The sequence below is a fragment of the Gossypium hirsutum genome, chromosome A09 (assembly GCF_007990345.1).
Source record: "Gossypium hirsutum isolate 1008001.06 chromosome A09, Gossypium_hirsutum_v2.1, whole genome shotgun sequence".
In the NCBI taxonomy this organism is placed as follows: Eukaryota; Viridiplantae; Streptophyta; class Magnoliopsida; order Malvales; family Malvaceae; genus Gossypium; species Gossypium hirsutum.
The window spans coordinates 10,605,846-10,671,433 of record NC_053432.1 but is presented as its reverse complement, the minus strand read 5'-3'; the positions used below and the strand labels follow the sequence as shown (position 1 = coordinate 10,671,433).

The 65,588-nt window shown below is 34.2% G+C and overlaps 2 protein-coding genes across 2 annotated transcripts; one reads left to right on the top strand and one right to left on the bottom strand.

Moving 5' to 3' along the window:
- Nucleotides 1-11,160: 11,160 nt before the first annotated feature.
- LOC107892131 (serine/threonine-protein kinase STY13) lies at nt 11,161-14,286 on the bottom strand. Its single transcript, XM_016817129.2, has 6 exons — nt 13,413-14,286; nt 13,167-13,299; nt 12,849-13,044; nt 12,349-12,473; nt 12,112-12,270; nt 11,161-11,750 (listed from the first exon to the last, which is right to left on the bottom strand). Exons 1-6 carry the CDS (start codon nt 13,541-13,543, stop codon nt 11,439-11,441), a joined length of 1,056 nt encoding a protein of 351 aa, XP_016672618.1. The 5' UTR covers nt 13,544-14,286; the 3' UTR covers nt 11,161-11,438.
- Nucleotides 14,287-28,594: 14,308 nt separating this feature from the next.
- LOC121205968 (COP1-interactive protein 1-like) lies at nt 28,595-54,897 on the top strand. Its single transcript, XM_041076116.1, has 3 exons — nt 28,595-28,745; nt 53,774-53,913; nt 54,028-54,897. The coding sequence occupies exons 1-3, from the start codon at nt 28,595-28,597 to the stop codon at nt 54,895-54,897; spliced, it is 1,161 nt and encodes a 386-aa protein (XP_040932050.1).
- The last annotated feature ends 10,691 nt before the right edge of the window (nt 54,898-65,588 follow it).

Sequence of the window (65,588 nt, the reverse complement as noted above, 5' to 3'; positions counted from 1 at the left end):
CAAAAAATAATATTAAAATATTCTTCAGACTTGGATTTATGGTCCCGAAACCGCTATTCCGACTAGGGTCAAAACTGGACTGTTACAATTCTCCCCCATTAGGGATTTTCGTCCCCGAAAATCTTACCATTAAACAGATTCAGATATTACTATTTCATTGCATCCTCGGGCTCCCACGTAGCCTCTTCTACACCGTGACGATGCCACATCACTTTAAGTAAAGAAATTTTCTTATTTTGTAACTCTTTAATCTCATGGGCTAAAATACGGATCGGTTTTTCTTCGTAAGTCATATCAGACTGGATTTCAATCTCAGAAGGGGATATCACATCAGACGAATCAGATCTATACCGTCAAAGCATCGATACATGAAATACATTATGAATCTTTTCTAACCCAGATGGTAGCCTCAATCTATAAGCAACCGGCCCAACTCGCTCGGTGATTTCATACGGTCCAATGAACCTTAGACTCAACTTCCCCTTTTTACCAAATTGGAACAGTTTCTTCCACGGAGATACTTTCAGAAACACTTTATCACCAATTTCAAATTCAATATCTTTTCGTTTTAAATCTGCATAAGATTTCTGACGATCAGAGGCAGCTTTCAAACTATCTTGGATTACTTTCACTTTCTGTTTTGTTTCTTTTATCAAATCAATACCGTAAATCTTATTCTCACTGACCTCAGACCAGTATAACGGAGTTCTACACTTTCTACCATATAAGGCTTCATACGGTGCCATTTTGATGCTCGATTGAAAACTATTATTATAAGCGAATTCAATCAAAGGTAGATATTGTTCCCACACACCTTCAAACTCGAGAATACAACATCTCAACATCTGTTTGCAGATGAAAAGCGGCGCTAAAATGCAATTTAGTACCCAGAGCATCTTGCAATTTCTTCCAGAATTGCGATGTAAATCTCAGGTCTCTATCAGACACTATTAACAATGGCACACCATGCAATCTCACAATATCAAAAATATACAACTCAGCTAGCTTATCAAGTGAATAATCAAACTGAATCGAAATAAAATGAGCTGATTTCGTCAAACGATCAACTACAATCCAAACTGCGTCTTTCTTTTTCGGAAACAAAGGCAAACCCGAAACAAAATCCATGGTCATTCGATCCCATTTCCATTCTGGAATCATAATCAGTTGTAATAACCTAGATGGCACCTGATGCTCAGCTTTAACTTGCTGACAGATTAAACATCTCGAGACAAAGTTAGAAATATCTTTTTTTATTCCCGGCCACTAATATAGTTGTCTCAAATTGTTATACATTTTCGTACTTCCCGGATGTATAGAAAATCTACTACTGTGAGCCTCATTCAATATCGTTTGAATCAAATCTGGATTTCTTGGAACACAAAGTTTATTTCTGAACCTTAGACAGTCATCATCATCTATTCAAAATTCAGAATCAGAATCAGAATTACACTGAGTTCGTTTAGCCATAATCTCATTATCAATCTTCTGAGCTTCGATAATCTGTTGTAAAAATAAAGGTCTCGCTTTTAATTCAGCTAAAACTGAACCATCATTAGACAGAACTAAATGAGCAGTCATTACAAATAACAATTTTCGACTCAAAGCATCAGCAACCACATTTGCTTTTCTCGGGTGATAATCAATCACAAGTTCGTAGTCTTTTGGCAGTTCTAACCATCTTCTCTATCGCAAATTCAAATATTTTTGCGTCATTAAATATTTCAGACTTTTATGATTAGAAAACACGTGACATTTTTCACCAAACATATAGTGACACCAAATTTTCAAAGCAAACACGATGGCAGCTAACTCTAGGTCGTGTGTCAGATAGTTCTTCTCATGCGGCTTCAACTGTCTCGAAGCATAAGCAACAACTTTTCCTTCTTGCATTAAAACACAACCTAATCCATTCATAGAAGCATCGCTGTAAACAACAAATTCTTTACCTGACTGAGGTTGTACCAATACCGAAATTTCAGTTAACAGAGCTTTTAACCGATTAAAACTTTTTTGGCATTTCTCAGACCATTCAAATTTCATATATTTCTGAAGCAATTTTGTCAACGGAGTTGCTATCACAGAGAAATCTTTTACAAATTGTCTGTAGTAATCGACAAGTCTCAGAAAACTGCGGACTTCAGATACATTCCTCGGAGGCTTCCAATCCAGAATAGCTGAAATCTTACTCAAATTAACTCGAATACCGGATGTTGATACAATATGACCCAGAAAACCAACTTATCACAACCAGAATTCACATTTACTAAACTTTGTATACAACTATTTATCTCGCAGAGTCTATAGCACTATTTTCAGATGTTCAGCATGCTCAGATTCATCACGTAAATAAATCAAAATATCATCAATGAATACAACAAAAAATTGATCAAGATACGGTCTGAAAATTCTATTCATTAAATCCATAAATACAACAGGTGCATTCGTTAATCCAAAAGGCATAACTAAAAATTCATAATGCCCGTACCTTGTTCTGAAAGCAGTTTTCGGAATGTCAGAGTCCTTTACTCGCAACTGGTAGTAACTCGATCTCAGATCTATCTTAGAAAACACAGTAGCACCTTTCAACTGATCGAATAAGTCATCAATTCAAGGCAGAGGATATTTTTTCTTTATAGTTAATTTGTTAAGCTGACAATAATCAATACACATTCTCATTGTGCCATCTTTCTTTTTCACAAACAGAACAGGAGCACCTCATGGTGAAAAACTCGGTCTAGCAAACCCTTGATCGGTCAATTCTTGCAACTGAAATTTTAATTCTTTTAACTCGGTCGGAGCCATTCTATACGGAGCTATTGAAATCGGAGTAGTACCAGGCACTAATTCAATGCCAAACTCGACTTCTCAAATCGGAGGCAAACCAGATAGTTCTTCAGGAAACACATCAGAGAAGTCACAAACAACAAGCACTGATTCAATTTTTTTATCATTCACTTTCGAATCTAACACATAAGCTAAGTAGGATTCACAACCTTTCTTTACATATTTTCATATTTTCATTGCAGATACCACAGCTGGTAGTCCATTCAGATCACTAGACTCAATTCGGATTATTTCATCATTCTTACACCTTAAATCAATGACTTTTCGTTTGCAATTCACAATAGCATCATGTAAATTTAACCAATCCATTCCCAAAATTATGTCAAATTCATCGAAAGGTAAAAGCATCAAATTAGCTGGAAAATAAATATCTCGTAACATTAATGGGCAATTCTTGCAGACTTTATCAACCAAGACACTTTTGCCTAAGGGGTTCGATACTCTAATCACGAATTCAGTAGACTCTACAGGCAAAGTCTTACTACGTACTAAATTCATACAGATATAAGAATGCATTGATCCAGGATCTATCAATGCAATCATATAAGTATCATAGAGAGCAAAAGTACCAGTAATCACGTCTGGAGACGAGGCTTCCTCACGAGCTTAGATAGCATAGACTCTGGCAGGTGCTCTGGCCTCAGATCTAACAATAGTATCTCCAGTAGTTCTTTGACCACTACTTGTATTTCTTGTATTTCTTGCATTTCTGGAAGGTCTACCTTTAGTTGAGATGTTACTCAATCTCGGATTCTGTACACACACTCTCTCAGCAGGTTCAGAACAATCTCTTACAAAATGATCCAGAGATCCACATCGGAAACAGGCTCGGTCATTCAATCTATAATTTCTCGGATGTCTTTTACCACAGTGTTTGCATTAAGGTTTCTCAGATCAGATATTTCCAACACTTGCAACAGAGGTAGCAGAGGTCTGGAGTTCAAATATGATCTAGCTCGATCTCGGTTTGAATGTCCCACAATTAGCATTTGAATGGTTATGATCATCTCAGAATTTCTTTGACCCAGACTGAAATGATTTACTTAGAGATCTCTTTCTAACATATTTGGCTTCAGAATTAGTTTTTCTTTTCTCTTTACCTGATTCTTCGGCTTTACAAGCTCGCTCACCGAGCACTACCATTTCTTTAATCTCCAAAATCCCCACTAATAGACGAATATCTTCGTTTAGTCCATCTTCAAACCTTTTGCACATTATGGCTTCATTCGATACACATTCTCGAGCATACTGGCTCAATCTCACAAATTCACGTTCGTATTCAGTAACAGGCATACGACCTTGTTTAAGCTCGAGAAACTCTTTACATTTCTGATCAATGAATCTTTAGCTAATGTATCTCTTCCAGAATTCAGCTTAGAAGAAATCCCAAGTAACCCGTTCACTCGGAACCACAGATATTAAAGTTTTCTACCAATAATACGCTGTATCTCTCAGAAGTGAAACGGTACATTTAACACATTCCTCAGGATTCAGAGATATTTCATCAAACACTCGTATTGTATTCTCTAACCAGAATTCAGCTCTTTCAGCATCATCATTCGTTGTAGCTCGAAATTCTTCTGCCTCATACTTTCTAATCTTATCAACTGGTGGTCTACTTAGTTGAACCTGACTTACTGAAGGCATAGCCGAAATTTGAGAAAAATTAACTGGGGGTGGAGGTTGTTGTACAGCCAGATTGGTTCTAATATATTGAGTGAAGCAATCATTCATCATCTGATAGGAGGCTTGCTTAGCCTCGCTATCACGGCTACTCATAGCCGGTTGTGAATCATCTTGCACCGTCCCTTGCGCGAGGGCAGGCGCATTGCTTTCAACATTGTCAGCTACGACTCTATTGGGATCCATTGCTATATATAAAAGAACATTTCAATGTCAGTATTCATCACACTATCACAGTTTCAGATATATGGCATGTATAGCTAGACTCACATACGCTATGATAGTTATAGAAGCAACTAAACCATGGCCCTGATATCAATAAAATGTAACACCCCTAACCCGTAACCAACATCAGATTAGGGTTACAAGGTATTACCAGACAAACAGAACATTTCAAACCAATTCAGAATCACAAATATCATATAACATCATTTCATAAGCAATCATCTCTTAAGATAGTCTACGATATCTAAAATGTACTTTTAAGAGACAGTCGGGACTAAACAGAACACATTCATAAAGTTTAGAACTTTTTAAAAATTTTCAATTCTATAGAGGTCACACGCCCGTGTGACTAGGCCATGTGCCCTACACGAGCATCAGACATGCCCATGTGAACCAGCCGTGCCAAAACAGAGCTTATATACTGACTTATTCTCAAAACCAATAGACACGGCCGTGTGCCACGGCCGTGTGATTCTTAGCTAGCTACTGACTTAAGCCCACGGCCAACAAACACGCCTGTGTACTATGGCCGTGTGGCACAATGCAGGCTTGGTTTAAGCCAATTTGCCACCCCTTTTATGGGTCATTCCTACAAGCCAAATTAAACAACATTCATACAAAATATTCAGCCAATTTCATCCTCAAAACATGCTTCATTACAACTATTTCATCATCATTCAAAACTCATTCAAACCATACCAAAACTTAACACAAACATGCAATTTGATAGCCAACTTTCATTACATAACCTATATTTACAATTCAAAACTTTATACATAAAGCTTCTAGCCTATACATGCCATACTTTAAAATATTTACACTTTCAAGATTACCAAAATGAGTTCAATAGTGTGGTGACAATCCTCGACTATTGCCGAGCTTTCAGTAGCTACGATAACTGTAAAACAGACAGTAAACACACAGAGTAAGCTACAAAGAGCTTAGTAAGCCAAATACAATTGGTCTAACTACTAAAGCATATAAATACAATTCACCCATATAGATTCATAACTATTTCTTAGAATAATTCATAAACTTTACCATGCTCCTTTGTTTGCATATATGTCATACTTCATTTCCATACATATTTCACAGAGACAGAGTTTTTCATATTCAGAAATTTAGTATGACGTACCTGTATAGGTTATACATTTCATATACTCAAACTCAGATTTCGTACGCTATCATCAGACGGGTCAGAAACGATATAGATGCTTATAAATAAGTACAATGCCGATGTCCCAGACGTAGTCTTACATGTAATTCAATATCGATGCTTTTGTCCCAGACAGGGTCTTACAAGAAATCAGATACGATGCCGATGTCCCAGACATGGTCTTATACGTAAATCTCAATCGAGGCCTGTGTCCCATACACGGTCTTACACGATGTCTCAGATAGATGTCAACTTTTCTTAGAAACATATTAACATATGATCATACTTTACTCCAAAGATATTCATCAGGCACTCAAGGCCATCCAATACAGATTTCAGTTTATATGTGCAGAATTTATTTCAATTAACAAGTGATTGTAATTTGACTTACCTCGAACGGATTTCGAATAAAATGAGTCGTTTATTCAACTATTTTGGACTTCCCCCGATCTAAGTTCGATTTTCTTTGTTCTTGATCTAATACAATACAAATTCAACCATTCAATCATTCATTTCATTCAATTTAATCCATATACACATATTTAGGGTACTTTACATTTTAGCCCTTACATTTTCACACTTTGACAATTTAGTCCATTTTTTCACAAAATCACCAATATGCAAAATTTCTTTGCAACAAGGGCTAGCCGAATTTTCATGGCTTCCATATAAGCCCATACAACTTGTTCAATTCACAATTTAGTCCTTCTAAACCTCATTTTCAAAATTTAACCCAAATAGATCAATTTCATCAAAAACCCAAAGACAAAACTTATGAACCATCTACCAAGCCTTCATAATTCATTCAAAAACATCACAAAACTCATGATATCAACAATGGCGTTTCATGAAATCTTTAACAGAAATAGAAATTCAGACATGGGTTTTGAAGAACACGAAGCAACGATCACAGAAACGTAGAAATTATCAAAAACCGAGTTAAAACCGTACCTTAATCAAGCAATCAAAGTGCCGAAACCTAAAATGGCTTTCTCCTTTTTCTTTTTCTTTTATTTTCGGCTATATGCATGATAATATGACCAATTTCATGTTTTCATTATATTATAATACACATTAATATGCATTTTACCATTTTAACCTTATTAAAATAATATTTTCAACATATAATGGATGTCCAACAATGTCCACTACCATTTTAAAATGGTTTATTTGACATGCAAGGACATTACTTTAAAAGCCAAGGCCAATTTTCCCCATTAACAATTAGTATGCAACATTTGCATTTTGCGCTATTAGGTCCTTTCTCATAATTAAGCACAGAAAATGACAAATTAAATCACAGAAATTTCACAGAAATAAATTCACATATCACAGACACATAAAATAATATTAAAATATTCTTCAGACTTGGATTTATGGTCCCGAAATCGCTATTCCGACTAGGGTCAAACCGGACTGTTACACAAACTCAACTTTTGAATTAGTTAAGCAACATCATATAAATTCAATACAAAGATAAATGATTAATGAGCTCATCAAATTCCATATTTTTCATGTTCTTCCATTTCTCATATTTATCCCGTTGAATTTCTTGAAATTTCTTGGTGACAATTGTAACTCATGCAGTTTTTGCATTTATTTATTGATAATGACATTTCATCAGTTTTTAATAAAAAAATTAAATTAAATTAAATTTGTAACACCCCTTAACCCTATCCCTTAGTCGGAACAGAATTACGGAGTATTATCTGTCACTACAGTTCGATTACAATTAATATGGAAAGAAATACAATTCAGTTCATAAGATATATCTTAATGTTCCTTTAATGGGCCCTCGGGACTTAAAATGTATGTTAGAACCAAACCAGGACTCAATTGGAAGGTTATAAAATTTTTCATAAAATTCTTAAAATTTCCCTTTCATGAACAGTACACACGCCCGTGTGGCTTATGTGACATGTCCGTGTGGCCACATCGTGTGGCTCACACGGCCTGGACACGCCCATATCCTCTACCCGTGGAGCTCTCTGACTTTTGCCTATGAACAAATTAATTTCACAAGGTCAAGACACACACCCGTGTGCTCAGCCCGTATGGTAATCTGTTTTATAGCATTTTAGGTGCAGGGGACACACGGCCTAACAACATGCCCGTGTGCAAGCAGTGTGTCTCACATGGTCTGGTCACATGCCCATGTTCCAGGCCGTGTGGACTCAATAATGAACCTTTCACATTTTATTCAATTTAATCTTTTTTTTCCTAATTACTCTTAATTAAGCTAAATTCACTTCATAAAAACCTAATTAACCACTCAATTAACTTCGTAAATATTTTCAATAAATATTTATGAATTCATTTTCCAAAAACGGAGACCCCAAAAATACACTTTTTCAATAACCGTAAAGTTCGGGTCATTACAATTAAATTAAATGCAATAATACAAGTAATTAAAGCCTTTTAAATTTGTTTCTATTTACATTAATTTGAATATGAATGTGATTTTGATTTGTTGTAAATATTTACTTTCAATCATGAATAAAAATTTCAACCACACATGATTTGGGAATAAATGTATATTATAATAAAAACTATTCTGTCACGTTTTCATATAAATTTTTTAAGACGAAAAAATATTGAAAATAATAAAAACATGAACTTTAAACATCAAGTCGTTGTAGTATAGTGGTGAGTATTCCCGCCTGTCACGCGGGTGACCCGGGTTCGATCACCGGCAACGGCGATTTTTATTTATTTTATTTTTCCAACCGGAACCTCGGGTTGGATAAAAAAAGAAGAAAACGGCTAGTTCGAGCCCAAATTGTCCTGAGGACCGAACCAAAATCTAGGCTTCAGAGACTTAGGGGCCCATGATTTTTACGGTCCTGCAGTTGAAAACATATTGCTGCAAATCAAGCCCAAGGTGTTCCAACAATCAATTATACCCTCTCTTCATTAGGAATGACAAAGAAGTTTGATATTTGAATTCATTTATTATATGTTAATTATCCCACTATTATTATCTAAATTTGAATCTTAATTAAATACTATTCTTTTTGGAATCTCTTATTTTGTTTTTAAAAAAATTGAATTTTTAAATCTGTGTAAATTCGAATTTGAATGTGTTAAATTTTTTATACAATCCGTCTTTTATATAATAACTACATGCTATAAAAATGTTTTACTATAACAACCAAACTTATAGTAGAACCGATTTTTTATATTTTATTTTAGCTCTTTATACCTATAACAACAACCTATTGTCAAAAAATTTAAGTCAAATTTTAGCATATAGGAAATAAAAATGATCTTAATTAAAATATTATTTCAATAAAATGTTTATATTTCGCATAAAAAATCTATTAATCATATTTTATTAAATGAAAATAATCAACAGAATTAGATATACCAATTTAATAAACTATTATGTTCCTTAATTTAATATTCTACCATGAATTTAGATCATAAAATTATAAATGATTACTTGAATTTAATAACTCATAATAAATTATTTAATTTATTTTGAAACTTATTTCAATTAGTTAAATTTGTTAGATTACGAACTTCATGATTATTCATATGATATGAAAAAAATGTAAAATAAAATATGCTAAAAAGTAATAATGTGTGCACCTCTTATGTCTTTTAATTTTTAATTTTGTTGATTTAATTCCGACTTTCATTTATTTAATATAATTCTCAAATTTTTTTTTGATGAAAAGTCATGATATGAATTTTATTATAGGTTTATAACAATTTGTTGTTATAGGTGTATAACAACCCCCTCTCTGTAACATGCAAAATCTTGGCTGACAAAGAGAGCTATTATAGAGATGAGTGACTATATATATAATCAAAATTATAAGCATTTTGTTAGCAATAGATTCAAATATTTAAATCCTAAATCTTGTCTATTATCCAAATAAGCAATGCAAATTCAAATAATGAATATACTAAGTATCTACCTATATTTGTTCCGAATCAATAAGGATGGTAATTTTAAAATTCGAATTTAAGTATTATTTGAATCCACAATATATAAGTATACAAAAAAAAATCAGATTGAATATCTGCGAATATCCAAATATGTAACATGAATTTTCATCCCAAACATTCATGGATTTAAAACTTAGACTGGATCTATTAGTTCAATTAGTGAAATCAAATTCTCCGATGGATTTTACATTGATCTACTTTGAATGAAGTGTACTTTTTTCTTTTGAAAAATAGGACATGGTGAATTTTTTGTTTTCACTTGCTCAACTCGAGTCCACTGTATGAAATTACCATTTTATCATTGAATATATATAATTATTAAAACGGTAAAAATATAATTATGTTGTAGAAAATTTCATATGTTTTATATTAATTCTTTTTTCCAGAAATTGAGTTTAAATATTTACTTGCCTTTAAAAATATTATAAAAACGGTAAACCATACCTTACATCTTAGACACTCAACTTCAAAAAGTTGCAAAAATTATCAATGAACTATTTAAAAGTTTTCATGTAAGTCAATGGATTGTTAAAATAATTTATCTATGGTATTTTTTGTTTACATTACATGCACCAATTGAAAGGTTTCTTCTCTTTTAAGAAATAACTTTGAACGTTGCAAATTTGAGAACCAAAATCCAAATATTTTTCTTCTTCAATCTCTGACATAGACTGTCAAATCGATTTAAATTTAAAATATGTTCTTTTACTCATCAACGGGTAGTAATCCACTAAACCAATCAGCAAATTGACGCTTGAAGCCTACTAGTTGAGCTTTAAAACAAAACTTAACAGCTCAATAACTTAAATAAAAACTTTCAAATAATTCAATAACTTAAATGAAACCTCTCAAATAGTTAAAGGATCATTTTGTATTTTTTCAAAATTAAGTGACTAAAATGTAAACATATTAATAATTTCGTAACATTAGATGGAGTTTACCCTTAAAATTATTAAAGATAATAACAAAAATTAAATTTAAATAGAGTAAACGAGATGAATACATTCAACATCTATGATTGAAGTAAAAATTTTCAAGATTATACGCTCATAGTGAAACGAAACTCATAGTGAAACAAAACTGGTGGTGAAACAAAATGTATCAATTATGGAATGATGATGAATTTAGCATCGTCCATCTTACCCTACCCCATTACCATCACTACATTAATACAATCATCTTTTAAAAAGTCACATCCAACAATGCCGATACTAACATCAACAATCCTTTTCTTATCTCGAAATGCATCTTCCACATGAAATCATGCAAATTGTAGAGAGAGAGAGAAAAAAAAAGGAGCAAAGGCATTTGGATGCACCTTATTTACATTGACAATTTTTTTTCATCACAGCAACCCCTTTACATCCCACAAGTTGAGGATCCCATCTTATATCATCATCTAAAGTTAAATGTAAAGCAGCAGTATGCAAAGTTAACAAATCCATCGGATTCTCATCTAACTCTACTAATCTAAGCTAATTAGAATTTTTCCCATTTTTTCCCTTATTGAACTCCCCTAAAAAAAATCATATATGACACCCTCAAAAAAACAGAATTTGACATTTTCGAGGGATCAACAACACCAGTTAAAGCAGAAGAAACCTCTTGCCCTGTTTTCTTCGGTGGCTTTCGGGGTTTCCCCTACACCATCTCTTGCACCCATCAATGAACTTGTACCAGGTGACTCCGGTGGCAATACAGCATTCTCGGATGTTGTTCTCTTAGGAGGCATAACTTGCTCCACTGGCGAGATGATCGAGAGATAGCGTAATAGCATCTGTATGATTTGGCAGAAATTCGGCCGAGCATTTGGATCTTCTTGCCAACATGAAGTCACGATCAATGCCAAATCTTCAGGAAGGTCATCAGCACTAGGCCTAACATTCTGAAAACAACAGATGAAGAAACACAATTATAAATGAGTTTATTCTCGGTGAGATAAATTTCGAGAAACGGCATTGTGATTGTAGGTGGGCATAAAAAGCCCCCATTTTGACACTTTTGAAAGTAAGAATTACTTGAGTTGGACTGATGGTATCGTTATTGGGAAGGCCAACGTATCAAAGATTCAAAAGTGGTCATATATCATTTATCATTCACAACATACTAGTCTTACAGTAAAACGACACAAGGGTGGTTTTGCAGATAGTTCTTTCAGCATCGACTGAGCTTTTCAAAGGCAGACAAACATACTCGAGAAATCATCCTTTTAAGTGTTACTCTAAAACAAGGCTCCAAATCAGTACCTTAAAAGCAGCTGCATATGCTGCTTGTAAATTTGACATGCCTTCGAATGGCAACTTGTTATGAATAAGTTCCCACAACACGATAGCAAAGCTGTAGGCATCCACCTTATGGTTGTAATGCTTTTTCTCTCCGTGCCTTAACGTAACTGTGCTATAAAGCTGTTAGAATATGTAAATGAGTCAGCATCTTAAAAAGTAAAAAGAAAACCGAAGATAATAGATAATTCAGCATATTACCTCAGGAGCCATCCATCGGTACGTCCCGGTTTCAGCAGTCATCATTTCTGTTAATGACTCTTCTCTGGCTAAACCGAAATCTGCTAGTTTAACCGTTTTATGGTCCTCGGTCAAGATCAAGTTCTCTGCAAAAGGAAACAATTTATAAGGATCCTGCAAATATTGCATAAAGTTCACTTAAAAACCATTATTGCTTTCAATTAATTCAAGTACTAAACTATGGATCCGGCAAGTAGAAGCATAAAATCCAAACAAAAGATAGGACCATATTTATGTCACTATCAGTTTAACTTAATTCAAGTCACTATGGCCTCCCACAACATATAATGTTTAGGAATCGCACCTTCACTAGCAGTTTAACAAATACGGAGCACAAACTCATCACTACCAAATCATTAACAAGCTTACCACCCTTTTCATATATAAAAATTGCCAAACTTTTCAAAGAACGCTACTTATATAAGCACACCAAGAAAGGTTATATAGACTTATAGTCATACCCGGTTTAAGGTCCCGATGAATGACCCCATGAGAGTGTAAGCATTCCATTGCACGAGCAATATCGAGTGCAAATCCAATCACAACACGCATGTCCAAACACTTTGGCCGCATATTTAGAAGGTATTTACGCAACGTACCACCTAGTAGAAGCTCGGTTACAATCACCATGATAGGTTCCTTGCAAGCTCCAATAAACTACACAAACATGATAAAACTTCATGATTTACAGGTATTCATATGAACAAATACAAGGAACATAACAAAACTAAGCAACAAGAATCAATGGTATCATATATATATAATTTATTCAAAGTAACCTTCACTAGATTTTTATGTTGAACTCTGGATAACATAGCAACTTCCCTAGCAAACCTTCCTTCTCTTCTTGCAATCTCTTCAGGGGTTTCGCCTCTTCTAACAACTTTAATGGCAACTGTCTGATTTTTATATCTAAATGCATCCAATGGATTAAAAAGTACACTTAGAAAAAGAGAGAGAGCTAAATTGAGGTCCAAAAGGAGTAGCTTGAATTGAATTCAATTAATTAGAATTTTTAGACTTACTTTCCTTCATAAACCTTAGCATGAGCACCTTCTCCAATCTTGGGACCAACAAAAAGCTGCCGAGGATCAATCAACCACTTAGCATCTATACTGAAATCTTGAGTTGAAAAAAACCCATTTTTAGATCCCATCTTTAGGAAACCACCTTTCTCAAAACATGAATTTAATCGAAAAATCCCACATTTGAAGTAAACAGAAAAAAAGGTTTTAAAAACCACAACTTTTCATAGGTGAAAAAAAAATGGAAGTCACCAAAGACATGCCTTTGCCTACATTAAAGTATATACAAAGTTCTGGACTGTTTTTCCCCCCAGTTTTAAAAACATAAACCCATACCCAAAAATCACGGATTACAGATCCAAAAAACCATCAAGAACTGCTCTTTAATGGGAAGCAAAGAATAAAGACCCACATGTTTTTCCACCAACAAAAACAAATTAATTAAAAGAAAAGAAAAAAAAAAGCACAAAGACCCTTCTGTAATGAAGCAACCAGCAAGCTCTGACACAAGAAAATTTTTTAAAAGAAAATAATGGGAAAGTGAGGTTAGTAAGCAATAGAAATATATAAAGGGAAAAAGGAAGAAGCATTTAATGGGGGAGGATTGATTGTGAAGGGAGTTTTGCTAATGAAATATGGTGGATGGGAAGTGGTTACTGGTTTTTGAGAAAGACAAAGATGGTTGTTCTCCACACGGTACATTGTAATGGATACTCTTTTTCTTCTTATATTCTTTATAAGAAAAAAGAAAATAAAAAAGTTGAAAAAGAATTTTTATTTTCTTTGGTTTCCTGTGTTTTTTCTTGGTGAATCTTTGTCAGAAACAACAGTGATTTTATTGTTTCTTTCTTCCTTTCTCATTGTCTTTTTCTTTCAATAATAATAATATCACAATTTTTTGTTTTATTTAATGACATGTTTCATGTTATTATTCACTTAAAAACGTCAATATAATAAATTAATTTATTATTTAATAATAATATTATTATTGTGTGTTTATTAATCATACTTTTAGTTGTATTCACATTATATTTTTTTTCTAAATTAATCAATTTATTATTTTATAATATTATTTATTTAATTAATTGATGCATTTCATGTGTTGGTAGAATATATATATTTTTAAATTTGATATTTTTTAAAAATTGTTGTAGGATAAGGTGGCAAAAAAATCCTAATAAGATTTAGCTAAATAAATTTTCATAATTCCTTAGAAAAAAAAATTGAAATGTAGCATAAAAAAATTCGCAATAAAGCCTACCTTATTAAATTTATATTTTATTACGTCCTTCGGTGATTAATTAACTTTAATTAATGATACATAAGACCGTTGACTTCCTTTATAATAATTCTCACCGACATATTGACCTTTGACTAAGTCATGCAATAATTAGCTGGCACGTCCTTATTTGATCGTACTGTTTCCCTTGACTTTCCTCATTTACCCTTACTGTGGTAACGTGTCAAATTCCAATTTGTTGAATGATTACCGGGTTCAGCTCCTCTATTTCTCTAATTTTTATAATGTTATCGCTTTCCCTAATTATTAAATATAAAAAAATTCAAATATATTCCAGGTTTTTATAATATAAAAATATTTAGAATTTAATCAAATTTTTTAAATTTAAAAATAGAAATTCAATTATTAAAATAATTACTTTTTTATTAACAATTAAATCTAAATTTTAAAATATGAAAAATAAAAATGTTAAATTTTACGAAGAATATAAGAATTTATAGTATATTTTAACTGAAATAAAAAAAATATTTAAACAAATCTACATGGAAAGTGCGTGATGAATAGTAAAAAAGGATGTTAAGTTAAGAAAGGTGAAAAGATTTATTTAGATTGTAAAGTGATATTTACTTTTTTGACTTCAATATTTCACCTAATCTTAGCTTAAATAAAAGAAAAGAGATTGGAGGACATGACTTTAATTGGAAGCTTGTATTATGATTGAAAAGAACAACTACCCCATCCAAATCCAATTAACTAAGATAAATTTTCAATAATATTATAAATCTTTTTCATTTGTTAGCATGTTTGATCAAAGTATATTTTTGAAGATTTTGTGCAATAGTATAGTTGGAGAAGGGGTTGGACAAAACAAGACTATGTTTCAAGTATTTTAATGTGATCTGATTACTTTATATATTGGGATATGTAATCCAATAATATATTAGTTAACTTTACGAAGATTTATCTCAATCTTTTTGTGTCATTGCATTAAGGATATTTGATTTGATAAGATTCGAGTAGATCAAGTTGAATTGAAAGTTACTTTATGAAGTTGTATTTTTGCTTTAAATAGGTGCTTCACGTATTATCACAAGTAGTGCCCATTACTCTTGACACTACGCAAGTCATATAATTTGCCTTATTTGAAGTTTGACAATTTTTTTAATAAAATTAGTTGAGCAATGACTTAAACTCTTACATATTAGAGGCTTGTGTAAGTTAGAACGGTGTAAAGCTAAGCATTTAATTTATTCATTAGGAATTCATTATTGTGAGTGTATTTTGTAAGTGAACAAATGAGTCACTTAATTTACACACTAAGTTTTCAAGGAAAAAATTGGATGAGAGTAATTAGATCTTAAGTGTAAAAGTGATATTACTATATCAATACGTAATAAGATTTAAATTACTTATGGACTATCTATATGGACTAGGCCTCACAAACATAGGGGAATTAAATTGTGTAAACATTTTTTTTTGATTCTTTTTTATTTTCTATCACAGTGACACTCCCATTTGGCACTACTTGTAACACTGCTTCCTTGTTCTTGCAAGTTTCAATTAAGTTTCTAACAATAATTTTTAAGGGTTTTTTTAATAAGGTGGTAAGTTTTTTATATAAGGTGGATGATTTTTTCTATAAAATATAATACATAAAATTTTAAATAATATAATTACTTGTATATATTATTATTTCATAGATTGTTTTTAAGGAGTGAAAAGTTTTTGATAAATTCAATGATTAAATTTATATCATTTAACTCAATGACATCTATACTAATAAAAAAAATTAGAAATAAAACAACATTTAGTCCATAAGCTTGGTAATTTTCTTCAACTATATTACAAGTATATATAATATATGTAATTATTTTAAAAAAAATTGTACATTTGTTCATCTTTTAATGAAATTTAAAAAAAAAACTATATTACATGGAAAAATCCAAGTTCAAAAAATAATAAAGATAAAAAAAATTCAAGGATAAGTTGGCAAAATCTATGGGACCAAGTTTTGTCTCCCAACTCTGCAAAGGGCCTCGAGGGTTCATGGAGTGGGAGAGCCTCGATTGGTGGAGAGAGTATGTAAATGAAGGACACGTAGATAATTAATCGATGAAGCACACGCGATGTGATTATGCCTTGGTTGGTGGTTTGATCCACATCGCGTGCGCTTCATCGATTAGTTATCTACACATCCTTCATGTACGTACTCTCTTCACCAATCAAGGCCTTACTCTGTGAACCCTCGAGGCTCTTCGTGGAGTCGGGAGACAAAACTCGGGTCCCGGAACAATGCCTATGATTATTGGGGACTGTATCAACTACCCAAAAGACGACAGTTTGGAGACTTCTCCTGAAGGAGTCGATCCCCCTCAACAAAGTCTCTCTTCCTTGCACCAATATGAACCGATCTTTTTTGGGGGTTGATGATTTGAGTTCTAAGTTAGGGTTGAAGCCTTGTTGATACTTTGCAACAGGGTTTTATAAGAATGATAGTAATTGTAGATTCATTCATGGAGATTGTGTTGATTCTACAAGCAAAATGAACGAGTTGGTACCGTAACACATGAAAAAGAAAAGAACTTTAAAGACTAAATGAAAAGAAGTTATCAAATTGAAGGATTAAATGTTAATTTATCCTAATATTTTTATAACAGTATAAATTAGGTCAAACTAATTTTTTATTCAGTTTTGCCCCACAAAGGGCTTAAAAAAGCTTGTCGGTGGGCTGCAAAAAAAGGATTGATGGAGCCCACTACAAATTATGTAAAAGTGGGTCCTAAAAACAAATTAATAATGTGTTAACCATAGTTTTTCTTACATTAGAGTTTTTGAATTTCATAAAAAATTCTTCATATATCTCGTGAGAGTTTTTTAATGATTTAATTTTAGTTTTAAAATTTAAAAAATTTTATTATTGATTTATTAAGTAATTAAAATTTTTAATCATTTTAAATTATTTAGAGCAGTGGTTAAAGTTTTTGTCAAAAACCCGTTTAATATTGATTCAAAAATAAATTATTGTAAAAAATAATAATAAAAAAAATTAGGTTGCTTGTAGATTAGTTGAAAATTAAATTAAAAAAATTATAAAATGGTTACATGTAGGTATATAATTGATTAGATAGGGCAAACCATGAAATTATTGGGGTTTTTATTTATTTATTTGAAATATCATTGGGAATTTTAGTTTTATATAAATTTGAGAATCCGTGTGATGGAAATTTTGAGGCATTGCATATAAAAGATAAAAGTAGGGTTGGCCAAGAGATTGCTTCTTCCACATTCCATTGCCTTTTGTTAATATATATACCAACGTGTTAAGGATTGAATTAGTGGTTAATATTTGATATTTTATAAATATAATATTTTATTATGTTTTTATTCGTTTTATAATTTGGGTATAATTTTATCCGGGTCGAAAGTAATACTTAAATAATATTTTTTTAATAATAATGATTCTAAAATTTGAATTTAGTCCAAATACCTGAAGAGATATATATGGACGAAATTACATCACTTTAAAAATAATTATAAGAAACCAAAGAAAACATGAACACATGGATGGAGAAATCCAATACATTTTTGTCCTTTACTCTCTCTCTTTTTTTTTTATCATCAAATCAAGTATATTTTTTAAAAGCAGTAATTGAATTTGTCCATGTCTGAATTGAGATTCCATTTTTTTTTAATTCTTATCCAAAAAGTCTACACACATGTCAAATAAAATATTTAAATAATAAAATAAATTGTAAATAAAATTTTAGGGAAAATAAATATTTTGTTTTTATTGAAGTAATAATTAAAGAGAAAAATTATGATGTTGGGTGGTACTGTACCTGTAGTACTATTATTTGTACTATACATGTGAATGTGCATAAATCAATACATATTTATAGTAATTGTGGGCTTAAATTTTGGTTATTCTTTTTCTTTTTTGGTTTTCGTATGTTATATATTACAGTTCCCAATATTGATGTCAATAATATATATATATTATTAAACAAACGCTATTAAGAAATGTACATGTACATGGTTCGAATTCTTAGATTTTTTTTTAATTTTTTTTAACTGAGTTTAATGATTAATCTTATGTGTTTTGTAAACTCATTAAGAACATAGATATTGATCACGAATTAAATGAAAAAAGTTACAAACAAATCGTAAGCATTTCAATTTAGATGTAAACACAGGTTAAATTAGAAATTGATTTGCACAAATAAAAAATTATTAAGCTTTCAACAACTTCACCTTTTTCTTTGCCTTAAGTTTTGTTTCTCGTTACTTTTCAAAAGTCTTTTTGGAATCATGAATAATGTTAAACGGATAATTTTTGAAGTGAAAAGTGCTTTTGAACTCAAAAGCTCTTTTGAACCCAAAAGCAAAAGCAATTATTTTTTTATTGAAATATATTTCAAATATATAACATTCTATATTTTTAAATTTATAAGGGTTTATTTTAATCATATTTAAATAAATTATTTTTTATGTTGTTATTAAAATATCATAATATTAATGAATTTGAACATTATTTGAATGCATATTTTTACTTCATAACATTATGTCTAAAATAAATATTTTATTTCTCCAAAGTATTTTTTGATAGCAATACTAAACACTTAAATTTTATACCATGCTTTTTAAAAGCATTTTCCAAATGCAATGAGAAACTAGTCCTTAGAACCTTCGTCTTCTTTTGCTTCAAAATAAATACCAAAATAATACCCAGAATTTCTTTATATATACTTTTTAGGATTAGGGTAAGGGGGTTCTTCCTTTTTTCTACTCTCCAGTCACCATACACATCTCTTAACTCCTTTTTTCCACTATGGGAGCCCTCTAGTACTACTCTCCTTCATCTCAATCATTGACGACTCTGAGCCTTACACAGGTGAATCAGTCCAAACCCCAACACCTTCTCTTCTTTGCTGAAATCTTGCATCAACATCTGGTACGGTGAGCACTCCCAAAGGCTATCGAAATCACTTGTGTCGATTCACAATAATTTTAGATCTGGAACAAGTCAAATTCTTTTCCTCTTCTTTATTTGATGCTAGCATCTAATACCTTGAGCCAAAAAATGTTTATCCATGTTTTTGATGAAACCCGTTTGATGGGGCTTCAACATCCAATGTCATGAGAAAAAAAGGTCTGTGAAAACACCTACAAGGTTTTGTCTAATCCCTTAGGGGTGTAACCTCCCGTATGCATTTATATTATATTTCTTTAAAAAAAAGAACCCACGAAGGGGGTACAAGAAGAACCCACAAGAGTTACACCCCATATGTATATATTATATAAAAAAATGAAAAAGAACCAACGAATGGGTTATATGAACCTTACGTGGGTGTTAAACACCCCATTATGTATATATATTGTAACAACTCGATTTTCAGTGATACTGAAAAATGCAGTGTCAAAACCCCATTTTATTCAACCAGTTTACAGAGATAATATAAAAATATATTAAAGATCGGTCTAGTAATTTTATTAAATTAATAGTTAATTAAGGCTTAGGGACTAAATTATAAAAGCCCAATCGCTATAGATTTTTAATTGACAAAAGGCTTGAGGACTTGAATGGCAATTAACCTGTCACACTCCATGCCTGACCCGTCCACCGGATCTTCTGCGCTACTCGCTCACTATAAGTCCTACCTTTAGTCAGACTCTCCACTTGACCGTACCCTGAATACCTCGTCATTTTAACGGTTCCTAACCTTTTCACTTTTCCTTCCTTTCATAAACCCACATTCCAGGTGTCTATTGTCCTTTTTCTTATTTGGATAAACACACATCTAACATCTTGTACCTTTGTGATAGCTTTCACTAGTCTTTTGCCTAAGAGTCCTTAGGTCACGCCTTCCTTGGCAGACTTCCTTAGTCGAACCAGTCCTTAGCGAAATCCTTCGTTCCATACCGTAGTCTCATAGGTCTTATCTAATTTCCATATTGATCTATCTTATAGTGGACTTCGCCACTTTGACGAACCCATTCTTATGCCACTTTACTGTTTGTAGTGGGGGATTACTTTTAGTAATCTGCTTTTCATTCGAACTTCTACTTGGGAACTCTCTTGTCCCACATGTGAAGGTCACTCTATCTTGTTAATCTGACAGGTTATGATTCTTGCATCTATATAAGCTTTCCATCTCATTGCTTGTTTCCTTCCTACTAATTATCATTGCAGTGGTGTACATGCATTAGACTTTCTTCAAAGAAGAATACTCTTGATTGACATTTTGTCTCTTCTTAACTTTTCCTACTTAGGCTGGCTTCTACACGGTCTATCTTTCTCTATTTCTTATTGGGTTTTCGCCCATACTTTGATCCTTATTACTTCCATCTTTTGGCGGATATCTCATGACCCGCTTGCCATACTTATACTTTCTTTTAACTCTTCTTTCACCTGCATGGATCCTTATACTTGGCGCATTAGCCGTATACCCCTCACTTGAGGTCCTAGAAAACTCTTCGCATCTATTTCTTGGTGAACTCTATGGGATACCGTAGTCGAGCTATAGTCTTATATTGTTTTACCTCTTTTTTATTTTATTTTAGCGGACTTACCCCATTTTTATTGTCCTGACGAACTTCATCTCTATGGATGCGATGGAGTATTTCATCCATTATCTTACACCTATCTACCATATTGATGTACTATATTATGATGCCGTGGTGTAACAACCCAATTTCAGTGATGTCCGAAACAATGGTTTCGAGATTACGACTCCGACAAGAGGTTACTATTTTAATATTTATTTAATGTTTTTGGGGTTAATTTAAGGTAGTATTAAATTTTTTTAAAAAAATTTTAAAGTCTAAATGGTTAAATAAGTGAAAAGGACTAAATTGAAAAAGGTGCCAAAGTTGGATTCTATTAGTTAAAAGGATTAAATGGTTATGGAAAGGAAGACTAATGGACTTAGGAGGTAATTATACCATGTTATATGTTAGTGGGTGTTTATGGATAGGTTTTAATGAAATTTCAATAGATTTTAAAGGTTAACTTTTTAAATTAATAATTGAACAAAGTGTTAAACAAAAGAAAAGCTAAGAATTCTATCATCTTTCTCATTTCGCTATCCCAAAATTGAATATCCATTGAAGGAGGGGAGAAATCTTTGGTTTTGAATTTTTCTCATGCATGGTATGTATTTGAGCCCCGTTTTTATCGATTTTTATGTTTTTGAGCTCATTTTAGCTTAAACTACTTAGCTCGGGGGTTAATTTACAAAAATGTTAAAGGTTGAGGGACTTTCCATAGTTGATTTTGAATGTGTTCTGATGTTAATTGATAGATCATTAATCTTAGTTGTTAAAAAAACTTGTTTTCTTAAGTGATTTTTGATGAATTTAAGATTAGGGGTTAAATTGTTGAAAGTGTAAAATCCATTGGTTTTAATGTGAAATGTTGGAAATTATGGGCTGTTCAAGATCTCTAGTAAAACCGGCTAGCAAGTATTTGTTAAAAAATAGTGAAATTGCAAGTTAAGAATTTAGGGACTAATGTGTAAGAAGGTTAAAGTATTGGGTGTAAAATTATAAATTTGTGATGGAAGAGTTTAATTGTATAAAATTACTTGTTTGATTGGTTGAATTATAATAATTGAGTTAAATTATTTTTTTAGATCAAGAAAAGAATCAATTGGACTTAAATTAGGGAAAGACGAAAGCTTTGGATTTGTCTCCAACTCTACTTTTGTGACTATAGTTATCGAGGTAAGTTTGTATGAATTATAATCTTCTTAATGACAGTTTGATTGATTATATGTTATATTATGTTAGTTATAAATTGATTTGAATATATAAATATATCGACGTTTTGAATAATTGACGGATGAATAACCCTGTTTGAACCTTAAGAATTCTTAAGATACGAAAGACATGCCATTAGGGATTTCATGTTTCGGGTGCTGGTCTTGAATGTCCTACCGATGGATGAGGTCCTGCATTTGTTGCGGATTCTCCATAGCTCATGTGAGCATTATTGAACAGGAAAAGTTATATGGAAAGGTACATTATGTGTGAGCATTCCCGAGTATCTAATGTAATTCTAGATGGTTCAACGGGTAAGTAAAGGTAAATGGCAAAGCATGTATTCAAATGAATAATTGTTCATAAACTAATGAAAGGTAAATTTGATGAATGCAAATGAATTGAAGGGAGCTAAATGATTATGTGATTAATGATATGTTCATGAAGATTCATTTGTGATAAGGTTGAATTTCTATATGTGTTATGTATGAGCTTTCTAATTTGTAAGTTTGGTGGTGATTGTAGGATTGTATTAAGCTTATGAGTATGGTAAGGATGTTATGCATATTTCATAAAATGAGTTTAAGAAGGGTAAGTTTATGTTTGAATTTATACGAGCTTACTAAGCACTAGTTGCTTACGTAGTTATTTTTCCTTTGTTTCATAGATTGTTAGAAGCTCGATCAGTTGGAAGCTTGTCGGAGTTCTATCACATTATCCAACAATCTTCAGTAGTTTTTGAGTTATTTTGGTCAAGGTTATAAATGACACGTATAGGATATTTTTATAATGAATGTCTTTGCGTATGTTAATGAACATTTTGGTATAATTATGTCTTTTATTAATCACTTTGTTGGTGTGAACTTATGATGTTTTAGCAAAGTTTATGTCCCTTGGTTAAATTTTAAGTATTTTATAATATATGGTGTGGTTGATTGTTTTTATGTTAAGGCCATGTAATTATGGTCATTTTGGTATGTTTTAATGATAGGTGATTGGTTTGGCAATTGATGTCATTAGGTAGTTAAATTGACTATGTTTGAGCTTGAGTTATGACAATTGATGTCTTTAAATGACATATTGGTTAGTAGAATTAGGTTGATTGAATTGGTATGTTTATGTGTATTTGAAAGGTGTTTTGGTCTATTGAATGTATGCATAAATGAAGTGGTTAATTCGGAAAGTTTTGGTCTTAAAATAGCTTGTTTTTAGGGGCCATTTATGGAGCACACAACCTGAGATATGGGCTATCACAAGACCGTGTGATACAAATGGCCTGACTACACAGTTGTGTGTCATTTATTATTTCAGGTGTGAGTATCACACGGCCTAAGACACGATTGTGTGTATCAAGTCAGAGAGTTACAATGTCTAACATACGGCCCGTGACACTACCGTGTGACACAAGTCAAAGAGTTACACAGTCTGGCACATGGTCTGTGACACGACCATGTGACCTAACTTAGTGAGTTACACGGTTTAATACATGGGCTAGGACAAGGTCGTGTGTCCCATTGTTCGATTACCACACGGTCTGAACTATATCACACGGCCGTGTGACCCTTGTTTTCACATTTTTCAAATTTTCTCCAAAGTTTCTGAATTAATTTAATTTAGTCCTTATTTATTTCTGAACTATTTTTAGGGCCTCGAAGGCTTAATTTAAAGCCCAAATGTATATGTTTGATAGGGTTTAATAACTTTTAAGTAATTAATATTAAATGACTTTGTTGTTCTGATTTGTACGGTAATGCTCCGTAACCCTAATCTGATGACAAAGATGAGTTAGAGTTGTTACATTTAGTGGTATCAAAGCTATAGTTTAGTTAGGTATCGGACTTAACGTAGTTGGTAAGGAGTATAGACTACATACCATTTATTAACTTGTGATAGTGTGATATCTCCTGACTTAAATTGAATTATGTTTTATATATGGATATAAGATGCCTTCAACCGAGTTAATTTTGATGAGGCCTCCGTTCAAGAAGCAACTAGTAGTGGGCCCATAGCTGATGGCTGGGGAAATGAGGCGAATGAAGCTTTCTTCCATAGGATATCTGAGTGATTTTCGAAATTAATTAAAACAAACCCAATGACTCAACGACCTCCACCCCTTCCCGTATCCAACTTGTTCCCTTTATTCCTCAAGGTTTAGAACATGTACGAGTGAATAGACCTCCGGTAGATAAAATTAGTAAGTATGGGGCAAAAGTTTTTCGTGGTACTGCAGAAGATGATCCAGAAAAAGCTGAGTTTTGGTTAAAGAATATTATTAGAGTTTTCAAGGAACTGTACTGCTCTCCTGTTGATAGTTTGAAATGTGCGATATCGTTGCTAAAAGACTCAGCATATTAGTGGTGGAATACTTTAATAGTGGTGGTACCAAAAGATCGTGTGAATTGAGATTTCTTTCAAACTGAATTTAAATAGAAATATATCAATCAGAGGTATCTTAACAAGAAAAGGAAAGAGTTCTTAGAGCTGAAGCAAGGTCGTAGGTGTATAGTAGAATACGAAAGAGAATTTGTGCAGTTTAGCAAGTATGCTCAGGGATGAATCCCAACAGAAGCTGTTATGTGCACTCGGTTTGAAGATGGTTTAAACGAAGACATCCAATTGTTAGTAGGGATTTTGGAATTGAAAGAATTTTTGGTATTAGTGGATCGAATGCATAAGGTTGAAGAACTTAGTAAAGCTAAAAGAAAAGTAGATTTTGAGGCTTGTGACACAAGTAAACGATAAATGGGAAAATCATTTTCATCTCCATCGAAGAAATCGAAAGAATTTCATAGTCGTACATCTGCTTCAACTGAAATTTTCGGAAGAGATAAAGGGAAGCAACATTCAAGTTCCAGACCTCAAACTACTTCTGTAGTGAGTGAGGGGAGTGTTCGTAATAATAAACCTGAATTTCAATAGTGCAATAGACAACATTTCAGAGAGTGCAGATTGAGAGATGGATCATGCTTCAAATGTAACAGTCCGTTTTCAGTAAAATCAAAACAATGGTTTCAGGACCACCAATCTGAGTCCGTAAGGTAAATTATTTTAATATTATTGCATGGTCTGCATTACGATAGGAATATCGTATAAAAATTTTGTTAAGAAAATTTTACCGATTACATGTATAATTTGATAAATGACCAAAATGCAAAAGTTGAGTTCTAGTAGCTATAGGCATCAAATAGCTATAAAATTCAAAATTTGAGGTCCTTAAATGATAAATAGACCATTAACAAAAGCTAATAGATAAGTATGATGATTCATCCATGGAAAATAAAATAAAGAAAAGGACTAAATTGGAAAGAAAAAGATGAAAAGATAATAAATAATAAAATAACATAAAATATCATCATATTATCATGTTTCTTAAACCCTAGTTTTTGGGTGTTGAGTTCAAGTAAGTTGTTTTGGCTCAATTAGGTATGTTTTCTTGTCCTGTTTTTAGTAATTTTCATATTTTCGAGATCGTAATGCTTAATTTAGCTATCTCGGGGATTAATTTGTAAAGTTATCAAAGTATTTGGGTTTTTCCATGGATGAATATGCATTAATTATGAAGTTTTATGGTAGAAAATGAAAGGTTGTTGATAGATAACAAACTTTTGTAAAGTGAATTTTGATGAAATTGTGATTTAGGGACTAAATTGAAAAGTCATAAAATTCATGGAAATTTTTGATTTTTATGAAATAATGGGCTGTAAATATTATATTTAAAAATCGGTTAGGCTTGGATTAAGAATTAAATTGTATGAATTTTATTTTTCGAGCCTAAGGATAAAATTATAATTAAATAAAAGTATAGGGGCAAAATGGTAATTTTGCCTAAGATGTGAATTGGATTGAATTGAATATAAATTGAGTTAAATTTACTCGTATAGATCTGGATGACCAAATACGGAACTGGATCGAGGAAAGGAAAAAGTTATCGGATCAGTAGATTATAATTCACGAACACTTGTCAAGGCAAGTTCGTGTAACTAAATTTTGTATATTTATATGTTTGAATTGAATGTTGTATATGTAAATTGTGTAAATGCCAGATATATATGAAATTGATCACATATTCGATAATGTCCGATAAATGTTAAGTTCCGTTTGAATAGATGAAATTTTGATGGATACAGGGTTCTCGAATTGGTTGTGGTCTTGCATATGTTACAGACACACCATAGCTCAAAAGAGCATCCCGTTATTAGCCTCTTGAGCTTATTTTTTTATGGTTCTTACGAGCTTTCTGTTAATAGCTCTTCGGAGCATCCCGATTGGTTGTGATTCTGCATGTGTTATAGACACACTACAGCTCTTATGAGCGTCCTGGTATATGGCTCTTTGTGAGCTTCTCGATTAAAGGCTCTTTGTAAGTTTCCTGATTAATGGCTCTCTAGAGCTTCCCGATATGGCTCGCTTGATCTTCCCGATATATGGTTATCCAGAGCTTTCCGATTAATAGGTTTTCGGAGCTACCGTTATTGGCTCACATGAGCTTTCTGATTATGGCTCTTCTAAGCTTCTCGTTATACAGCTCGAATAAGCTTCAATTATATGGCTCGAGAGAGAGCTTCCCGTTTATGTACTCGTATGAGTACTCCCGAATATGAATTGACAGGTTTCAGTTTCGTACACTTTGTGTGTACTACCCGTGTATCCATCGATACTTTAAATGCTTTACGGGAAAAGTTCTAATATGAGATATTATGAAATTAAGACAAAATGTTATGAGTATATACTTGAAATATAAAGATATGAAGTGTTCATGTTTCATGGATATTTGACGTGAAAAGTATATGCATATAGAAATTGAATATTGGTGAGCTCATAAATGTTCCTTGTTATTCATATGAATTATATGACTAACATGCTTGATGACGATATGTGTTTAGGCAAATTGGCTTGAGCATGTTTATTTGCTTACCTTAAATGTGAATTAAATGGTAAGTTAATTTCTTGTTATACGAACTTACTAAGCATTAAATGCTTACTCTGTTTTATTTCCTTTGTTTTATAGTACTTTGGAAGCTCGTTGGGCTGGAAGCTTGGCAGAGATAACTCACACTATCCATCAGCTCATTTCGGTATAAATAGTAAATTAATTTTGATTATAATGGCATGTATAGGTTTAAATAACCAATATTGGCATATAAATGTTTTGGTTGTAATTAGCCATTGAAATGACTTATGATGAATGTGTTTTGATGTAAATTTATGAAATAATGTCATGTTTGATATGAGTGTTTAGGATGGCTAATTGATAATAAACTTCATAAGTATGTCTATATGCATATTTGGTCAAATAGGTAAGTTTGAATATATAGAATTATAAAGTGATATGTCATGCATAAGAATTGATTTTGGCTTGAGTTAAATGTCTTGGATTGGTGTGAGAATATGTTTAAGTGTTTATGTAGGTGGAAGGCAAGTTTGGGTGAGAAATAAGACTTGGAAATTGCCTTATTTTGTCCACACAGACAGAGACATGGGCATGTGTCTCAGCCATGTGTGACACACGGCCCAGCACATGGGTGTGTGTTTTAGTTGTGTGTCTCCTGCATCTTTAAAATTTCAAAATAGAATGCTCAGAATTGATCATACGGCCTGGCACACGGGCATGTGGCTTGGCCGTGTGGCTTGGCCGCGTGACCCCTGCACCTACACATGGCCTAGCACACAGACGTGTGACTTGGCCGTGTGACCCAAGTTAGAGAGTTACACGGGTACAGACACAGGCTGGGATAGGGCCATGTGCCCCATTTCAAATGCCCACATGGTCTGAGACACGGGCATGTCTCTTGGCCATGTGAGCCACACGGCCTAACCATACGGGTGTGTGTACCCTGCATGTCGGAAAAATTTTGAAATTTCATTAAAAATTTTGAAATTTCATTAAAAATTTTCTGAGTAGCCAGATTAGTCCTGACTTATTCTATTGCATATTTTGGACCTCGAGGGCTCATATAAGGGACAATATAATTGATTATGATTGATTTATGATATAAATGAGAAATGATATGAAATGTTTTTAGTTAATCTATAAACTCCGGTAATGCTCCGTAACCTTGTTCTAGCGACAGATATGGGTTAGGGGTGTTATATCAAATGTGGTTCATATGATCATTTTCTTCGAGATTGTCCTAAAAGGTCTGATAGAGAGAAAGCTCATAACACACGGTCGAGTAATACGCCTATGAGATGGAGGCCACCCAAAAACAGTAGTAATGTGGGAAATAGTCATAGTGGAACAAAAGATTCTACAGTTAGATTTGAGGCTTGGGCACTAGCCAGGGCCTATGCAATTCAAGCTTGTGAAGAAGCTTCAACACTTGAAGTGATTACCGGTACATTTTCTATTTTTGATATTAATCTTAATGCTTTGATTGGCCCGGATATATATGCATAACTTTAGTGTCGGATAAGAAAATACTTTTTGAGTTAACTAAATTTGTTATCAAAGTAACTAATCTGTTAGACCAGTATGTGTTAGTTGATAAAGTTTGTAGAAATTGTCCTTTAATGATTTAGGATTACAACTTTCCAGCTAATTTGATGTTATTACCCTTTGATGGGTTTGATGTGATTCTTGGCATAAATTGGTTGACTTTTCATAATACTGTTGTGAATTATAGACGAAAGCAAATTTTATTGAAATGTCAGAACGATGAAATAGTCTGGGTTTAATAAGATAGATGTGACGGTTCAACTAATATCATTTCAGCTATGTAAGCTTAGAAATATGTCAAGAAGGATTGTGAAGCATGTCTAGCTTATATACTTGATACCAGGGCTATAGAATCGAAATTTGAATCTGTTTCGGTTGCTTGTGAGTTCTCAGGTGTGTTTCCAAAAGAGTTACCGGGGTTATTGCCAGTCAGAGAGGTTGAATTTGCTATTGAGTTAGCACTGGGAACTTCTCCAATATCGATAGCTCTGTATAGAATGAAACCTATAGAATTGAAAGAGTTGAAAGCACAGTTGCAGGAATTAACAGACAGAGGTTTTGTTCAACCTAGTTTTTCTTCCTGGGGTGCACCTGTATTGTTTGTTAATAAAAAAGACGGGTCAATGCAATTATGTATCGACTATAGACAACTTAATAAAGTCATGATAAAAAATAAATATCCATTGCCATGTATCGATGATTTGTTTTATCAATTGAAAGGTGCAACAGTGTTTTCAAAGATTGATATTTGTTTTGGATATTATCAGCTATGAGTTAATGATTCTGATGTATCGAAGACTGCTTTTAGGACCAAGTACAGACATTATGAATTTTTAGTTATGTCATTTGGTTTAATAAATGCACATGCTGTGTTTATGGATTTGATGGATAGAATATTTCGATTGTATTAGACAGATTTTTAGTTGTATTCATTGATGATATTTTGATTTGTTTCCCGAGATAAAATTGAGCATGAACAACATTTGAGAGTAATATTGCAAACTTTGCGCGAGAAATAGTTATTTGCTAAATTAAGCAAATGTGAGTTCTAGCTGCGAGAAGTTTAACTTTTTGGACATGTTGTATCGGCGGATGGTATTAGAGTGGATCCAAGTAAAATATCAACTATTGTAGACTGGAAGCCTCTGAGAAAGGTTTCAAAGATAAGAAATTTCTTGGGTTTAGTCAGGTATTATTGGAGATTTGTTAAAGGGTTTTCGATGATTTCTACACTGTTGACGAAGCTACTCCAGAAAGATGTTAAGTTTGAATGGTTTGAAAAATGCCAACAAAGTTTTGATCAGATAAAAGTATTATTAACCAAAGCTCCTGTGTCGATTCAGCTAGAGTCTGGCAACGAATTTGTGATCTATAGTGCTGCTTCACTTAATGGATTAGGTTATGTTTGATGCAAGAAGGCAAAGTGGTAGCTTATGCTTTTCGTCAATTGAAATCGCATGAGAAAAATTACCCAACTCATGATTTAGAACTTGCAGCTATTGTGTTTGCATTAAATATTTGATGACACTATTTGTATGGAGAAAAATATCATATCTTCACGGATAAAAAATGCTTGAAGTATTTGATGTCATAAAAAGAATTAAATTTGAGACAATGTAGATGGTTGAAGCTACTAAAAGATTACGATTTGACATTGATTATCTTATCCAGGAAAAGCTAATGTTGTTGCTCATACTTTAAGTAGAAAATATTTATTTTCTTTGCGAGTTTTGAATACTCGTTTGAGGTTGATTGATGATGGTTCCATTGTAGTGGAATTAAAAGCTAGATCAAATTTCTGCAGCAAATTCGTAAAGCTCAGAAAAGTGATTCCGAGTTGGTTGCTAAACGAAAATAGATTTAAAAAACGTATAATTCAGAATTCCATGTTAGTTCTGATGGTAGTTTATATTTTCGAAATAGAATTTGTGTCATGAGAAATTATGATTTTATACAAAAGATTTTTTAGGAAGTTCACAATAGTAATTATTTGATACACCCTAGTAGTAACAAAATGTACGATGATTTGAAACAAATGTATTGGTGGCCAGGTATGAAATGTGAAATTTCAGAGTTTGTATCTAAATGTTTTATTTGTTAGTAAGTCAAAGCTGAGCATCAAGTACCTTCTGGACTGCTACAGCCTGTGTTGATTATAGAATGAAAATGAGAATGGGTTATGATGGATTTTGTATCAGGGTTACCATTGTCTCCATGGACATGAGGATCATCATTCGAGAATACAGTAACAGGCGTGTATTCTTTTATGAGAAAATTAAGGCAAAATCAAGCCTAGCATAGACCACACAACCAGCCGCACGAGCTTGTAGGCCATCCGTGTAGACTACATGACCTCTGCACATGACCATGTCCGCCCTAAAACCTAAGGAAAATCTATTCTCAAACAGTCGTGTCTCCCCTGTAGGTTGAATTTTTGAATGCCATATGGCATCAGTCTATTACATGGCCTAGCCACACGGTCGTGTACCCCTTACACTGTCCATAGCTTCCCACATGGTTCGGTTACACGGCCATGTGTTCCCTACTTTTCAAAAATTACAGTTTCACCAATAATTTTATGATTAATGCATATTAGTCCATGAATGGTTCCTGAACTGTTTTTAGTAATTTATCTTATTCAATTGAGTCACTGATTTTAGAATTAATGCTAGAATCCATGACTGATTGATTAGATTATTACTATATAAGTATGCTATGTGATTTATACATGCCTTCTATAACTGAATTATTGATAAATTATTGTTTTTACTCTTATAATACAATTACAAATTGCATGAACCACATGCTTACTATATTGTTGAATTGAATGCATAAAATCCATGCCTACTGCTACTATTGATATAAACTCATGTTAAACATGTTTACTGTTTTTGTATTGTATTGGTGCTCACACGTCATACTATGTTGCATGGGGCGGGACGCATTGAAAGGAGGAAGTATTGGCAGTTTTAACTACAAACACTGGTGGTTTATTCACAAATTATTGGCAACTTTCATCTGCAAAAACCATTGTGTATTCACAACTACTGGTAACATATTAACCTGTAAGCACTCGTGGTTTATCCATAACTTATACTAGCAGCTAACATCTACAAAAACCAATTTGTATTCACAACTAATGATAATGTATCAACCTGTAAGCACTCATGGTTTATCCAAAACTTATACTGGCAGTTATTATTTGGAAACTCGTTGTACTATATTGATGCCCGCATGTCATACTGCATTGCATGGGGTGAGACGCATTGAAAAGAAGAAGTACTGACAATTTTAACTAAAAACACTGGTGGTTTATCCACAAATTACTAGCAGTTTTCAACTGCAAAAACCGTTGTGTATTCAAAACTATTGGTAGTGTATTAACCTGCAAGCACTCGTGGTTTATCCACAACTTATACTGGCAGCTATTATCTATAAACCCGTTGTGTATTCACAACTACTGGCAGCATATTAACCTAAAAAAATAGTGGTTTATCTCTAAACTGGAGTGTCTAGGATATAAGAATTTTGGGGAATTCTTACTATGGAGTGTAGCGGTGGGGTAGGACCTATTTATACTGTTAAGATGAAATTGCTAATTATATTGCATCATCGCACATTAACATGCTTGAATGAATTGTTAGTTTCTGCCATGCTATATGATTACTAATGTATTGAGAACTGTTATTACATGTGCTTGGATTGCTGTTTGGCACCAATTTACTTGTGATGGAACTCACACTGAGCATCATAGCTTACTCCCCCTTTAATTTTCATCCTTACAGATAACCCACTAGGTTCGGACTCGGATGTGGTATCCGGAGGGTCTCCGCTCGATTTCTAATTTCAAAATTATTTTAGGTTCATTATATGATTTATTATATTATTTGAGGACTGTAATATTTTATTTTATAATGTGGCATGAGACTTGGGTTTTTGATTTTATTTTGCATGACACTTAATTTTACTTTAGGGTATTAAGATATGATTATCAATAAGCTATGCATGAAACTCCAATTTTTATTTAAAAACAACCACTTATCACTTTTTTGCTACTATATCTTAATTAAGATTTGAAGATTAATAAATTGGTATTTAATTAATTTTTTTACTAAATTAAACAAATGTTTTAAAGTGGTTGTTTTCAAAACTGCAATAGCTCACTAGGTCACTTCAGTGGCTAATGTAATCCTCCAGATTTGAGTCAAATGTCTAGGCTGGGTTGGGGAGATTACATTAGTTAACAACCAAGAGACAAAAATGTAACAATTTGATAACATTAGTGACTATTATGTAACTTTTCAAAGTAAGATGACCGAAATGTAATTTTAAACAAAGTGTAAGAATAATTGGTGTAGTTTACCCTCTGTTTTGCATAAATTTTTATTTTTTTAATGCATATCATTTTTATATTATTTTTGTGGCATATTGTGTTTTGCATAGGCTTTCGTAGCTACTATTTTCAAGAGAATAACTTATGCATTTTTTATGTCTAAATTTATCACATATTCTGTATTATTTTTAGTAATGATTAAATTTAAAATAATATTTTCATATTGTGTTTGTGTTTTTTTTCATGTTAATAATTGTTATATGTAAATTTCGTCACATTTGTGTATTTGAACCGTTTGTATGCTTCATTGTGTTTTAATTATTTCATATTGTTTTCATATAATTCTTTAATTTATCTCATATTTGCATAATATATTATATTCATTTAATTTTATCTTTAAATTCATTTTTGAAAATTTAAAAAGGCCGAGATATTTAAAATTACCCCTAAATTATAATAGTTTATTTGAATAAGTTCTCTAAGTAGTATTTGAAAAATCACCTAATAATTAGATTCGAGTGTAATTATTTGTAATTATACAAGAGTAACACGCTTAGGTAACCATTGTAATTGGTGAGTCCTATCGAATTGGGTGTAGTTGGAACACCCTATTTACACTTTCCAATTATTAGGGGAGAGGGCGAGGATTGAAATAATTACGCAAGTAATTTCATCTAAATCTAATTTTAAAAAATTATTTTTATACAAGTTATAAAAATTATATTATAAGTATGAACACGTATGAGTTTTTGGGATGGTTATGGAAAAAATTCTAAAATTAGGATAAAAAAATATTATAAAAAATTTGAAATGTTATAAAAGTATTATAATATATTTATTTATAAAAAATTATGGCCAATAAGTATGGACTTAACTTATTTATGTGTTCATGCTATATATTATAAAAATAATATATTTATTTATAAAAATGTTATAATTTTTATTACCATAACTTATTTATAAAAAATAACTTTATGAAGTTATGACAAAAAAATATATTATTTATAACAAAGAAAGTTACTAAATGCCCCGTACCCGAGACCATCGCAGGAGTCGAAAACGAGGTGTTAACAGACTTAATTCATTACTTAAACAGCTCAAACAATTTATTTTTAAAATTTCCAGTCAAGCTAGCAATCTGCATCACAGTTGCTTAAAAATTCATATCTCGAGTTCCAAAAATCAAAATCCAATTTCGTAAATTTTTCCTGAAACTATACTTATATATATATTTAATAATTTTTTTCTAGAATTTTTGGTTGAGCCAATTAGTACAGTTTATTAGTTAAAGTCTCCCCTATTTTAGGGTTCGACTGCTCTGACCTCTGTGTATTACGAATCAGATATCTCCCTGTACAGAGTTTCAATGACTATACCGTTTGTTTCTAATAAAACTAGACTCAATAAGGAATCTGTAAATATAAAGCATGACTTCGAATTATTTTTTTAAAATTTATGATGAATTTTTAAAGTCAGAACAAGGGATCCAGAAATCGCTCTGGCCCTGTTTCACAAAAACTTAAACATCTCATAAAATATAACTCATATACCTGTTTTGTTCCATCCATATGAAAATAGACTCATAATTATTCAATTACATATTTTATTCATCATCTAATTATATCTCTACTATTTTTAATGATTTTTCAAACTCACGTCACTGCTGCTGTCTGAATCTATTTTATGGTAAATTTTACCTATTTCATGGTTTCCATGGATTAGCAAGCAATTTAGCATACATAACACCAAATATGATCATGATTAGCCATTCCAATGGCTAATCATTACCAAGCATTTCCATACCACTCAATAACCATATCATAAGACCATATACACAAAATGATTATAATGCTATACATGCCATGCTCAAAATATACAAGCTATTATGCCAAGATGATACACGGATAGTGTGAGCGAGCCTCCGACCGTTCCCGATTTTCGAGCTGGCTTGTCAAAACAACAAGGAATGAAAAGGAGGGAGTAAGCATAAATGCTTAGTAAGTTCACATGCAAATAGCAAGTAACATAACCATATAAGCAAACATAAAACATCATTTGCATAATCATCACCAAGACATTCATATCATATTTTCATTTATCATCTTACCATATTGTTGTTATATCGAGTTTTCAACCTGAGGGTTAAGTACATACCTATTCAAAGTATCCATTTCACAACACTTACCAGTAAGTCCTTTCATCTTGAGTATTCCTCCATTTGAGTAGAATTTTACCCGTTGTATAGTTCGGATACATGGAAAGTTTGCACATAAGTACCACATATGTAGCCAAGCTACCATGTAACCCGCCCATAAGTGAACTCGGACTCAACTCAACGAGCTCGGGCGTTCGCATCCATAAGTGAACTCGGACTCAACTCAACGAGCTCGGATGCCTAGTTACATCTCTCGAACTCGGACTCAACTCAACGAGTTCGAACATTCGCATCCATAAGTGAACTCGGACTCAACTCAACGAGTTTGGATGCCCAAATATCCTAGTGACATGTCACTTGTATCCTAATCCATTCATAAGGTTCAACGGGACCTTTTTCCCAATCATGTGTCTCAACCATCTTCTACGGAATGCCGATACTGATACTCGGTAGTATTTCACATTTTCCAAGTATATCACATAATTTGACATATTATCAAACAATTATCACAAGTATAATATTTCATAATAATTATCATATCATTTAAATAACATTAAAACATTTAAAATAATAACTATGTTACCAACATTTACATATGAACTTACCTCGTATGCGAAAATGGCTACTTTTACCATTTCGTCCACAACTTGGTATTTTTTCCCATTTTAGCCCGAATTTCAGTTTTCCTTGCTCTATTGTTTAAAATATAGTCTAATTAGGACTCACATTATTCAAATTGACCCAAAATCATATTTTGGAAAAATTACAGTTTTGCCCCTAAAATTTTGCATATTTACACTTTTTCCCCAAAGCTCGTAAATTAAACTTCAGCCTATTTTCTTATGTTTTATGACAAGCTGATCATTTTTCCCTTCTATGGCAACATCAAATTCTCACTCTAACATGTACTTATGACTATTAGGTATTTTTACCGATTAAGCCCTTTTGCTCGTTTTCACTTAAAACCGAGTAGCACAAGTTGTCTAACATAATTTAAAACCTCATATTCTACCATAAAACACCAAAATACACAAATTTCACCTATGGGTATTTTTCCAAATATAAACCCTAGGTTAAATTATTGCTAGCATAAGCTAAATCAAGTTACCGGGACTTAAAAAACGTAAAAAACATTAAAAACGAGGCTAGAACAGACTTACAATCGAGCTTGGAAGCTTGAAAAACCCTAGCCATGGTTTCTCCTTGCTATATTCAGCCATGGGGTTGAAGATGGACACATTTGGGTTTTAAAATTTGTCTTTTAATTCATTTTACCCCTAAATGACCAAAATGCCCTTTTTACTATTTTTTAAATTTTTACCCTTCCAAGCCCATTTTTGTCCAAAATGTTTTATAGAAGTTGGTCAAATTACTCTTTAAGGACCTCTAATTAATAATATATTTCAATTTTATGCAAAATGCTTCTAGAACACAAGTTTTGTAATTTATTCAATTTAGTCCCTAATTTCAAATTAAGCACTTTATGCATAGAATTTCTTCACGAAATTTTCACACAATCATGCAATCATATCATAGACCTCAAAATATTATAAAATAATTATTTCTATCTCGGATTTTTGGTCTCAAAACCACCATTCCGACTAGGCCCAAAATCAGGATATTACAACTCTCCCCCCTTTAGGGATTTTCGTCCCCGAAAATCTTACCGGAAAAGTGGTCTTCACTTTTAATCTCATATTCGGTGCCGAAGATCTTTCACTTAGGCTATACATCTCTTTAATTTCTCATATGATCTGAAAGCTTACAATCTCAACTCTCAACTGTTCTTAAATTTTCAACCCTTCTCAGTTTCCCATGATATCATGACATAAAACCCGGATCTCAACTTGATTTAATGGAGACCGGAATTGCAAGAAATCCAACAATCAAAGAGACCTAAAATTCCTCGAATCTGATGAGTAGGAATTCATTCAATACCGATATGATTTATAGATCTCGCCAAACATTTAACAATAGGATACATCACATTTTCCTCTTTTCGCCATGGAAATAATTCTGATATGGCCTCAAGAATAATCCTTCTCATTTCCATCCCAATATCAACACTGGCAAGGATAATTTTGATAGATCCCAATGCTCAACTTTAACCTCTTTAACAACTCAGATTTTATGTAACATCGAATGCTCTAAACTATCACATTACCTCACGGTCTTGAACACATCACAATTCATACAACAGTACATTACTGAAAGTCAGGAAGTCTTTGCTCAATGTAGACTAGTCTAGTTCAGACGCTTCGGTTACCAATATTCTCATCTATCCGAACTCTGTCAACATGTAATAAACTTTTCAGCTTTCACAAGACGAAAAGCTTATCATTCGTAGTGACTTTAACTAATATCCAACTCTTTCTAATAAATATACACTTCTCGTTCAGACTATTTACTATTTTATCAGTGCAAAAATTAAATTCTATTATCAGACTTGAGAAAAATAATCTTGACATAATTGTCACATGAAATCTTTCAAATAAATAATTCACCATACCGACTGAAACTCGCGCTTTTATCACTTATGCCTTTACTAATGTCAAATCCTTACACAGAAATTAGAAAAAATCCCAATACTAAAATCACCACATTGCCAAGATCAAATTAGAAGTATACTCATATTTGACATGATTATCACGAGCTGAAGAACGCACTTCGAACATGAGTCTTAATTGAAAAAATATGGAACAAAGATAACAAGAAAACCGAATAAAGAAATCCAAGATAGAGAAACCCAGAATAAAGAGATCCAGGATAAAGAAACCCAAGATACGATACTATGCCGGAGAATCGAAAACCAAACTCATAGAGAAAATACAGAATACCCCGATAATTCTTTAAAGAAAGAAAGTCCAAAAGAAAACATCATTTAATCCCACTGGAATCCAATATAGCAAGAACAATATATCTTCACATACATATATATCAGATGAAGCATCAAGTAGAAGAAACAGAATCATAATATCATATGTATTTTCTCATCAATTCTTATCAGATAAAATGAAATAGAATACCCAATGAAATAGAGCAATATAAATTTTAAACCAGTCAGACTACCAATGCTTTCATCCAACACTAGAATTAGAAGACATTCCCATATAACAAGAATTTCTTCAGAAGATCAATAGCCATAGAAATATTTCTGAGAACGGGTAAACACATAGAACATCTCAAAAGAGACTGCTAAATCTGTCCAGTCATAACTGTCACACTCAGATAGTTCACATTTCAAATATCATTTCCCCATCTAGTTCTCTCGTCACAAATTTCATATTAAACCATTCACTAAAGAAGGCAAGTTCTGAATAAATTTCGATTTACACTTTTCTCGACCTTGCACCTGAGTAATTCGATTTACCAAAGAGAATTCCTTCTCTAACTGGGACAGTGCATAATTCCAATAATCTTTATATCAATCCGATACTTTACTGGCTCTGACTTTACTTATCAGCTCATTTTCAATCTCTGATCATACTTATAATTATTCTATCACTGAACTCTTTGGGTTCTCAACCGGAAACTTATTCAATACAAATCTCATGAAATTCCATTATAAGTACCACTTCGGTAAGGGGGAGGGGTTGTAGGACCTCTGACTCGACTTTCTTATACATACACATATGACACAACTTCCATCATCATAGCAACATCATCAAAATCATGTCATTCATTCAGGCAATGCAACATTCATGTTGGCTTACACCAATTTTCCTATTGTCCCATTTAGACTATATACTTATGCATACATTCTATGTTTTCTAGATAGCTTTACTTATCCATTCATTTAATTAAATTAATTCATGCTCATGACATCATATAAGGCCAAACAAACATAGATATTTGCATCACAATCAAAACTTTCATTTCGTGCATCATCATGTACATATCATTACAATCATATAATTCAGTCCAACAATTTAACATAGATAAGTTCATTTCATTATAATTCTTTATCTCATAAAAATTGTATATTATTAACATTCATCAATATTCAACGACCAATCAAGACAAAGACATTTTCATTCGTATCATGATATTATGACATTTATTCATTCCTCTACTACTTTCTATTTATTCCGTTCATCTTATCAAGTAAGCCACATACACTACATCATATGAGCATTAAGCAAATATGGATATTTATCACAACATGAACTTTCATCTCACATATTATCACATATGTATCATAAACTTTTATTCATACTTTTCTGAACCGAGACTTATCATAATCATAACTTTACTCAAATACCTTCACATAACATTGAACATGGTCAGCGCAGCTCGGTTGGAGAGTACCCTGTCTAAATAAGACGGTACTTATACGCGTCAGAAGACATCACACTATTATAGATCAGTGGCATGTATAGCTAAACTTTTACACATGCTAAGTTAGTCCGAGAATTGACTAAACCTGCTCTGATACCACCAAATGTAACGCCCCGTACCCGAGACCGTCGCCGGAGTCGAAAACGAGGTGTTAACGACTTAATTCATTACTTAAACAGCTCAAACAATTTATTTTTAAAATTTCCAGTCAAGCTAGCAATCTGCATCATAGTTGCTTAAAAATTCATATCTCGAGTTATGAAACTCGAAATACAATTCCGTAAATTTTTCCTGAAACTATACTCATATATATATTTACTAATTGTTTTTTAGAATTTTTGGTCAAGCCAATTAGTACAGTTTATTAGTTAAAGTCTCCCCTATTTCAGGGTTCAACTGCTCTGACCTATGTGTATTACGAATCACATATCTCCCTGTACAGAGTTTCAATGACTATTCCGTTTGCTTCTAATAAAAGTAGACTCAATAAGGAATCATTACATATAAAGTATGACTTATAATTATTTTTTTAAAATTTATGATGAATTTTTAAAGTCGGAACAAGAGATCCAGAAATCGCTCTGGCCCTGTTTCACAAAAATTTAAACATCTCATAAAATATAACTCATATACCTGTTTTGTTCCATCCATATGAAAATAAACTCATAATTCTTCAATTCCATATTTTATTCATCATCTAATTATATCTCTACTATTTTTAATGATTTTTCAAACTCACATCACTGCTGCTATCTGAATCTATTTTATGGTAAATTTTACCTATTTCATGGTTTCCATGGATTAGCTAGCAATTTAGCATACATAACACCAAATATGATCATGATTAGCCATTCCAATGGCTAATCATTACCAAGCATTTCAATACCACTCAATAACCATATCATAAGACAATATACACAAAATGATTATAATGCTATACATGCCATGCTCAAAATATACAAGCCATTATGCCAAGATGATACACGGATAGTGTGAGCGAGCCTCCGACCGTTCCCGATTTCCGAGCTGGCTTGTCAAAACTACAAGGAATGAAAATGAGGGAGTAAGCATAAATGCTTAGTAAGTTCACATGCAAATAGCAAGTAACATAACCATATAAGCAAATATAAAACATCATTTGCATAATCATCACCAAGACATTCATATCATATTTTCATTTATCATCTTACCATATTGTTGTTATATCGAGTTTTCAACTTGAGGGTTAAGTACATACCTATTCAAAGTATCCATTTCACAACACTTACCAATACGACCCTTTCATCTCGAGTATTCCTCCATTTGAGTAGAATTTTACCCGTTGAACACATCGGAATATAGTTCGGATACATGGAAAGTTTGCACATAAGTGCCACATATGTAGCCAAGCTGCCATGTAACCCGCTCATAAGTGAACTCGAACTCAACTCAACGAGCTCGGGCGCTCGCATCCATAAGTGAACTCGGAATCAACTCAACGAGCTCGGATGCCTAGTTACATCTCTCGAACTCGGACTCAACTCAACGAGTTCGGACATTCGCATCCATAAGTGAACTCGGACTCAACTCAACGAGTTCGGATGCCCAAATATCCTAGTGACATGTCACTTGTATCCTAATCCATTCGTAAGGTTCAACGGGACCTTTTTCCCAATCATGTGTCTCAACCATCTTCTACGGAATGCCGATACCGATACTCGGTAGTATTTCACATTTTCCAAGTATATCACATAATTTGACATATTATCAAACAATTATCACAAGTATAATATTTCATACTAATTATCATATCATTTAAATAACATTAAAACATTTAAAATAATAACTATGTTACCAACATTTACATATGAACTTACCTCGTATGCGAAAATGGCTACTTTTACCATTTCGTCCACAACTTGGTATTTTTTCCCATTTTAGCCCAAATTTCAGTTTTCCTTGCTCTATTATTTAAAATATAGTCTAATTAGGACTCACATTATTCAAATTGACCCAAAATCATATTTTTGAAAATTACAGTTTTGCCCCTAAAATTTTCCATATTTACACTTTTTCCCCAAAGCTCGTAAATTAAACTTCAGCCTATTTTCTTATGTTTTATGACAAGCTGATCATTTTTCCCTTCTATGGCAACATCAAATTCTCACTCTAACATGTACTTATGACTATTAGGTATTTTTACCGATTAAGCCCTTTTGCTCGTTTTCACTTAAAACCGAGTAGCACAAGTTGTCTAACATAATTTAAAACCTCATATTCTATCATAAAACACCAAAATACACAAATTTCACCTATGGGTATTTTTCCAAATATAAACCCTAGGTTAAATTATTGCTAGCATAAGCTAAATCAAGTTACCGGGACTTAAAAACGTAAAAAAACATTAAAAACGAGGCTAGAACAGACTTACAATCGAGCTTGGAAGCTTGAAAAACCCTAGCCATGGTTTCTCCTTGCTATATTCAGCCATGGGGTTGAAGATGGACACATTTGGGTTTTAAAATTTGTCTTTTAATTCATTTTACCCCTAAATGACCAAAATGCCCTTTTTACTATTTTTAAAATTTTTACCCTTCCAAGCCCATTTTTGTCCAAAATGTTTTATAGAAGTTGGTCAAATTACTCTTTAAGGACCTCTAATTAATAATCTATTTCAGTTTTATGCAAAATGCTTCTAGAACACAAGTTTTGTAATTTATTCAATTTAGTCCCTAATTTCAAATTAAGCACTTTATGCATAGAATTTCTTCACGAAATTTTCACACAATCATGCAATCATATCATAGACCTCAAAATATTATAAAATAATTATTTCTATCTCAGATTTTTGGTCTCAAAACCACCATTCCGACTAGGCCCAAAATCAGGATATTACAACTCTCCCCCCTTTAGGGATTTTCGTCCCCGAAAATCTTACCGGAAAAGTGGTCTTCACTTTTAATCTCATATTCGGTGCCGAAGATCTTTCACTTAGGCTATACATCTCTTTAATTTCTCATATGATCTGAAAGCTTACAATCTCAACTCTCAACTGTTCTTAAATTTTCAACCCTTCTCAGTTTCCCATGATATCATGACATAAAACCCGGATCTCAACTTGATTTAATGGAGACCGGAATTGCAAGAAATCCAACAATCAAAGAGACCTAAAATTCCTCGAATCTGATGAGTAGGAATTCATTCAATACCGATATGATTTATAGATCTCGCCAAACATTTAACAATAGGATACATCACATTTTCCTCTTTCCGCCATGGAAATAATTCTGATATGGCCTCAAGAATAATCCTTCTCATTTCCATCCCAATATCAACACTGGCAAGGATAATTTTGATAGATCCCAATGCTCAACTTTAACTTCTTTAACAACTCAGATTTTATGTAACATCGAATGCTCTAAACTATCACATTACCTCACGGTCTTGAACACATCACAATTCATACAACAGTACATTACTGAAAGTCAGGAAGTCTTTGCTCAATGTAGACTAGTCTAGTTCAGACGCTTCGGTTACCAATATTCTCATCTATCCGAACTCTGTCAACATGTAATAAACTTTTCAGCTTTCACAAGACGAAAAGCTTATCATTCGTAGTGACTTTAACTAATATCCAACTCTTTCTAATAAATATACACTTCTCGTTCAGACTATTTACTATTTTATCAGTGCAAAAATTAAATTCTATTATCAGACTTGAGAAAAATAATCTTGACATAATTGTCACATGAAATCTTTCAAATAAATAATTCACCATACCGACTGAAACTCGCGCTTTTATCACTTATGCCTTTACTAATGTCAAATCCTTACACAGAAATTAGAAAAAATCCCAATACTAAAATCACCACATTGCCAAGATCAAATTAGAAGTATACTCATATTTGACATGATTATCACGAGCTGAAGAACGCACTTCGAACATGAGTCTTAATTGAAAAAATATGGAACAAAGATAACAAGAAAACCGAATAAAGAAATCCAAGATAGAGAAACCCAGAATAAAGAGATCAAGGATAAAGAAACCCAAGATACGATACTATGCCAGAGAATCGAAAACCAAACTCATAGAGAAAATACAGAATACCCCGATAATTCTTCAAAGAAAGAAAGTCCAAAAGAAAACATCATTTAATCCCACTGGAATCCAATATAGCAAGAACAATATATCTTCACATACATATATATCAGATGAAGCATCAAGTAGAAGAAACAGAATCATAATATCATATGTATTTTCTCATCAATTCTTATCAGACGAAATGAAATAGAATACCCGATGAAATAGAGCAATATAAATTTTAAACCGGTCAGACTACTAATGCTTTCATCCAACGCTAGAATTAGAAGACATTCCCATATAACAAGAATTTCTTCAGAAGATCAATAGCCATAGAAATATTTCTGAGAACGGGTAAACACATAGAACATCTCAAAAGAGACTGCTAAATCTGTCCAGTCATAACTGTCACACTCAGATAGTTCACATTTCAAATATCATTTCCCCATCTAGTTCTCTCGTCACAAATTTCATATTAAACCATTCACTAAAGAAAGCAAGTTCTGAATAAATTTCGATTTACACTTTTCTCGAACTTGCACCCGAGTAATTCGATTTACCAAAGAGAATTCCTTCTCTAACTGGGACAGTGCATAATTCCAATAATCTTTATATCAATCCGATACTTTACTGGCTCTGAGTTTACTTATCAGCTCATTTTCAATCTCTGATCATACTTATAATTATTCTATCACTGAACTCTTTGGGTTCTCAACCGGAAACTTATTCAATACAAATCTCATGAAATTTCATTATAAGTACCACTTCGGTAAGGGGGAGGGGTTGTAGGACCTCTGACTCGACTTTCTTATACATACACATATGACACAACTTCCATCATCATAGCAACATCATCAAAATCATGTCATTCATTCAGGCAATGCAACATTCATGTTGGCTTACACCAATTTTCCTATTGTCCCATTTAGACTATATACTTATGCATACATTCTATGTTTTCTAGATAGCTTTACTTATCCATTCATTTAATTAAATTAATTCATGCTCATGACATCATATAAGGCCAAACAAACATAGATATTTGCATCACAATCAAAACTTTCATTTCGTTCATCATCATGTACATATCATTACAATCATATAATTCAGTCCAACAATTTAACATAGATAAGTTCATTTCATTATAATTCTTTATCTCATAAAATTGTATATTATTAACATTCATCAATATTCAACGACCAATCAAGACAAAGACATTTTCATTCGTATTATGATATTATGACATTTATTCATTCCTCTACTACTTTCTATTTATTTCGTTCATCTTATCAAGTAAGCCACATACACTACATCATATGAGCATTAAGCAAATATGGATATTTATCACAACATGAACTTTCATCTCACATATTATCACATATGTATCATAAACTTTTATTCATACTTTTCTGAACCGAGACTTATCATAATCATAACTTTACTCAAATACCTTCACATAACATTGAACATGGTCAGCGCAGCTCGGTTGGAGAGTACCCTGTCTAAATAAGACGGTACTTATACGCGTCAGAAGACATCACACTATCATAGATCAGTGGCATGTATAGCTAAACTTTTACACATGCTAAGTTAGTCCGAGAACCGACTAAACCTGCTCTGATACCACCAAATGTAACGCCCCGTACCCGAGACCGTCTCCGGAGCTGAAAACGAGGTGTTAACAGACTTAATTCATTACTTAAACAGCTCAAACAATTTATTTTTAAAATTTCCAGTCAAGCTAGCAATCTGCATCATATTTGCTTAAATATTCATATCTCGAGTTACGAAACTCGAAATACAATTCCGTAAATTTTTCCTGAAACTATACTCATATATATATTTACTAATTGTTTTCTAGAATTTTTGGTCAAGCCAATTAGTACAGTTTATTAGTTAAATTCTCCCCTGTTTCAGGGTTCAACTGCTCTGACCTATGTGTATTACGAATCAGATATCTCCCTGTACAGAGTTTCAATGACTATTCTGCTTGTTTCTAATAAAAATAGACTCAATAAGGAATCATTACATATAAAGTATGACTTATAATTATTTTTTTAAAATTTATGATGAATTTTTAAAGTCGGAACAAGAGATCCAGAAATCGCTCTGGCCCTGTTTCACAAAAATTTAAACATCTCATAAAATATAACTCATATACCTGTTTTGTTCCATCCATATGAAAATAAACTCATAATTCTTCAATTCCATATTTTATTCATCATCTAATTATATCTCTACTATTTTTAATGATTTTTCAAACTCACATCACTGCTGCTGTCTGAATCTATTTTATGGTAAATTTTACCTATTTCATGGTTTCCATGGATTAGCTAGCAATTTAGCATACATAACACCAAATATGATCATGATTATCCATTCCAACATTACCAAGCATTTCAATACCACTCACTAACCATATCATAAGACCATATACACAAAATGATTATAATGCTATACATGCCATGCTCAAAATATACAAGCCATTATGCCAAGATGATACACGGATAGTGTGAGCGAGCCTCCGACCGTTCCCGATTTCCGAGCTGGGTTGTCAAAACTGCAAGGAATGAAAATGAGGGAGTAAGCATAAATGCTTAGTAAGTTCACATGCAAATAGCAAGTAACATAACCATATAAGCAAATATAAAACATCCTTTGCATAATCATCACCAAGACATTCATATCATATTTTCATATATCATCTTACCATATTGTTGTTATATCGAGTTTTCAACTTGAGGGTTAAGTACATACCTATTCAAAGTATCCATTTCACAACACTTACCAATACGACCCTTTCATCTCGAGTATTCCTCCATTTGAGTAGAATTTTACCCGTTGAACACATCGGAATATAGTTCGGATACATGGAAAGTTTGCACATAAGTGCCACATATGTAGCCAAGCTGCCATGTAACCCGCTCATAAGTGAACTCGAACTCAACTCAACGAGCTCGGGCGCTCGCATCCATAAGTGAACTCGGAATCAACTCAACGAGCTCAGATGCCTAGTTACATCTCTCGAACTCGGACTCAACTCAACGAGTTCGGACATTCGCATCCATAAGTGAACTCGGACTCAACTCAACGAGTTCGGATGCCCAAATATCCTAGTGACATGTCACTTGTATCCTAATCCATTCGTAAGGTTCAACGGGACCTTTTTCCCAATCATGTGTCTCAACCATCTTCTACGGAATGCCGATACCGATACTCGGTAGTATTTCACATTTTCCAAGTATATCACAAAATTTGACATATTATCAAACAATTATCACAAGTATAATATTTCATACTAATTATCATATCATTTAAATAACATTAAAACATTTAAAATAATAACTATGTTACCAACATTTACATATGAACTTACCTCGTATGCGAAAATGGCTACTTTTACCATTTCGTCCACAACTTGGTATTTTTTCCCATTTTAGCCCGAATTTCAGTTTTCCTTGCTCTATTATTTAAAATATAGTCTAATTAGGACTCACATTATTCAAATTGACCCAAAATCATATTTTTGAAAAAATACAGTTTTGCCCCTAAAATTTTGCATATTTACACTTTTTCCCCAAAGCTCGTAAATTAAACTTCAGCCTATTTTCTTATGTTTTATGACAAGCTGATCATTTTTCCCTTCTATGGCAACATCAAATTCTCACTCTAACATGTACTTATGACTATTAGGTATTTTTACCGATTAAGCCCTTTTGCTCGTTTTCACTTAAAACCGAGTAGCACAAGTTGTCTAACATAATTTAAAACCTTATATTCTATCATAAAACACCAAAATACACAAATTTCACCTATGGGTATTTTTCCAAATATAAACCCTAGGTTAAATTATTGCTAGCATAAGCTAAATCAAGTTACCGGGACTCCAAAAACGTAAAAAAACATTAAAAACGAGGCTAGAACTGACTTACAATCGAGCTTGGAAGCTTGAAAAACCCTATCCATGGTTTCTCCTTGCTATATTCGGCCATGGGGTTGAAGATAGACACATTTGGGTTTTAAAATTTGTCTTTTAATTCATTTTACCCCTAAATGACCAAAATGCCTTTTTTATTATTTTTAAAATTTTTACCCTTCCAAGCCCATTTTTGTCCAAATTTTTTTAGAAGTTGGTAAAATTACTCTTTAAGGACCTCTAATTAATAATCTAATTCAATTTTATGCAAAATGCTTCTAGAACACTAGTTTTGCAATTTATTCAATTTAGTCCATAATTTCAAATTAAGCACTTTATGCATAGAATTTCTTCACGAAATTTTCACACAATCATGCAATCATATCATAGACCTCAAAATATTATAAAATAATTATTTCTATCTCAGATTTGTGGTCTCAAAACCACCATTCTGACTAGGCCCAAAATCAGGATATTACAACTCTCCCCCCTTTAGGGATTTTCGTCCTCGAAAATCTTACCAGAAAAGTGGTCTTCACTTTTAATCTCATATTCAGTGCCAAAGATCTTTCACTTAGGCTATACATCTCTTTAATTTCTCATATGATCTGAAAGCTTACAGTCTCAACTCTCAACTGTTCTTAAATTTTTAACCCTTCTCAGTTTCCCATGATATCATGACATAAAACCCAGATCTCAACTTGATTTAATGGAGACCGGAATTCCAAGAAATCCAACAATCGAAGAGACCTGAAATTCCATGAATCAGATGAGTAGGAATTCATTCAATACCGATATGATTTATAGATCTCGCCAAACATTTAACAATAGGATACATCACATTTTCCTCTTTCCGCCATGGAAATAATTCTGATATGGCCTCAAGAATAATCCTTCTCATTTCCATCCCAATATCAACACTGGCAAGGATAATTTTGATAGATCCCAATCCTCGGCTTTAACCTCTTTAACAACTCAGATTTTATGTAACATCGAATGCTCTAAACTATCACATTACCTCACTGTCTTGAAACACATCACAATTCATACAACAGTACATTACTGAAAGTCAGGAAGTCTTTGCTCAATGTAGACTAGTCTAGTTCAGACGCTTTGGTTACCAATATTCTCATCTATCCGAACTCTGTCAACATGTAATAAACTTTTCAGCTTTCACAAGACTAAAACCTTATCATTCGTAGTGACTTTAACTAATATCCAACTCTTTCTAATAAATATACACTTCTCGTTCAGACTATTTACTATTTTATCAGTACAAAAATAAAATTCTATTATCAGACTTGAGAAAAATAATCCTGACATAATTGTCACATGAAATCTTTCAAATAAATAATTCACCATACCGACTGAAACTCGCGCTTTTATCACTTATGCCTTTACTAATGTCAAATCCTTACACAGAAATTAGAAAAAATCCCAATACTAAAATCACCACATTACCAAGATCAAATTAGAAGTATACTCATATTTGACATGATTATCACGAGCTGAAGAACGCACTTCGAACATGAGTCTTAATTGAAAAAATATGGAACAAAGATAACAAGAAAACCGAATAAAGAAATCCAAGATAGAGAAACCCAGAATGAAGAGATCCAGGATAAATAAACCCAAGATACGATACTATGCCGGAGAATCGAAAACCAAACTCATAGAGAAAATACAGAATACCCCGATAATTCTTCAAAGAAAGAAAGTCCAAAAGAAAACATCATTTAATCCCACTGGAATCCAATATAGCAAGAACAATATATCTTCACATACATATATATCAGATGAAGCATCAAGTAGAAGAAACAGAATCATAATATCATATGTATTTTCTCATCAATTCTTATCAGACGAAATGAAATAGAATACCCGATGAAATAGAGCAATATAAATTTTAAACCAGTCAGACTACCAATGCTTTCATCCAACACTAGAATTAGAAGACATTCCCATATAACAAGAATTTCTTTAGAAGATCAATAGCCATAGAAATATTTCTGAGAACGGGTAAACACATAGAACATCTCAAAAGAGATTGCTAAATCTGTCCAGTCATAACTGTCACACTCAGATAGTTCACATTTCAAATATCATTTCCCCAACTAGTTCTGCCGTCACAAATTTCATATTAAACCATTCAATAAAGAAGGCAAGTTCTGAATAAATTTTGATTTACACTTTTCTCGACCTTGCACCTGAGTAATTCGATTTTCCAAAAAGAATTCATTCTCTAACTGGGACAGTGCATAATTCCAATAATCTTTTTATCAATCCGATACTTTACTGGCTCTGACTTTACTTATCAGCTCATTTTCAGTCTCTGATCATACTTATAATTATTCTATTACTGAACTCCTTGGGTTCTCAACCGGAAACTTATGTAATACAAATCTCATGAAATTCCATTATAAGTACCACTTCGGTAAGGGGGAGGGGTTGTAGGACCTCTGACTCGACTTTCTTATACATACACATATGACACAACTTCCATCATCATAGCAACATCATCAAAATCATGTCATTCATTCAGGCAATGCAACATTCATGTTTGTTTACACCAATTTTCCTATTGTCCCATTTAGACTATATACTTATGCATACATTCTATGTTTCTAGATAGCTTTACTTATCCATTCATTTAATTAAATTAATTCATGCTCATGACATCATATAAGGCCAAACAAACATAGATATTTGCATCACAATCACAACTTTCATTTCGTGCATCATCATGTACATATCATTACAATCATATAATTCAGTCCAACAATTTAACATAGATAAGTTCATTTCATTATAATCCTTTATCTCATAAAAATTGTATATCATTAACAGTCATCAACATTCAACGTCCAATCAAGACAAAGACATTTTCTTTCGTATCATGATATTATGGCCTTTATTTATACCTCTACTACTTTCTATTTATTCCGTTCATCTTATCAAGTAAGCCACATACACTACATCATATGAGCATTAAGCAAATATGGATATTTATCACAACATGAACTTTCATCTCACATATTATCACATATGTATCATAAACTTTTATTCATACTTTTCTGAACCGAGACTTATCATAATCATAACTTTACTCAAATACCTTCACATAACATTGAACATGGTCAGCGCAGCTCGGTTGGAGAGTACCCTGTCTAAATAAGACGGTACTTATACGCGTCGGAAGACATCACACTATCACAGATCAGTGGCATGTATAGCTAAACTTTTACACATGCTAAGTTAGTCCGAGAACTGACTAAACCTGCTCTGATACCACCAAATGTAACACCCCGTACTCGAGACCATCACTGGAGTCGAAAACGAGGTGTTAACAGACTTAATTCATTACTTAAACAGCTCAAACAATTTATTTTTAAAATTTCCAGTCAAGCTAGCAATCTGCATCACAGTTGCTTAAAAATTCATATCTCGAGTTCTGAAACTCGAAATCAAATTCTGTAAATTTTTCCTGAAACTAAACTCATATATATATTTGCTAATGTTTTTCTAGAAGTTTTGGTCAAGCCAATTACTACAGTTTTTTAGTTAAAGTCTCTCCTATTTCAGGGTTCGACTGCTCTGACCTCTGTGTATTACAAATCAGATATCTCCCTGTAAAGAGACTAAATGACTATGCCATTTATTTATAATAAAACTAGACTCAATAAGGAATCTGTACATATAAAGCATGACTTCTAATTATTTTTGTAAAATTTATGATGAATTTTTAAAATCAGAACAGGGGATCCAGAAATAGCTCTGGCCCTGTTTCACAAAAATTTAAACATCTCATAAAATATAACTCATATGCCTGTTTTGTTCCATCCATATGAAAATAGACTCATAATTATTAAATTCCATATTTTATTCATCATCTAATTATATCTATACTATTTTTAATGAATTTTCAAACTCACGTCACTGTTGCTGTCTGAATCTATTTTATGGTAAATTTTACCTATTTCATGGTTTCCATGGATTAGCTAGCAATTTAGCATACATAACACCAAATATGATCATGATTAGCCATTCCAATGGCTAATCATTACCAAGCATTTCCATACCACTCAATAACCATATCATAAGACCATATACACAAAATGATTATAATGCTATACATGCCATGCTCAAAATATACAAGCCATTATGCCAAGATGATACACGGATAGTGTGAGCGAGCCTCCAACCGTTCCCAATTTCCGAGCTGGCTTGTCAAAACTACAAGGAATGAAAAGGAGGGAGTAAGCATAAATGCTTAGTAAGTTCACATGCAAATAGCAAGTAACATAACCATATAAGCAAACATAAAACATCATTTGCATAATCATCACCAAGACATTCATATCATATTTTCATTTATCATCTTACCATATTGTTGTTATATCGAGTTTTCAACCTGAGGGTTAAGTACATACCTGTTCAAAGTATCCATTTCACAACACTTACCAATACGTCCCTTTCATCTCGAGTATTCCTCCATTTGAGTAGAATTTTACCCGTTGAACACATCGGAATATAGTTCGGATACATGGAAAGTTTGCACATAAGTGCCACATATGTAGCCAAGCTACCATGTAACCCGCCCATAAGTGAACTTAGACTCAACTCAACGAGCTCGGGGTGTTCACATCCATAAGTGAACTCGGACTCAACTCAACGAGCTCGGATGCCTAGTTACATCTCTTGAACTCGGACTCAACTCAACGAGTTCGGACATTCGCATCCATAAGTGAACTGGACTCAACTCAACGAGTTCGGATGCCCAAATATCCTAGTGACATGTCACTTGTATCCTAATCCATTCGTAAGGTTCAACGGGACCTTTTTTCCAATCATATGTCTCAACCATCTTCTACGGAATGCCGATACCGATACTCGGTAGTATTTCACATTTTCCAAGTATATCACATAATTTGACATATTATCAAACAATTAGCACAAGTATAATATTTCATAATAATTATCATATCATTTAAATAACATTAAAACATTTAAAATAATAACTATGTTACCAACATTTACATATGAACTTACCTCGTATGCGAAAATGGCTGCTTTTACCATTTCGTCCACAACTTGGTATTTTTTCCCATTTTAGCCTGAATTTCAGTTTTCCTTGATATATTATTTAAAATATAGTCTAATTAGGACTCACATTATTCAAATTGACCCAAAATCATATTTTGGAAAAATTATAGTTTTGCCCCTAAACTTTTGCATACTTACACTTTTTCCCCAAAGCTTGTAAATTAAACTTCAGCCTATTTTCTTATGTTTTATGACATGCTGATCATTTTTCCCTTCTATGGCAACATCAAATTCTCACTTTAACATGTACTTATGACTATTAGGTATTTTTACCAATTAAGCCCTTTTGCTCGTTTTCACTTACAACCGAGTAGCACAAGTTGTCTAACATAATTTAAAACCTCATATTCTATCATAAAACACCAAAATACAAAAATTTCACCTATGGGTATTTTTCCAAATATAAACCCTAGGTTAAATTATTGCTAGCATAAGCTAAATCAAGTTACCGGGACTCCAAAAACGTAAAAAAACATTAAAAACGAGGCTAGAACGGACTTACAATCGAGCTTGGAAGCTTGAAAAACCCTAGACATGGTTTCTCCTTGCTATATTCGGCCATGGGGTTGAAGATGGACACATTTGAGTTTTAAAATTTGTCTTTTAATTCATTTTACCCCTAAATGACCAAAATGCCCTTTTTACTATTTTTAAAATTTTTACCCTTCCAAGCCCATTTTTGTCCAAATTTTTTTTAGAAGTTGGTCAAATTACTCTTTAAGGACCTCTAATTAATAATCTAATTCAATTTTGTGCAAAATGCTTCTAGAACACAAGTTTTGCAATTTATTCAATTTAATCTCTAATTTCAAATTAAGCACTTTATGCATAGAATTTCTTCACGAAATTTTCACACAATCATTCAATAATATCATAGAACTCAAAATAATTATTTCTATCTCAGATTTGTAGTCTCGAAACCACCATTCTGACTAGGCCCAAAATCAGGATATTACATGGCAGGTTTATAGGGTGTGCTCAGTTACTTTTGGCTTAGTTCTACAGTCATTTTTGATTGATAGATAGGGTGGTTTATCGGGTCTTCTTCGAGGATTATTCACCGTTGAAGGACATAGTAGCTTCAACTAGGAGAGTTGATGTTCCAGAAGAGAATTGGATAGCGCTACTTCAGAACCTTCAGTCGAAAGATGTCGAGTGGAGGGTTCCGTAGATGATTCCTGGTGAGATTCTTTACCGATGCAGCAGTTTCGATTGGGTCCCCCTGTTGGGAATTTGGGGTGCCATTGGTTATGCCCCTTTGCTCGTGCTGAGGCAGCATGGATTGAGACAGTTCGTACCAGCGACTCAGGGGTTAGCTCAAAGTGAGTTTGTATATAGAGGAGCCAATTACAAGAGGAATGTTAGCGAAGTTTCTAGTGCTTGGAAGAAGGCTTATCGGTTGAATGGAGTGGCCATTAATCCTGCTACGACACCAGAATACGTTGAATGGAGAGGCAGAAGGGTTAATGATAAAATCCCTAAGCCAAACGTGGAAGGAGCTCAACTGATAGAGGAATATTTGCGGGTAATGCCCTTAGAGTTAGAAATTATGAAGCAAGAGTTCGAGAGAAAGAACTTGGAGTTCGAGAAGAGGGTAGCAAAGCTCGAAGAAGAAAAGATGTACTTGAGCTTGGACGTCGACGTTCAAAAGATGGAGGTCGAGAAAGAGAGTAAAGAAAATAGAAAGATTGAGGAAGATCGAGATGATCTAAAGGAGCATTACAAAAAGGCACAAGTATCCTTGAGGAGAGCGAGAGTAGGAGGATCTTCAGATCAGTTGCAGAAAGAGGTCCAAGAGGAAAAGGCTAGAGCTGAGTATTGGGAGAGGAAGTTCCAAGAGATGCAGTCGCAGAATTTGGCGTTAGAGGAAGAGAATAAAGGGTTGAAGACCAAGGTAACTGAGCTTGGAAGATCCCTTCGTTGGCATCGAAACCATGATTCTACGGTCAAGTTAGAAGAGCTAAAAAGTAAGGTTGAAGATTTGGAAGTGCCATTGCATGATGGTGAACTTCGGATTGAGCAGCTCGAGGCGCAAGAAGATTGTCTCAAAGAAGAGCTCCATCAAGTTAAAGGTCAAGTCAGAGATAGGGATTACATTATTGGGGAGGCTATAGCCCAGATCCGAGAGGTTACTGAATATGTTTGAGACTTAGCAGTACGAGCTGATGCTTTGAGTATGATGTATGAGTCAGCGTCTGATAAAGTCAAGAGTTAGCCCTTTTATTAGATAAAGTTAGAACTTTGGGCATTAGGGCAAAGGCGTATATGTAATCCATTTATATGTAAAGATATTCTTTTTCTAAATAAATTTTTCTATATGAGATTGAATCGAGATCGATGCCTTTTTGTATTCATTTGCATCTCATAGCATTTCATCGCATCGTTTGCATTCAAAGTTATAGAAAGACCCTAATTAGTTAAAGTTTACTTACGAAGGTAGAAAAGAAAATCTAGAAATCACACATCCTTACGGCACTCGCACTAAAACTAAGAGTATGGATCAAAGGTTCGAGCAATTACAAAAGGATATGCAAGACCAAATGCAAGAGCAGTTGGCCAAAATGCAAAATGAAATGAGGGAACAAATGCTAGAGGCTCAGAGGAATATGATGGCTGAAATGGCTCAGCTGCTGAGGGCCACTGATAAAGGAAAAGCTCCCATGGAAATCACTGAAGAGGAGAATGAAGGTCCTCCTCCAGGTTTTACTCTGCCTCATGTGCCACTGCAAACTGAAGTATCTCCTAGAAGGCCATCTGTCACTGTGAGGTCTCATCATGCGCCGGTTGATGCTGGAATCCCCGTGAATTTCCCATTTAGGTTGGGAAATAATTTGGGTGATAGCCCGATCAACCCTATCACTCCTGATATAGATCTGATGGAGAAGGAAAGAATGGCAACTGAATCCACGAAACAATTGGAGGATCGTTGCAAGTGGTTGGAGGAGAAGTTTAGGGTTTTGGAAGGCGCTGGCAATCATCATGGGATTGATGCCAAAGACTTAAGTTTGGTCCCAGATTTGGTGCTTCCTCATAAATTTAAGATGCCAGAGTTTGAAAAGTACAATGGGACTACTTTCCCAGAGGCACACATAACAATGTTTTGTAGGAGAATGACTGGGTATGTGAACAATGATCAATTATTATCCATTGTTTTCAAGACAGCTTAGGAGTAGCAGCGGCTAGATGGTACAATCAGTTGAGCCGTGCAAGAATTGGTTCATGGAGAGACCTGGCGCAGGCCTTCATGCAACATTACAACCATGTGACTGATATGACGCCAGACAGGATCACACTTCAAAACATGGAGAAAAAGCCTAATGAAAGTTTTAGGCAATATGTACAACGATGGAGGGAGGTGGCAATGCAAGTACAACCACCACTATTAGAAAAGGAGACCACCATGTTATTTATCAACACTCTGAAGGCGCCATTAATCACTCACATGATTGGAAGCAGCACGAAAAGTTTCGCGGATATAGTTATGGCAGGAGAGATGATTGAGAATACCGTAAGGGGCGGTAAAGTTGAGGGGGAAATGGCTAAAAGATCGGCCCTAAGGAGAAAGGACAACGAGGTGAATAATATGAATAGCCTCAACTCAAGGGCAATCACAGTTGGTCAACCCAAAGCAGCTGCGGTCGAGCAACAAAGTACTCGAAGTCAGGAACCGGGAACAAGACAGAATTCAGAGAGGGTGCAATTCACGCCTATCACTGTGACGTATCGTGAGCTTTATCAAAGCTTATACGATGCACATGCCATTGCTCTATTTCACTTGAAACCGCTACAGCCACTGTACCCTAAATGGTATGATTCAAGTGTAAAATGCGAATATCACGCGGGAATACCAGGGCATTCGATTGAAAACTGCACCAGATTCAAGAAGGTCGTGGAGAGGCTTATCAAGATAGGGGTTGTGAAATTCGATAGTACCCCTAATACTGAAAATCCGTTACCAGATCATGGCAATCAAGGAGTGAATGCCATCGATGAAATAAGGGAAAAAAAATCAAGGAAGATATTGCTGAGGTGAAGACGCCCATAAAAGTAATATGGGAGGAGATGGTGAAGAGAGGTATGTTGACCTCTGGAAAAGGTAGAGGAGGAATAGAGAACTATTGTGAATTGCATGGAGAAATGGGTCATATGATCCAAAATTGTGAGGAGTTCAAGGCCATGGTGCAAGGCTTTATGGTTAACAAAGAGCTACAGATTTTTGAGGGTAGTTCTTGTGAAAGACAAATATGCGTGCTGGAAAATGAACAACAAGGAGCCAACCGACCAAGAATTATTATTTCCTTGCCGGGGAATAATGAAGTGGGGGCGCGAACTGGGCCCAAGGTCGTCATCCATAAACCCACTCCTTTCCCTTACAAGGATGACAAGAGGGTGCCATGGAGTTATGACTGCAGTGTAACAGTACCTGAGGGGGAGAGCATAGCCAGTGCATCTAGGAGCGAGCAAAATGAAGGTTCCCATACGCGAAGTGGGAAGCGTTATGATGGGGGGCATCAAGTGAAACCCACGAAAACAAAGGATGTTGACATTGAGAAGGAGAAAGAGACCGAAATACCCATCAATGAGCCGGTGAAGGAGGAGGAGGCTAAGGAATTCTTAAAGTTCCTTAAGCATAGTGAGTATAGTGTGGTCGAGCAGTTGTGTAAGCAGCTAGCGCGTATATCAGTATTAGCCCTACTTCTGAGTTCTGAGGTGCATCGGGATGCATTATTGAAGGTGCTTAACGAAACATATGTCACCCACGATATATCCGTTAACAAGTTGGACCGGTTGGTAAATAACATCAGTGCTGACAATTTCATCTACTTCAAAGATGATGAAATTCCACCTGGGGGCATAGGGTCAACCAAAGCCTTGCACATCACTACTCGGTGCAAAGGATACACGCTGCCAAGTGTACTCGTTGATAACGGGTCTGCCTTGAACGTCCTTCCATTATCCATATTGAACAGATTACCCATTGACAGTTTGCATATGAAAACATGTCATAACGTGGTAAGAGCCTTTGATGGAACTGAAAGGAAAGTGATGGAACGAATCGACATCCCTTTGGAAATTGGGCCAAATACAGATGAAGTTGATTTCTTGGTGATGGATATCAAGCCCTCCTATAATTGTTTATTGGGGAGGCCATGGATACATTCGGCAGGAGTGGTGCCTTCCTCATTGCACCAAAAATTGAAGTTAGTGACAGATGGCCGGTTAATAACCATCAATGCGGAGGAGGACATTATAGCAACAGTCACTAGCAAGGCCCCTTATGTCGAGGCGAATGAAGAGGCTATTGAGTGTTCTTTTTGCTCTTTAGAAATCATCAATGCAACCTTCATTTTGGAAGGAAGTGAGGTGCCGATACCCAAAATGTCTAGAGCCACAAGGATGGCCCTGCAAATGATGATGGGAAAAGGGGCATTGCCAGAAAAGGGACTAGGAAGACAGTTGCAAGGAGGGATTCAAATCCCAAAACTATTTGAGAAGAAAGATCACTTTGGTTTGGGCTTCAAGCCAGACCATAAACACAAGAGGCAAGAGATTAAGAAGTGCCAAGCGGGAAGAAAGGCGCGTTTGAACGGAGGAGAAGTGGAGTGGGAACCGATGACATTCCCACCTATATCCAATTCCTTTAAGTCAGGAGGATTATTGGTAGAAGAAAGTCATCAGATTAATGCTGTCCACGATGAGGGATTGGGGAAAAGAAACCTCGAGGGCATTCTCCCTTACGAACCGGGGAGCCCTCTGAACAATTGGACTGCGGAAGATCTTCCTGTAGTCTTTAGGAATTTTTCAGAGTAATTCTCGAAACATGCCTGTTACTCTAGGGCCTAGTAGTAGTAAGATTACATTTGTGAAATAGGCTTATGTTCATCTATTATTATTTAAATAAAATATAACTTTTATCAATTTAAGCGAGTATTCTTTCACTTTTATCGACCAATATTCCTTTAAATTTTGGCAATTCTTAGTCTTCTATTCATAGCACATAAACAATCATTCTCAGATTCATCATTCTTTGTATATTCTTTCATACCCCCACAGGTCCCTAGATATCAATGATATGAGCGTTGATACTGCAACTCCTGATTTCTCTTGCGAGCAAGATATGTGTTTAGAGGAACATTAGGATTTTGAAGATGTTCAAGATTATGACGTATCTCTTGATCTATTAAGAATGGTAAAGTAGGAGGAGAAACAAATCATGCCACATGAGAAAGAGGCAATAGAGAATATAGCCCTAGAGGAAGGGAAGGAGTTGAAAATTGGAACACTGATTATCGAGGACACAAGGCATGGTCTGGTTGAGTTACTTCGAGAGTTCAAGGATATCTTCGCCTGGTCATATCAGGATATGCTCGGATTAAGTACCGACATTGTAGTACATCGTCTTCCGATAAGACAGGATTGTAAGCCAGTCCAACATAAGTTGCGAAGAATGAGGCCAGATATTGTTCTGAAAATAAAGGATGAAGTCAAGAAGCAGTTCGATGCAGGATTCTTGCAAGAAGTGAAATACTCCGAATGGGTAGCTAACATTGTACCAGTTCCTAAGAAAGACGGGAAGGTACGAATGTGTGTTGATTACAGAGATTTAAATAAAGCTAGCCCCAAAGACAATTTCCCTCTGCCACACATAGACACTTTGGTGGACAAAATAGCAGGATATTCGTTGTTTTCCTTCATGGATGGTTTCTCAGGATACAATCAGATAAAGATGCATCCAGAGGACATGGATAAAACCATCTTCATAACCTTATGGGGCACTTTTTGCTACAAAGTAATGCCGTTTGGACTAAAGAACTCATGGGTAACATACTAACGGGCCATGGTAAACTTATTCCACGACATGATGCATAAGGATATTGAGGTATACGTTGATGATATAATTGCCAAGTCGCATACAAAAAAGAGCACATTGAGGTCTTCAGAAGATTGTTCTTGAGGTTGAGAAAATTTCAGTTGAAGCTCAATCCAGCAAAGTGTACCTTTGGAGCCAGATCGGGAAAGTTATTAGGCTTCGTAGTCAGTGAAAAGGGAATTGAAGTCAACTCAGACAAGGTCAGAGCCATACGAGAGTTACCTCCACCATGTACTCAGAAGGAAGTTCGAGGATTCCTAGGAAGGTTGAATTACATCGCTCGGTTCATTTCACAACTGACCAAGAAATGCGATCCTATCTTTCGTCTCCTCAGAAAGCACAATCAAGGTACTTGGGATGAGGAGTGCCAGAATGCTTTTGAAAAGGTCAAGCAGTATTTGTTGAATGCTCCAGTATTATCTCCACCAAGCCCCGATAAATCGTTGATACTGTACTTGTCAGTGTTCAATAATTCTATGGGATGTGTGCTTGGCCAGCATGACGAGTCAGGGAAAAGGAGAAGGCAATTTATTATCTCAGTAAGAAATTCACTGACTGTGAGATGAGATATCCATCGATTGAAAAGTTATGTTGTGCGCTGATTTGGACAACTCAGAGATTAAGACAGTACATGCTATACCATACCACTTGGCTCATCTCAAAGCTTGATCCATTGAAATACATGATGGAGTCAACGGCTTTAAATGGGAGAATGGCGAGATGGAAAATTTTGCTTTCAGAGTTTGATATAGTCTACATAAGTCAGAAGGCTATAAAAGGAAGTGCGGTAGTAGACTTCTTGGCTAGTAGGGCTCTAGAGGATTATGAGCTATTGAACTTTGATTTTCCAAATGAGGAGTTAATGTCCATAGCAAAGACTGAGGATTTTCCTTGGAAGCTAAATTTTGATGGGGCTTCCAATGCAATCGGAAATGGAATTGGGGCAGTCTTGGTATCCCCGAATGGCTATCATTACCCATTCACGTGCAAGTTGGACTTTGATTGTACGAACAATATGGCTGAGTATGAAGCATGCATCATGGGACTTCAAGCAGCTATAGAGCGAGGTATAAAAAAAACTAGAAGTATATAGAGATTCTGCGTTGGTAGTTTATCAGCTTAGAGGCGAATGGGAGACAAGGGACCCTAAATTGATCAATTATCGAAAGGTAGTTTTGGGGTTACTTGAGGAGTTTAATGACATCACCTTCGATTATCTCCCACGAGACGAAAATCAGATGGCAGATGCTTTGGCAACCTTGGCCTCAATGATTAAAGCGTATAAAGAGGAAGAGATGAGACCAATTCAAATGAGCGTCTACGAGGCTCCAATTCATTGTTGTAACATTGAGAAGGAAGAAAAAGATGATAACCCTTGGTATCAGGATATATTACGATATGTGAGAGATCGTAAATACCCTGAACAGGCCAATGAAAATGACAAACGAACTTTAAGAAGCTTAGCTTGTGACTATATCTTGGACGGGGATATCCTGTACAAGAGAAGGAAATACCAAGTACTCTTGAGATGTGTCGATGCTGTGGAAGCTAAGCTAATTTTAGAAGAAGTTCATGAAGGTGTATGTGGGACGCATGCAAATGGGTTCACGATGGCAAGGAAAATCATGAGGTTTGGCTATTATTGGGCTACTATGGAAGGGGACTGTATCAACTATACCAAGAAATGCCATAAGTGCCAGATTTATGGGGACAAAATTCATGTACCACCTTCACCTTTACATGTTATGACTTCTCCATGGCCCTTCTTCATGTGGGGCATGGATGTCATTGGACCAATATCACCAAAAGCTTCGAATGGATATCGATTTATCTTCGTGGTAATTGACTATTTTACAAAATGGGTAGAGGCCGCTTCTTATGCGAATATTACTAAATCAATCGTGAGTCGATTCTTGAAGAAGGAGATCATTTGTCGGTATGGAATGCCTGATAAAATCATATCCGACAATGCATTGAACTTGAACAACAAAACAATAGCAGGAGTTTGCGACCAGTTCAAGATCAAACATCATAATTCTTCTCTCTATCATCCAAAAATGAATGGGGCAGTAGAAGCTGCCAACAAGAACATTAAGAAAATAATGGGGAAGATGACTGAGACCTATAGAGATTGGCATGAGAAGTTACCATTTGCACTCCTAGCCTATCGAACATCCGTCAGAACCTCTACCGGGGCAACCCTATTCTCGTTAGTTTATGGGATGGAAGCAGTGTTACCTATTGAAGTAGAAATACCTTCACTTCAAATTTTGACAGAGATAAAGTTAGATGAAGCTGAATGGGTTCAATCCTGATATGACCAGTTGAACTTGATTAAGGAAAAGAGGTTAAGAGCCACTCGACATGGTCAGATGTATCAGAAGCGAATGATGCAAGCTTATGACAAGACAGTTAGACCAAGAGAGTTCCACGAAGGAGACCTTGTACTGAAAAAGATCCTTCCTATTCAAAAGGACTTTAAGGGAAAATGGATGCCAAATTTGGGAAGGGCCGTATGTCGTGAAGAAAGCTTTCTCTGGCGGTGCATTGATCTTAACGGAAATGGATGGGAAAAGTTTACCCAACCCAGTGAACTCAAACTTAGTGAAAACCTGCAAAGGGAGCCTTGAGATTTAAAAAAAAAACGGAGAGGCCAAAGTGAAAACCCGAAAAGGGCACCTTATGACCAAAGGGGTTCTGAGTTGAAAACCCGAAAGGCCAGCTCAAATTTTGAAGAGTACACAGTGATCTTGATATATTCAATAAAGAGTGAAGCACGTTGCATATTGGGGCATCTACAAAATACTTTGGATCTTTTAAGCACATGTTGAACTCAAGAAAGATTTCATAAAGCTGGTGTATAGATACTCAAGCGGCGATATCTTGGGCATCCAACTTTTATCTTGTCTACTATCTTTAGATTCTATTTCTTCTTAAAGATAGGCTTTCAAATTAATTTCCTTTGTATTTTTTTTTCGATAATTCATTCAAATCCAATTGTTCTTAGAGATTTATTTATCTTTCATTATTCTTTAAGTATGTCGCATTGAAATAATGATAGATGAACTAAATATGTTCACAAATGAAGTTTTGCGCATTACTCTGGAATTTCTAGATAATACAAGAAACTAAAACAGGACCATTTTTCGAGAAATTCACGTAAGTAAGGGATAAGGGAACTCGAGGAATTTCTTTCTTCCAGTCCAAAAGGAAAATGGACAAAACCAACGATTCAATTTTAAGGAAAGATTGTCTTACAGACATCCTCAGTGGATCGTAGCATTGGAAGAAGGGAACAGGCCTACAGGCTGAGCAAGAATGATACTTTGAAAAAACAAAAGAAAGAATGAGTGATGACGTCTAGGATAGGGGTCATATTCACAACATTTTGCATCATAACATGTTTAATTAGAAACATTCGACTCACTTCGATCATAGCATCCTAATTATCAGGCATAATCATTTTACAGGTTATCAAAGATGGCGCGCCTTAATCCCCTAAGCAGTAGGGTAATAGGCAGCAGCATAGCAGATCTGGCTGAAGCAAGATCCAAGATGGTTCGGCATTCTTGTGCTTACAAGGAACAAACCAAAGACATAGCTGATTTGGCTTTCACGTGTTTACGTTGAAGCAAATCTAAGATGATTTGGCATCTCTGTATTGTCAGAGAGCAAATCGAAGTCTGGCATCTCTACTTCAATGGGGAGCAGATACATAGCAGATCTCACCTTCAGATGTTTATACTGAAGCAGATCCAAGATGATTTAGCATCCTTGTGCTTACAAGGAGCGAATCGAAGACATAGCTGATTTGGCTTTCACATGTTTACGTTGAAGCAAATCTAAGATGATTTGGAATCTCTATATTGTTAGAGAGCAAATCGAAGTCTGGCATCTCCACTTCAACGGGGAGCAGATACATAGCAGATCTCACCTTCAGATATTTATACTGAAGCAGATCCAAGATGATTTAACATCCTTGTGCTTACAAGGAGCAAATCGAAGACATAGCTGATTTGGCTTTCACGTGTTTATGATGAAGCAAATCTAAGATAATTTGTCATCTCTGTATTGTTAGAGAGCAAATCGAATTCTGGCATCTCCACTTCAACGAGGAGCAGATACATAGTAGATCTCACATTCAGATGTTTATACTGAAGCAGATCCAAGATGATTTAGCATCCTTGTGCTTACAAGGAGCAAATCGAAGACATAGCTGATTTGGCTTTCACGTGTTTATGATGAAGCAAATCTAAGATGATTTGGCATCTCTGCATTGTCAGAGAACAAATCAAAGTCTGGCATCTCCACTTCAACGGGGAGCAGATACATAGCAGATCTCACCTTCAGATAATTTCACTGAAGCAAGATCCAAGATGATTTGACATTCTTGTGCTTACAAGGAACAAATCGAAGACATAGCTGATTTGGCTTTCATGTGCTTACGATGAAGCAAATCTAAGATGATTTGGCATCTCTGTATTGTCAGAGAACAAACCAAAGAAGCAGATTTGGCGTCTCTGTGTTTGGCGGAGAGCAGATCGAAGATATCAACATGACAGTCATAAGTTTACAAGAAGATTAAAGACCATGATTTGATAGGACCGGTCAAATTTGGTCTTTCTAAATATTTGCTCGATCTCCGTTACACAGCAATGAGCAAAGAGGGGCAGTTGTAATAGCCCAAATTCAACTGGGCCTTAAGACCAAATGAAAATAGATAAATAAATAAATATTTATTGATTAAACAGTCCAAGTCCAGGTTACAAAGGCCAAACAGTAGGCCCAAAATCAAAACTACCCAGCAAACCCTATTACACCCATAACCCAAAATACCCAAGCCCGAATCTGAAACAACCCAAAAGGCCCAAAAGACTTAAGGTAAATAGGAAACCCTAGGGTTTCCTAAATATTGTGGCACCCCAAGAGGTTCTTGAGAATTCAGGGAGTGTCTGTTTAGTCCCCGAAATCAAGGCTGCCATTAATGCGCTGTCCCAAGGGTCTTCAATGCTCACCAGTGCCCCGGTCACCGGTCGTCCCTCTATCCGGCCCCGAATCGCTCCAGCAGCCCTTGAATCACCGAGATCATTGCGAGTCACCTGCAAGAAAAGGAAACAAACAGCAGATACGCGAAAAAGTAGAACAGGAAAGGGCAAGAAAATCATAGCATATCGTCAAAGATACAGAGGACACGAAAATGGAAAGAAATCGTAGATTTCTTTCCCAGAATATGTAAAGGATTAAGGCTATAAAGCCTTCCCTTTCACTTGTAAATAGGGAAGGACACACATAGATATACAGAGAGAAAAACACAGAAAGATAAGAAGTTACAGACGGTTGTATTCATAAAAAACAGAAGAAATAAAAGACAGTCTTTGTTTTTAAGGTAATCGAATCACTTTATTATTATTTTCCATTTACATGTTTATTTTCTGGTGTGAATGCGCCGATCTTAGAATATAATCAAAGGAAACAAAAAGAAAACGGAGTTACCTTTTTGATTGGTTGCGAAAAATAGCGTTTTGAAAACCCTAACCGCCGTACGCGACGGCATCAAAGGCGGCACGTGAAGCGCGTGCACGAATGCAACCCGGTGGCCGGAGGACAGAGCTGGGGTCTCTCTCTTCCCCTATGCAGAGAGAATTTTAGTTTTTTTAAAAAACTCGGGTCACAAATGATTTTAAAACTAAAGGTTTAACTTATATAGCATAAATGAAATGGCACTGTTTTGGCTTAATCCAATAAGCATAAAACGACGTCGTTTCTAGGCACGGGATCCGCGCGTTGACCCGATTACCCGGGGAGGATCTGCGTGTTTTTGAGGATTGGGTTAATTACTCAATCGGTCCTTCCATTTTTTTGTGTTTACAATTATGTTTTATTTTATTTATAATTTAGCATTAATATTTTGTTTCAGTTTTAATTTAGTCCCTGAAATAGCTATTTTAAACCCCGATTTAAAACGT

Bases quoted from the DNA above. Each gene is read 5' to 3' on its own strand.
- LOC107892131 (XM_016817129.2), bottom strand. From the start codon at position 13,543: ATGGGATCTAAAAATGGGTTTTTTTCAACTCAAGATTTCAGTATAGAT. The intron at 12,474-12,848 runs GTATGACTATAA...TTCCTTTTGCAG, and splicing joins TCATCGGGACCTTAAACCGG to AGAACTTGATCTTGACCGAG. The intron at 11,751-12,111 runs GTACTGATTTGG...TGTTGTTTTCAG, and splicing joins CATATGCAGCTGCTTTTAAG to AATGTTAGGCCTAGTGCTGA.
- LOC121205968 (XM_041076116.1), top strand. From the start codon at position 28,595: ATGAGATGGAGGCCACCCAAAAACAGTAGTAATGTGGGAAATAGTCAT. The intron at 28,746-53,773 runs GTACATTTTCTA...TTTGATTGATAG, and splicing joins AACACTTGAAGTGATTACCG to ATAGGGTGGTTTATCGGGTC. The intron at 53,914-54,027 runs GTTCCGTAGATG...GTGCTGAGGCAG, and splicing joins CGAAAGATGTCGAGTGGAGG to CATGGATTGAGACAGTTCGT.